Source organism: Rana temporaria, chromosome 10, assembly GCF_905171775.1.
Source record: "Rana temporaria chromosome 10, aRanTem1.1, whole genome shotgun sequence".
Taxonomy (NCBI): domain Eukaryota; kingdom Metazoa; phylum Chordata; class Amphibia; order Anura; family Ranidae; genus Rana; species Rana temporaria.
Genome location: NC_053498.1, coordinates 92,301,616 through 92,358,445, shown reverse-complemented (window position 1 = coordinate 92,358,445; position 56,830 = coordinate 92,301,616). Strand labels below are relative to the sequence as shown.

Sequence of the window (56,830 nt, the reverse complement as noted above, 5' to 3'; positions counted from 1 at the left end):
GTGTGTGTGTGTATACTGTATATGTGTGTACTGTGTGGCCCCAAAATCTCCTATTGCCCAGGGGCCTCATAATCTCCTTGAGTTAAGAATGCTTGAATAGATGTTTTTAAACCAGAGTTTAGTGTCACTAACCCATTGCAGCCCATTAGATTTCAGCACTATCCTCATTTAGTCATGATTACTTGAAATCCAGTGTTTTGCTATTAATAAATAAGTCAAAAGAAGTGGAAATGTTGCCTATCTTGGCAAGTCTGCATGGCGACCAGTTTTTCTCTGCCCTGATGTTCAGAAATCCTTCCTTCCAAAAATGTATTATTCTGTTGAATCGTGTCTTCATGCATATTTCTATCCTCACTTTGTGTAGAGATTGAGGCCCCCGTACACACGGTCGGTTTGGTCCGATGAGAATGAACCGAAGTTCATTTTCATCGGACCAAACCGACCGTGTGTATAGGCTATCGGTCTGGTTTCCTTCGGTCCAAAATTTCTAAACATGCTTCAAAACCGAACCGATGCCCCATCTGACCAGAGAAATATATAGGTCAATCTCTGCCTATTTCACCAGCTTACACTATTTTTGTATTTAAAATTTCTCAAAATTAGGGCAAGACCCTAAATTTGAGAAATATATAGGTGAATCTCTGCCCATTTCACCAGCACTCCGCCTGTCCCCTGTGATATACTGTCTATGCAGTACATTGTTTAGGGCTGGCTTCCTGCTTATTGCTATAGGTAGAGAAATATATAGGTGAATCTCTGCCCATTTCACCAGCACTCCACCTTCTCCACCGTCGGTTCAAAACCCGCGCATGCTCAGAATCAAGTCGACGCATGCTTGGAAACATTGAACTTCGTTTTATTCAGCACGTCGTGTGTTTGACGTCACCGCGTTCTGACCCAATCGGATTTTGGACTGATGGTGTGTACGCAGAGGTGAACCGATGAAAACGGTCCGACGGGCCAGTCTCATCGGTTTGGTCCGTCCGTGTGTACGTGGCCTGAGACACTGGTGACTAGTAGGATGCCAGAAACTGGTCTGGAAGCCTTGCAAGTATACAGTGAACTCACCTGAAATAGCACACTATAAATCACGTAAATCAAATTCTAAGAAGGGCACAATGATAGAAGTTGGATCCACATGTATTATATAAACACAACAATACAGGTTGCTAAAGCACAGTAATAAAACACACAAAAACATCACATAATGCAGTCAATATGCACAATATACAGGACATGGACAATCCTCCACCACGCAGCACATACTGGAAGATGGTGACCAGCAGATGAAGCACTGGTTAAAGTGATTTACATTTGAAAATGCTCTGAGTTGACCCCCAAAATACAAGAGACACACAACACATCAGATTGTATATAATATCTACCAACACAATCTACCAAAAATATATATCCACATCAAAACATCTCAGTAAATATAAAGTGCAAACTATGCTGCAGCATTTATGTACAGGCGGAGTATAAATACTTTAACAGCACACACCAAGGTTTAAATGGCCTCTTCTTGGCTAACAGTGGAAATAAGCATTACTACAATTATAATTATTTACAATGATTTTCCTTAAAGAACCTGTGAGGAGAGAAATATGAAAGGTGTAGCTGATGGTTGCTTTTTATGGTAGCAGACTCCAGAACTGTCAGGTCTCGTACACACGACCGTTTTCTCGATAGAATCCATCAAGAAACTTGGTGGCAGAGCTTTTTAGCCGAGGAAACCGGTCGTGTGTACGCTTTTCATCGAGGTAACTGCCGAGGAACTCAACGAGTTCTCTTTTTCCTCGACGGGAGTCTCAATTTCCTCGTCGTGTTCCTCGTTGGGCTGGTTTTCGACGAGAATCACGATCATGTGTATGCTAAGAAACCCGCGCAAGCTCAGAATAAAGTATGAGACGGGAGCGCACCTTCGGTAAAAGTAGCGTTTGTAATGGAGATAACACATTTTTCACGTTGTAACAGACTGAAAAGTGCAAATCGTCTCTCACCAAACTTTTACTTAAAGGGTCACTAAAGGAATTTTTTTTTTTAGCTAAATAGCTTCCTTTACCTTGCTGCAGTCCTGGTTTCATGTCCTCATTGTTCGTTTTTGCTTTGATGTTGCTGTAAATCCTCTCTGTTCTGGACACTTCCTGGTTGTGTGTTTCCTGATAACCACAGTACTGGGAGATTTCTCACGGTGGTCACTAATCAAGGAGGTGTGATTACTGTGTGTAAAACGAAACTGGATTGGTGCTGAGGAGTTTTAGACAAAGTATCACTGCTCTCTATTGGCTGACTGCCCTCTAGTGGCTCTCTGTACATCAGAGAACCAGCAAACAACAGCAAAAACGAAACTACACTGCAGGCACATTATATGATTGTTTTTTTATCAATTTTTAATCATTTTTAAAAGGAATCAGTTAACTATTATGTCTCTATGCCCTGTAAACAGTCATTTCAGCTAAAAAAATTTTTTCCTTTAGTGACCCTTTAACATGCAGTAACATGAGATTAGCAAAAGCAGCCCCAAGGGTTGTGCCAGTGGAATCGAACTTCCCCTGCCATTGTATGTGTTGTACGTCACCGCGTTTGAGAACGAGGATATTTTGTCTTGACTGTGTGTACGCAAAGCAAGCTTGTCGAGTTCCTCGACAAGCCTAACACGGAACTCGTCGAGGAAAACGATGTGTTCTTTCCAACGAGTTCCTCGGTCGTGTGTACGAGGCCTTACTCTCATCCTAGCTCCATTTTTGAGTCAGTGACCTGGAATAAGCCTGCTGTCAGCAAAGTCTTGTTCTGGGGTCAGTGACTGTCTAGGTACGGAACTAGAATCAAATTTAAACCTCCAGAGTCTGTACCTTTAAAAAAAATACTCAACAAAGCCTACTCCCATTTTTCTGTCCAGGTTTATTGAATACAATAACTAAATCAAACTGATAATGGTGCACACTTTGCAGTGAGATCTGTGCCGTATCTTAAGCTGGCCCATACATGAATTATTATTTTTTTTAAAAACAGCCAGCAGGTTGATAAAAAAAAAATGGACTCCCCCAACCGCATAATCAAGGTGGATGGAGGAATATTCCCCATAGCGCTTTTGTGTGCCAGGGACAATTCTCGACTGCAGAATGGCTGCACAGATCACATAGACAGAGCAATTTTCTTTCCTGCAACAGGTTAAAGCCATCCCTGCCGGGAGAACACATTGATTATTGCTTGTGGCTATAATCGCATGTAAAATCCGACAGGCTGATTATACATTCAGCCTGCCGATTCATGGTTCGGAACGGCCAACATTCGAACAATCTATGGCTGGCTTTAGGCCTCATACACACGACCGAGTTTCTCAGCAAAAACCAGCAAGAAACTTGCTGTTTTTTTTTTTTGCCGAGGAAACCGGTCGTGTGTATATTTTTCGACGAGGAAACAGTCAAAGAACTCGTCGAGCCAAAAAGAGAGCATGTTCTCTATTTCCTTGACGAGAATGGAGAAAATTGGCTTGTCGAGTTCCTCGACAGCCTAACAAGGAACTCGACGAGCAAAACGATGTGTTTCGCCCGTCGAGTTCCTCGGTCGTGTGTACGAGGCCTAAGTCTTGTAATGGAAGTAAAGTTGTGCCCGTCTGAAATAGACCTTAAGTTCCCATTCACACCTGAGCGATTTTCTGCTTGAAGCTCTAAAACGCTCAACAATCCAAATCCATTTTATTTCAATGACCCTTGTTCACATTTTAGCATTCTGTTGCCTGAAGCAAAACACCTGTCGCTCAGAAAAGTACATGAGCTTCTTTCTTGCAGATTACAAGCACTTTTAGCCCCATAGACTTCAATAAAAATGCATTTTACAAGCATTTTGGGGGATGTTTTCTGCTCAAACAGCAGCTCTCCACCCCTAATTCCCTCCCCTGGTGCTTTCTATTGGCTAAAAAAAAATGCCCGGAGATTCAAACTGCTTGTAATACACTTCTAAAATGCTTCCAATACACTTCCAAAAACTCTCAAATATGTGAATGGAGCCTTACGCCGCCGTAATTTCAAATGTTCGCTGTCGCATCTTTACGCCGATTCACAAAGAGAGATACGCCTGGAAACATGGCTTCAGCCGTCCGACGTAACTTGCCTACGCCGGCGTATCGTGGGCGCATAGTTACGCTGGACGCATTCGGCGTTTCCATTAAAAATATGCAAATGAGTAAGATACGCCGATTCACGAACGTACTTGCGCCCGGCGTATCAATATACGTCGTTTACGTAAGGCGTATGACCGGCGTAAAGTTACCCCTGCTATATGAGGCGCAGCCAATGTTAAGTATGGACGTCGGAACAGTGTGGAATTTTACGTGGTTTACGTTGTTTGCGTAATTCGTACGTGAATGGGACTGGGCGTAGTTTACGTTCATTGAGTATTTGCGACGTGATTCTGCGCATGCGCACTGGGATATGTCCACTGACGGCGCATGCGCCGTTCGTTCGGCCCCTCATTTGCATGGGGTCACGGTTCATTTTAATAAAACACACCCACTGCCAACCTACTTTGAATTACGCGGGCTTATGCCGGCCCATATATGCTACGCCGCCGTAACTTAGGACGCAAGTTGTTTCTGAATACGGTACCTGCCTCTCTAAGTTACGGCGGCGTAGTGTATATGAGATACGCTACGCCCGCCCAAACTTACGTGATTCTTTCTGAATCTGGCCCATAGATTTCACCAACAGAGGACTTTTCAGGTGAAATCCATAACTTGTCTGGTAACACCCGAGAGCTTTACAACAGGCTTGTTCCTTGAAGGAATAAATCTGGATGCTTATTCTTTTTCCCTAAACATCCATTGATTTGGAAAAGCAGATCCACACTGGTGAATGACAACACTTCTATACCAGCTTCTGCCTTTAATCTACAAAATATTACACTGTATTGGGCTTATTTAATAAGCAAATAGCAATTTTCAAAGTGCCGCATCCAATAACAACTAATCAAAATTACTCTTTTATTGATCTAATTTAATCACACTGAAATCCTAATTAGTTTATTTGGGTTATTGCACTTTGTATTGCCTTACCTTATTAAAAAAAACCTTCATCTCTGTGAAACCCTTACACACTATTACAAAACATTTGTAGGCTGAATCACAAAAACAATAAAAACAGTGATATAATAGGAAAAATAGGACATACAATGGTTTCTACTCCATTTAAAGCAATAGTCTTTGGGGTGGTGGGAGCCCATTCCATGTCTGGGCCCCCTATCAGAGCATGCTGCATGTGGAGGGACCCCTCATGTCAATGGCAAGAATTAAATGGGAGTTTGGTTACACCCCCGTGGAGCTCCATTGAAGACTCCGTCCACTCTATGACGTCGCCGGTGGAGTGAGCTGCACATGTGGCCAACTTGTAGATCTCACCTGGAGTTAGGATGTGGCTCCACATATTAAAGTCAGAAATTTCACCCACAAAGGCTTGTGTGGCATCAAACCTTCCTCCCAATGTGTCCTAATTATTAAAAGAATAGTTTTAGTTGTTTTCAAGATAAACTCATTGTACAGTATGTACTTAACTGTGTAACAATGCCTAGAATGATTGTCATGGTATATTCAGGGTTCTTTAGCGTGCTCTCTAAGGCCTCGTACACACGATAGGTTAAACAGAGGACAACGGTCTGATGGACCGTTTTCATCGGTCAAAACCGATCGATCGTGTGTGGGCCCCATAGGTTATTTAACCATCGGTTAAAAAAAAGCCAACTTGCTTTAAATTTAACCGATGGATTCCTAACCGATGGGAAAAAAAACGATCGTTAGTGGGCACAACCATCGGTTAAAAATCCATGCATGCTCAGAATCAAGTCGACGCATGCTTGGAAGCATTGAACTTCGTTTTTTTCAGCACGTCGTTGTGTTTTACATCACCGCGTTCTGACACAATCGTTTTTTTAACCAATGGTGTGTAGGTGCGACGGACCATCAGTCAGCTTCATCGGTTAACCAATGAAAACGGTCCATCGGTCCGTTCTCTTCGGATGGACTGATCGTGTTGTACGCGGTATAAGGGAAAACATATAAGTATGCGTTTGGGTTCATTTACTAAAGGAGTAGATCATGTTAAATTTTTATATTTTAATTTGCACCAAGCGCATTGAATTTTCACTTATCATATTGAATTAAATTGGTTGTAAGACCGCTTTCACACTGGAGCGTATTGCGGGCACTATAGCGTTAAAAATAGCGCCTGCAATCCGCCCTTAAACAGCTGTAAAAAAAAAAGTCCTGCTAGCCGCATCTTTGGAGCGGTGTGTTTACTGCTCCTCCAGCGCTGCTGCCCATTAAAATTAATGGGACAGCACGGCTATACTGCCCGCAATACGCAGCTTCAGCAGTGCATTGCGGGCGGTTTTAACCCTTTCTCGGCCATTAGCGGGGGTAAAACCGCCCCGCTAGTGGTCGAAATGCGCCGAAAATCCGCCCATAGCGACAGCGGTAAAAATAGCGAAGTTTTTCCGCCGACGCTATGGGCGGCTCAGTGTGAAAGGGGTCTAAAGGCTTATTATTTTTTGTTGTGCAATGGTATTGCACAGAGCGGCTCCAAACCTCCTCTTCTGGGGTCCCCCACCGGTGCTCTAGGCTCCTCCTTTTCTCAGTGCGACCCCAAGGAAAACTGCTTTCTATGGTGATGCACCTGCAGGCTCTCTCCTGAACATGTATAGCTGTATATGTCTATTGACACACACCACAGTTTAACCCTGCACCCCGTTTGCTCCTCACAGGATTTAATTGGCAGCTGCAGGAGCCAATGGCTAGCTGCTATCAAAGCCTGTGAGAGCAGGGAGAGGGGAGAGAGCCACCACAGATAAGCACAGTGCTGGATAAAGTGAGGACGAATTTAGCAGGTGAGAGGGAAATACTAATACTGGGATATTTTTTACCTTTATGCAGGGAATGCATTAAGGCAAAAATGTCTAACATTTAAAACCACATTAAAGGATAAGTTCACCTTTGTAAAAAAATAAATAATAAATGAATATTTTTTGCAGGTAAACAATGCATTTATTTATTTATTAGGAGCCAGAGTATTGCACCTGCAATCAGCAGCTCACAGGTGCAGTCTCAGGCTCTTGCAGACTGTCAGTGTAGCTGTGTGTTAGTACCTCGTACAGGCAGGACTGTTATAGAATGAAAGTAAGCATCAATTACCTACCGCAATGGCTGACAGTAGTTATAGTACCCGCATTCACAGAACTCTGTGAGTAAATGAATGACGTGGCCAGGTGGGTGGAGTGTTTCTTTAAAGTTGTGGCAGCGGTTGCAGGGAGAAGATCCCCAGCCTGCTGTCACAAAGGGGGCTTGTGGAGGTTTAGGGTCTGTTGCATCTGTAACATGTTACATGTTGCACCCTGGATACGGGTGTAACATGTTATAGAAGGTGAACTTATCCTTTAACTGCTTTCTGACCAGCCGCCCCAGTTTTACTGCGGCAGATTGGCACGACTGGGCAAAGCAATGTTACCTTACGTTGCTTTGCCTTTTTGGCCACTAGGGGTGCACCGTGATCGCTCATGACAGAGCGAGAACCAGGATCTGTGTGTGTAAACACACAGATCCTGGTTCTTTCAAGGGAAAGGAGACTGATCCTGGGTTCATACAAAGTATGAACACCGATCTCTCTCTTTTTCTAGTTAGTCTCATCCCCCCTACAGTTAGAACACAGTGAGGGACCACAGTTAAACCCTTGATCGCCCCCTAGTAACATTGACAACTGCCAGTGACATTTATACAGTAATGAATGCATTTTTATAGCACTAATTGCTGTATAATTGTCAATGGTCCCAAAAATGTGTCAAAAGTGTCTTGATGTGTCGCAGATCGCCACCATTACTAGTAAAAAAAAATAATAATAATAAAAATGCCATAAATCTATTCCCTATTTTGTAGACGCAATAACTTTTGTGCAAACCAATCAATATACGCTTATTTTCTTTTACCAAAAATATGTAGAAGAATACATATCGACCTAAACTAAGAAAAAATGTGTTTAAAAAAATAAATAAAAAAATGTGGGATATTTATTATAGCAAAAAGCAAAAAATATTGTGTTTTTTTCAAAATTGTCGCTCTTCTTTTGTTTATAGCGCAAAAAATAAAGGCAGCAGAGGTGATCAAATACCACCAAAAGAAAGCTCTATTTGTGGGGAAAAAAGGACGTAAATTTTGTTTGGGTACAGCGTTGCACAACCGCGCAATTGTCAGTTAAAGTGACGCAGCCAAATCTTCTGGGGTAAAACAACAGAAATAAAAAACAGGATTTTTGCTTGCGTTTTTGATTGTTGACTGATGTCAGCACAGTTTAATCAATCAGTAAGCTAAGCAAATTTCCACTTGTGTAGTGATTATTCACACAGCTTAGTGAATAGGTCGATATTGTGCTGACTTCAGTCACCATATCAAGTGCAAGAATTTTTTTGCACCTAATTGTTTATTCTTAGCAATTAGAATTTCCACTTGGTTTCTCTTCATTCACTGAGATAAATGGAATTTCTACTCCTTTAGTAAAATACTATAGCCTGCAGAGTTGATCTAGTGGGGAAAATTTGACAGGCTGATTTCTGCACAACCACAGTGCTCATACATGGATTGAAATTCATCTGGTTACTGCTGATTCTGCAGAATTTTGATCCACGTATGGCCAATTTTACTCTGTGGGTAGATCTCTGTCCAACAGTGCTAATATAGCTCCATCACCAGTAGCTCGCCAAGATAGCAGCCATTGAGTCGCAGCCATTGAGTCATTGCCTGATCTCAGTAAAACAGACATCTGTCATCTCAAGTCTATGAGCAGCTTTATAAATTGAATATTAATACCTGTTCCTGTCCCAAGACAAAAACTCCACCAGGTTTTATTGGATGCCAAGCTGCCAGGTTTTCTCCATTTCCTCGCCTCACACCATCCAGGTAAGACTCCCATACACCATCTCTGGTTGACCAAGTTACACATACATGATGCCACTTTGCATCATTGATGGCCAGTGGTAGTGTAGCAGCCTGTAAATAAAATGGACAAATTGAAAGGTTGGGTATTATAAGTTGTACATCTGGATTTTTCAAAACATGTTACAAAAATGAGGGTCCTTGAAAATACTTCTATACATTTTTTAGTACGTCTGCTATTTTATTATTAGGCAGGTCACTCAACCTAGTGCCAGGCAACAAGTCATCCCGGATCGCTCCCTGACGATTTCCGACCGCCGCATGTACCGGGGGGGGGGTCCCGATCGGACCCCCGACCCACGTCTAGGCAGCGACGTGCGGGCACGTCGTTCTGCCTGTCCGTGCCATTTTGCCGACGTATATGTACATGCGGCGGTCGTTAAGCGGTTAAAGCAAAGCTCCAGTTGTTTTTTTGTGTAGCTGCTGACTTTTAATAAACACACACTCACTCACAGGATCCAGTGTTGTGGTCATCCGAACTGACGCTTCTTTCCCTCTCCACTCCCTGGCACCAGGATTTCAACTGTGGCCACCTGGCTGTGACAGCTTTCAGCTTCACAGCCGGACGCACACTGCACATGTGCGAGTCGCGCCGCTCCTGCTAAATGGTCTGGCAGTCTTTTGGGAATTGTGACGTGTCCCAGAAGACTGCAGGGAGGGAGGGAGCAGAACTTCCACTCAGATCGCCTAGGTGATTCGAGCAGAAGTGGGAGAGGGTACCTGTCAAAACTAGTTACCGGCTCCTCCCCAAAAAAATGCTATTTTATTATTAGGCAGGTCACTCAACCTAGTGCCAGGCAACAAGTATTCTTCAAGGCGGTCAGTAATAATGATATGAAATGTGTTTCCCTTAGAACAGATTTCCTTTTAGTATTTCTAAATTCGTAGAGGTTATATGCCTAGAGTATTTCCCTGAAAGACTTTGCTAAATTGGTAATTGGTAAACTCAATTGTTTACTGCTTTCTGTATCACACTTTCATTATTATAAGTTATGAGCGTGTGGGTTGTATTGTGTTTCCTGTGCTCTTGGGGCAATCTTAGCTTTAAGAATTAAAAAAAAAATACTTATCTGGCTATACACTGTTTGTTTAAAGCCTCAAAAACACAATCGGACTTCAAACAAACTTTTCAGAGGATTTTTGTTCGAAGGGCGTTGGCCGTGAACTTGGTATGCATACCATATTTTCCAGCGTATAAGACGACTTTTAACACATGAAATTCTTCTTAAAAGTCGGGGGTCGTCTTATAGGCCGATACCTAACATGCAGACTCCCAGTCAGACCGCGGCCGTCCATTTTTTAAAAGCTGCGCCTCCTCCTCGTGCTGTTCCGTGATAGGCAGAACACAGCTTCCCAGCAGAGCCTCGGTTCAGTGTTCCGTCTATCACGGATGCCCTCTTGTCCTCGGTCTCAGAGGAGAGGGCATCCGTGATAGGCGGAACACTGAACACAGTGTCTGCTGGGAAGCTGAGTGTTCTGCCTATCACAGAACAGCACAAGGAGGAGGCACGGCTTTTAAAAAATGGATGCCCGCGGTCTGACTGAGATTCTGCATGTCAGGGATAAGGTAAGGGATCGTCGAGGCATGCAATGGCACAGTGAGGTATGCAGTGGCACAGTGAGGCATGTAATAGTGGCACAGTCTGGCATGTAATGGTGGCACAATCTGGCATGTAATGGTGGCACAGTCTGGCATGTAATGGTGGCACAGTGAGGCATGTAATGGTGGCACAGTCTGGCATGAAATGGTGGCACAGTGACGCATGTAATGGCACAGTGACGCATGTAATGGCACAGTGAGGCATATAATGGCACAGTGAGGTGAGGCGAGGCATGACTAGTAGGAAGGGGGTCATCTTATACGGTGAGTATATCCCAAAACCAACATTTTAGCTGGAAAATTAGGGGGTCGTCTTATACGCCCAGTCGCCTTATACACCGGCAAATACGGTACACACGGCAGGACTTTTTCAGCAAACTTTCCCAAAATTACGTGGTTTTTCAGCTCTTTACCGCCACCCTTTGGTCAACTTCTGAATTGTTGTCTGATCTTTTGCATTGGTTCTGAGCATGCGTGTTTGTACTTTGGACTTAAGTCCGATGGATTTCTGTATACACAACAGGACATTCCACCATAGGACTTTTGTTGCCGGAAAGTTTGTCTGTTTGCAGAGCGAACATTTGTCCGATGGAAACTGTAAAAGTTTGTCCGATGGAGCGTACACACGGTCAGATTTTTGGAAAAACCTTGTCAATTTGAAGTTTGTTGTCAAAAAGTCCTATTGTGTGTATGGGCCTTAATTCTTGCTGTTTTGGGCTGAAATTTGAGCAGCGTATGACCCTGCTGGCACTGTCCCATTCAACAAAAGTCATTCAAGTATTATGGCAGGCTAAGAATAGTCCAGCAGAGGGGATCTGCCTATTTGCACTGTTAGCTTGGATGGAGAAATCTGATTTCTTTTGTTCAGCCTGCTCTATGAAGGAAAGAAATGTACATGTGTATATCAAGCTTCACCCTATGCATTAAAGGTGTTGTAAAGGTAAATGTTTTTTGACCCTAATGCATCCTATGCATTAAGGTAAAAAACCATCCGACATTACCGCCCCCCCCCCCCCCTGAGCCCCCGTTTTACTTACCTGAGCCCTTAAAAAGTCCTGCGCTCGCCCCATCATCCTCCTTGTTTCTGAGCCTGGCTGTTGATTGGCTAAACTGGATGGATTGAAAGCAGCGCAGCCATAGGCTCGCGCTGCTGTCAATCACATCCAATGACGCAGCGCGTCGTGGGCGGGGCCGAGTGATACAGTGAGCTCCAATAGCCACCGGCTGTATCACGGGAGCGCGTCCGCAGGAACTCAACACCACTCGCTCGCATGAAGGTGTTGAGTTCCTGCGTGGAGGATTAGAGACAGCCGCCGAGGGACCCCCAGAAGACCAGGTTCGGGGACACTCTGTGCAAAACGAGCTGCACAGTGGAGGTAAGTATAACATATTTGTTATTAAAAAAAATAACTTTACAACCCCTTTAAGTAAATCTGTCCCAACCGTAGTGACCAGTAGATTCTTTGAAATTGAAAAACTGAATGGGTTATAAGCCAGCCATAGTTGGTTGGTTTGCATCTTGGCTGGTTCAGCAGAGACTGGCTGAGATTCGAACCATGTATGGGCAGGCTGGTTGTACCCAAGTCGATCCATCGATCGACTTGGGTACAACCAGCAAGTTGGATTTTTACATGTGATTATTGCCAGCGGCTTTAACTGCAATTTTGTTTTCTGCAAACCGTGGTTGCAGGATGTGTCATTTGGTACAAATGGTAGTGTACTTTGGCACACTTTTTTGGACCTTGATGTTCTCAGTTCATGCTGTATGCAGTCTTTAAAGAGGTTCTGTGAACCTTCTGTGGTGTTAGAATAGTTAACAGACTAGCGGACAGACGCAGACGTGATTTATGTACAACGCTTGTTTTTATATGGCTAAATGTGAGTACCTAGATTTTTAATAAAAAAATACATTATTTATTACGGTATCACACTATTTGGGCACTTTCTTTTCTTTGAGCTCAAACTGGAAAGAGTCACATAAGGGGACAGAGATTTGCCAGAGTGCAGCACAGGGCATACACTGTAGATGCTTTCTACCCCAGGAGGGGGATACGATCTGGTGAGTGCGGGATACATCAGAGCACGGACAAAGGGGGCACAGAGTGGAACACAACAGTAGAATAATAAGAGTGGCACGCAGCACTTTGCATGAAATATACAGCACTTTTTTGCAGTACGGAATATTGAAAGAACAAATTCAGCACTTTAAAGATATATGGACTAATTATTCACCAATTTATTTTATAATTAATTTTTATATATATATTTTTTGGACTTATTTATTAATGCACTTGAGAACTTTATTAATGCACTTGTGAACTTTTGTAAGCACTGCACGTGCACTTATAAGAGTGTGGGTTTATCACTTATTATTAATCATACTTTCATGGTAGTTATTCAACCATTTATGTCACAGCACCGCATATTTTTATTCTTATTTGCAGTTGCATTTTGATTTCACATAGGTAGGCGCCAGCACCTACTAACTTCTTCCTTTCATTGCATCCACCTCTTTAGATTCTCCTAAACGCTGACTAACCAATGGGAGGTTGAGGTCAAATGAGATGGTTTCACCTAAACTGTCTCTGGGATTGACCTCTATTTTTGTATTTATAGACTTGATTTGTGACACTAAACTTAAGTCAAGTACTGTACAGAAATCATCATTTGTGGTTTTCTCAGCTCCCATTCCAAACTGCATTTGAACCATATTTCCAGAGGCGCTTCAACACTTAAGACCAGATTTTCATGTTATTTTATTGTGCTTGTTCACATCTGAGCGATGTGATCTGAGTCAACATACAGAAAAAGTCTTTGGGTTATGATTGAGTATTTTTGGCCTCAATAGACTTCAGTTGGAGCACCTGAAATTGTGCATACATTTATGGATATATATTTATGGATATACAATATCCATATCGCTACAACTTTATGGATATTCACAAGCCTCACACAGCACATGTGAACATATCTCCCATCATTTACCCATCTCAGTAAAGTCTCTATGGACACCTTTCCGATTGAACAAGTCTACTAACAATCGTGCACAGTCCTTAACAAATGGAGTAGAATGTTTTAGTGTTTACATCTCCATCTTGTTATGAAGGGTTTATCAATACTACATAGAGTGTTACCTTGTCATTAATAAGCAATTCCATTGGGTTGTTACCCCATTCAATAAGCACCACCTCATTGGCTTGGCCGGGAACGGAGTATGAGAAGGGTGTGCCCACACCAGGTGATGAATTTGACTTTAGCCACAAGCAGATGGTGAATGCAAAAATCTCATGATGAAGAGTCCTTTTGACCTTGGCATACATGTAATTTGTTCTGAGAGGGAAGCTGACTCTAAATTCATTGGATTTCTTGTCTGATTTATGTCCTGTTGGATAGAATAGGGAACAAGGAAGAACAGGTTTGTTATTCACCCTTAAGCAAATATCATCATCAAATACTACAGTTCATAAAACCATTGCTAACTCTTTGTTGAATGTATACATATGAGTTAATAGTTAATAGTAAAACCCTTGTGGTGAATAATTAACTTTTGATTATTGACATAGAATTGCATTTCATACTACTGTGCAGAAATTATACACATTTTTACCTGTAAAAAAAAAAATACTAATATATCCAATACTGTGTTGGAATTCAAATAAAACTAAAATACATTTTGGAAAGGGTAATGGAGGTTTGTAACCACTGATTTTTCTCACCATCTGTGTGCCATTGGGGACATTTTCCTTCACTTCCCATTCCATAGTCCATACAGGAAGTGAGAGGAAATTCTCCAGTAAGGGAGGGAACTTCTTGTTATCACCAGGGTATCCATAACTAATATCCCCACAGGAAGATTTCCCCTCTATGCTTGTTCTGGTGACAACCCAAAATTTGCTATTTACTTTCACTTTAACTTTTCCATTTGGGGCTTCATTGACAGATATCTTGCCTGAAAGGGCACTAATTTGTGTCTTTAACTAACTCTTGGTGCTAATTTGTGAAATTTCTTGATCATGCATTAAATATTTATCTTATGTGTAAAGTTTATAGGTTGTTACACACTCGGGGTAGAACTCCAATATTACAAGACATGGGAAGTGCTTTTTTGCCAAAAGGTTTGCATATCATTTCTAAAGTGGAGAATAATTGTTTTAAACTAGCCAGCCGATAAGCTTTTATTCCTGCTGAAATTTCTTCTTTAGGATCTGCTGAGGTCTAATTGAATTTATTTCATATAACAATTATATTTATTATAGGTTTTTATATCGCACCGACAATTTACACAACATTTTACTTATATAGATATACACCAGTCCCTGCTCTCGAGGAGCTTACAATCTAACTCACAACAATACATATTCTAGGGCCAATTTAGACAGGAGCCAATTAACCTAGCAGCATGTCTTTGGAGTGTGGGAGGAGGTATGCAAGCACAGGGGGCACATGCAAACTCTATGCAGGTAGTGCCATGGTTGGGATTCAAGCCCACAACTCTATAGCTGCTAGGCAGAAAGGCTTACTACTTGCCCGCTGTGCTGCCCGTGTTCAATATCTTTGTAATAAGGGCTGTAAACATAGGTGTGCGCAGCCTATAGTATTAGGGTGTGCACCCTAAAGATCAAACACATAGTACCGATCACTCACTATGAAAGGGAAGGGGCCGATAAGTTACATATTTACTAGCCCCTTCCCCCAATCATCCTAAAACAGCCCTGCAGCAACAGCTGGAGGGAGAGGAGAGTAGGGAAACTGGAAGCGCTGCAGGGGGAAGGAGGGGGGAATCAGGGCAGTAGGGGGAATCTGTGCTGCACAGGGTGATAAGGGTGTGCCTGGGCACACCTGGCACACCCTGTGCGCACGCCTATGGCTGTAAATATCCATTTTGGTAACTAAAACTCAGTTTCATGTTTTAATAAAGCAAAAGAACATCAGTAGCATGTATTTCTTTGTAATCACAATAATAACAGGCTGGCAGTTCATAACCCCTGCCCTTCGCTATATTCATGCCAATTATTTAATGTCATGTGGACAGCTAGTTGGGAATATTGTCAATGCAAGAGATTAGTGCCTAAGCAGTTTCTTGACTATGCGTTTCTACATTACTGTATGTATATGGTTCTTTTCCTGTTCTCTTGTCCACTCATCAGATGTCGCAAGTCAAGTTAAAACAATGGTCCCAACCTGGGAGTTTATACGTCTTTACCCAATGCCACCCTAGTGATATCATTATGCTGATACATGCATAATGTAAAGTGTGACTTTTGACTTGGGTTGCAGAGAGCTGGAACAATTGTGAATAATTGCAACAGCATGATCAAGAGAACACTGTTGTATAGATATAAAGAAGAACTATACTAAACCCATTCTGAATCGAAATTTGCCAAATAAATACAATACATAAAAAAAGAACAATTATCAGTGAAAAATGCTTTTTATAGTTCCACCATGCTGCAAAGTATCAAATTCTGTACACCTATAGAAATTTATATTAAATATCTCTCTATGATTTTGAAATAATAAACCTTACAATCTAAATGAGTTGGTTGTTTTGTCAGTAACATAACAGTGCAAAAAATAAAATAAAAAATAAAATGTACTCTAACTGGTAAAATGTCAATTGCTTATTATTTAATGTTGTATTTTGTCAAAGGTATCATCACTGAATTTCAGATTTAAAGTGGAGTTCTGGTGATCATTTTTTTGGGGAAGGGGAGAGGGTACCCTGTTTTTAGAGGCACCCAGGTCCCACTTCCTCCCTCCCCTGGTGCAGTGGTGCTGGAACAGATCACATCTCCCCCTCCCTCCCTGCAATCCCTTGCCCGGCAGTTCACAGCACGTAGCGCAGCTCGCGCATGTGTAGTGCACACCCGGCCGTGAAGCCACAGCCGGGTGCTTACAGTTAGAATGTCGGTGCTGCTGAGAGGAGGGGGAGAGAAGCGAGGCTTCCTGCACCCGCATCGCTGTACCGTGGGACAGGTGAGTGTCCGATTATTAAAAGTCAGCAGCTGCACTTTTTGTCCCAAGAAGCGGCACCAACAGCCCACTACTAAGCTCAAAATGAAGCCTCAAAGTCTATACAGCATACCAGGATAAGTATACATATTGTACCTCCAAATGCCAAAAAATGACAGAAAAAAGTAACAGGAAAAACATCCACTATACCTGAACTTGAAAGATCATTCATATGCTGCTTCCTCATCAAACACAGCACTGAGTCCTCCGGCACACAACAGCCTTTATAAAGGGAGTTCGCTAATTGAACCTCCCCCACAGCAAGCATGTGTTGGTGACACCGAACACCGCCAATAGCTAAAAAAGTGGTCCCCCAAGTGCACGGCACACAGTGTAACCCCCTGCCCAACACCAAGATGGTGGATCGGGAGAAGTGATGTCATGCCTCGCGCTCCCACCGGCACGCATGCGCGGTACCCCCGGGACCGCAGTCTGCAAACTGAAGACATATGGGAGATGGAAGACAGAGCATCCAACGATCAAATGCTTGCGCAGACCCAAGACCCAGCACCAATTGCAGCTGGGATAGTGGGGCATCGATGGAAGAGGGGAAAAAAGGCTGGTTTACTGTATAAACAGAAAACCAGGTGTGATGCACCTACAAAAAGAACTGGGGGTTTTGCAGGGGAATACTGGCCAGACACACGATCGAGAGGATCTCCCGATGGAAGACCCCCCATAAATAAATGTCGGACCGGCCTACGTGTGCTGAGATTGCACCCAGGATAGACCCACAAAAACGCCCACCCAGATGGGGCACACCCGAAAAAATCAGAAAGAAAGTAATAGCACATGAGATGCATAATGAAAAGAAAGATGGTGAAAAAATAAAAATGAAAAAAATTGAAAAAGTAAAGAATGTGCATAGCAACCTGGAAGAACCACTGCATGCCGACATGCGGCAAAACACATAGCCAACAAAATAAGATGATTCCAAATGGGGCACATCTAGGAATGACAGATGCCAGAGTTGTAAAATAGAATAGAAAAATTCCCTTGTGCATTATATGCATAGAGGGGATCACAAAGGAAATATGGGGAGGGTTACTAACTGCCCTTAAGATGGAAAATGCCATGGACTTTACATCTCCATTCCTCCAGACACAAACCCTTCAAGGAAGGGCCTAAAGTTGAGGCCTAGAAAAGTGGTGGCTTGGAGAAGAAAAATCAATTTTAGCTTCTTTTGATTCTGCAAAGCCTGCAAAAGGACCCTAGTATTTGTGGTATCAAGGAGAGTGATCATTACTGTCTGGCAACCCTTCTTGATCCAGGTTACAAGGGTAAGGTTGCAGAACTCATCCTGCCGTTACAGAGGGAGCAGAGGCCTTGAAGAAAGGTTTGTGCAACACATTTCCAGACCCTGGGAGGTTACAATTTCTTGGTGCTGGACAACGTGTTGCTGAGGCTTTGTTCCATTGGAGGAAGAGCGGTGGAGAAGGTGGCCGGCTGACCGATGCCTTTAAACAATATTTCAGTCCTTAACAACAAGGTTCAAGCAACCATCATCAGCATCTGCATTACATGGTTGAGGAATATCTAGGGGCAAGAGCAGACTTGGAGACCTTTCCAACAGAGCATTCACTGGGTTACTGGGTCTTGAGGATGGAACACTGGCCAAAACTGACTCAATATGCAATTGAGCGACTGGCCTGTCCTGCATCCAGCATGCTTTCTGAACACACATTTAATGCTGATTTGTAACGGTTCAAAGAGTGCGTCTGTCCACAGACTCTGTTGATAGGCTCACATTCATAAAAATGAATCAGTCTTGGGTCAACAGCTATAAAGCACCTGATGCTGATGTAACTGATTAAATTTGCTATGGATCCCTTAAACACTGCCTATGCTGACTATCCTATTCCTCCTCAATCTTAATGATGATGGCTTCCAACAATATTTTTAGTTTAGGGCACCACCACCACCACCCAAGGCCCAATTGTTCTGCCCCTGTTTAACAGGGGCATATAATTAAAATTTTCGATCTAATATTTCACAGCAGGGCCCATTCCTTCACCCAACACGAGTATCTGTGAGGGGTTACAGTGTTGTGGCACCACCACTCAAGACCCAATTTTTCTGCCCCTGTTTAACAGGGGCATGTGATTAAAATTGTTGATATAATATTTCAACGCAGGGCCTGTTCCTGCGCCCAACAAGAATAACTGTAAGGGCTTACAGTGTTGTGGCACCACCACAACTGCTCAATGCCCAATTTTTCTGCCCCTGTTTAACAGGGGCATGTAATTACAATTATTGATATAATATTTCACAGCAGGGCCCGTTCCTGCGGCCACCAAGAGTTACTGTGAGGGCTTACAGTGTTCTGGTACCACCACCACCAAAGGCCCAATTTTTCTGCCCCTGTTTAACAGGGGCATGTAATTGCAATTTTTTATATAATATTTCACAGCAAGGCCCATTCCTGTATCCAACAAGAGTATCTGTGAGGGGTTACAGTGTTGTGGCACCACCACTCACCACCCAAGGTCCAATTTTTCTGCCCCTGTTTAACAGGGGCATGTAATTACAAGACCTGAAGGTCCTGGTAGGGATTTTGGGGGTGACATCTACGCCATTTTTTATGTTGCTATTTTTGATATTTTTATCTATATTCCCGGGATCCGACAATACATTACAGCCGTGAGCAGTTTTAGATGACATTTTTTTCCTTTAGAAATGTAATTTTGCTGTCGTGCTACACTGTACCCAAACTAAATTTGTATCATTTTGTTCCCAAAAATAAAGCTTTCTTTTGGTGGTATTTGATCACCTCTGGGATTTTTATTTTCTGCAAAAAATAAATAAAAAATTACTGAAAATTTTGAAAAAATAAGTTATTTTTTGGTTTCAGTTATAAAACATTGTAAATAAGTAAGTTTTCTCCTTCACGGATGGGCACTGATGGTACTGCACTGACGGGCACTGATGGGCACCGACGAGGTTGCACTGATGTGGCATTGATGGGCACTAATATGCGGCACTGATAGGCGTCACGGATGAGGTGGCACTGATGTGGTGGCATTAATGGGCACTGATGATGGGCACTAATATGCGGCACTGATAGGCGGTACGGATGGGCACTGATAGGCGGCACGGGTGGGCACGGATAGGCGGCATGGATGGGCATGGATAGGCGACACGGATGGGCACTGATAGGTGGCATGGATGGGCACTGAGAGGCAGCATGGATGGGCATTGATAGGTGGCACGGATGGGCATAGATGGGCACTGATAGGTGGCACTAATGTACTTATGTATGTGTTGTACTAATGGATGCCAATCAGTGCCAATCAGTGATGCCCATTGTGGGCACTGATTGGCATCCATTGTGGGCACTGATTGGCATCCATTATTTGTGATCCCTGTCATCCCTGGTGGTCTAGGGTGGCATAACTGTGGTGGGCATCCCTGGTGGTCTAGTGGCATCCCTGGTGGTCTAGTGGCATCCCTGGTGGTCCAGTGTGGGCATCCTCGGGGGGCTGTGCTGATAATCGATCAGCACAAACCCCCCCCTGTCAGAGGAGCAGCCGATCGGCTCTCCTCTACTTGCGTCTGACAGACGCGAGTGAGTGAAAGCCGATTACCGGCTTTTCCTGTTTACATCGTGATCAGCCGTGATTGGACACAGCTGATCACGTAGTAAAGAGTCTTCGTCGGAGACTCTTTACCTAGATCGGTGTTGCGGGGTGTCAGACTGACACCCTGCAACAACGATCACCGCGAGGCTCGCCCCCGGGGACGCACAGCGGCTTAATATCCTGACGTCCACTCAGGATATTGAAACCACTTTGCCGACATCTTTTTGCATAAGGCGGGTGGCAAGTGGTTAAAATCACTGCTCCCGAAAAAACAGACATTTTTAAAACTTTTTTTTGCATTGATACATGGGGCAGGACCCGGGCCCCCAAACACTTTTTATGGCAATAACTTGCATTTAAGCCTTTAAAATTAGCACTTTTGGTTTTTCACGTTTGTGTCTCATAGACTTTAATGCCTGTTTGCATGTTCAGCTCATCTCTACCAAATAGTATTGACATCTAAAGCCAACTAACCTTACTTCAGGGTGGGTAGTGTTCAGTGGCAGCTGGTGGGTGTTCCCCTCTCCAGGGCTCGCTGTCTGCCTCACGTGCTTTAAACCCCCACCCCCTCATGCATTGTGCGGTGTCCTGTATGTAGATCAGGGAGTTGGACACATGGATGGGGGATGGTGCATGGGCCGCCACTGCTAGTGTTCTTTGCTAACTATCACAAGCTAGAAATCACTCTGCAAGTGCAAATCTAAAGATATTTATAGAGGGCAGTGGTGTGGGGTGTAAATGAGTATAACATCCCCTATTAAGTTAAAGTGTTACAAAACCCAGGACCCTACATTCACTATATCTGGTCTCACACAGAACATGGAAATACAATTATTTTAGTAAATATAAACTGCTATTCTGAAAAAAAAAATTATAAACTGCTAAATACCTTTTTCAGTAGTATATAGCAGTCTTGTGACTGATTGGTTTCTGGCTGAGCACTAGTTAAAGTTTGTAGGAGGAGTTTTCATTCTCCTTTGATTGTCCTATGATGCTGCAGGACCCCTGACCCTCTGTCTGGACAGTGCTGATTGGCCCTGTGCTGATCACATGTACCCTCCCAGAAAAAAAAACTCTCTAGCAATACACACCAAACAACTGAGCATATGCAGAATGACTCCAAAGACTCTGTTTTATCCGGAGATGAATTGGAAACAGTGTAAGAAGGGGAGGATCAGAGAAGACAGGATCAAACAGCCTTTTTGCACAATGCAGAGGATTAACCCCTTAGGTTCCACAGAGTATAACAAGCATTGTTTCCTGCATATACAGACTGATTTTACTGTTGTGGGTTTAGTAACACTTTAAGATTACCGATTGATATACCAACAAACTCTCAGCATTGCATTTCCACATGATACTCTTAGGCTTGTATCTATGGCAGCACAGTAAAGCACAGAAGTCAAGTTAAGCAAAATGAGGCAGATGCTGCAAAGTTTGAAGTAGTCGCAAGACCATTTCTAGCTCAAGTAATATGCAGCCTTCTCTATTTTTCAGCTAGCTGCATAGACCATTTATACCACTGCATCCAAACCAGCCACTTGCCTCCAACATACAGTTTAAGATTTAACACTCACTGTAAAAATGATCTAACATGGTTGGCATCAGAATGGACGGAGCCTGACAAAGTTATCATAATTTACACTTTGCACTTGCCTAGGGCAAAATTTCTTTGCACAGGTCTGGAGGTATTGTAGCCCATTGACTGCAGTGTAAACAGACAAACAAAAGCCAATCCCCAGATGAAAAGCATTCCTACAATTCCTGCAGGTATTTGTTTCATGTTTATTAAAAGAATGCTAACTAATCGGTATTTTTTTATATTATTGATTACCTTTCACAGTGATCACAGTACAGTTCAGAGCACGTTTATTTATCATCACTCTCAAGAAAAAAAGATCCACAAATTCCGAGAGGAACCAAGGAGCACCTTCATCAGGGCTTAGAAAGGGCTTAAATCCGGCATAGTTCTTGGATGGGAATTAGTGCTGATATTAGGCAGCCAGACAGATGACTGGAAGCAAATACATTGTAACAGCCCAGATTTTCCTCTGAGGATTATAATGAATATGATCCAGATTTGAGCCCTTCCTACATTCTTAACCTCCCTGGCGGTATGATTCTGTCTGGAATTACGTACCAAAAGCGGTACATTTATTTTGCAAGGGAATTGGCGTTTTATACTGTAGGCCTGTAATTTTTAGAAATAACTCACTTAAATCTGACCAAGCAAGAGTCTTGTAGGCATCCCGGGTATGATTTTTTTTTTTAAAACAAAATTATAAATTATAATATAATAAATAATTATAAATAATTATAACAAATAATAATTTAATTATAATAAAAATTATTCAATAATGTAATCAACTCAAAATCACTGAAATTTGCAGTTGCAGAATTGTTGCTGTCATTATTTTATTTTTTTTATGACGAATTTCCCCGCAAATCGCTATCGCACATTTCTGCAAGTGATTATAATTTATTATCGCTGTTTTCTAGCTGATCTAAAACCATTTTTGACATAAAGGGACACTTTTGGACAATCTACAGTTTTTAGGCAGAAATGACATTTTTTATTATATAAAAGTACATGCAGGGCACTGGGCAGACCACTAGGGACAAGGGGGGTGTGTATTTTTTACATACAGTACTGTAATCTATAAGATTACAGTATACTGTATGTAATGTGTTTGTTTACTTTTTTGAATTTGGCGCCGTTCTCCGCCCCCGTGCGTCGTAACGTCGCAGGGAACGGAGATCGGCGGCACACGGGGACTGTGAATCGAGCGAGGAGGTCCCGCTCGCTCACACAGCGGGTGGCATCGCTGGATCCAGGGACAAGGTGAGTAAACCAAGCCTGTGGATCCAGCGAAAGGTAAGCCCGTCCAGCCCGAGCGTGACTCGGGTTTACCGTCAGGGGGGTTAAAGGGGTGGTTCCACCTATCTAGCAACCTAACCTTAAACACACGGGCACAGTTCGCCTATAAACAGTTCGCCATCGACAATTTTTTTAAAGGTTTCATTACCTTTCTTTCAGCTCTGTAAAGCCTGCACTTCCGGGTCTGTCTGACTGGGGCTGGGCGTGTCTATTTTCTTCCAGGATAGCCGCTATGCTTCCTGGGAATGCAGCGTCACCCAGCGTCACAATTTCTTGCAGAGAAATCTCTGCAGTATGTTCTGTTATCTCACGCTATTTCCGCAAGTCACATGACTCTTGCAGCCAGTCATGTGACGAGGGCGGCTACAATAGTGCCATTTTAACTACTGGTAACATCGACATCCCCATTACTTACCTGGATACCATCGGAGAAGGTGCTACAAGATCGCTCTTTTGTTTACTTTGAAGGGGGCGAGTCCTTTTCAGCACGCTGCGCCGTTGTCATAGTAACTGTGCAGTGTTGACGGTTCGCCCGCCGTCAACACTGCGCATGCGCGGGATAGAGCGGTGAATGCTGGGAGTACAGCATTCACCGCAACCCGGAAGACACGGACGTCAGACTGCCAGGGCTTCAGACTGCCAGGAGCTAAGATGGAAACGTCCATCGCTCCATTTTATAAAATTCACTTTCTGATGATTCAAGAATGACGGCGCTTAGATTAATGGGACGGGTGAATACATTATTGTACACTTAATAAGCGGGAGAAAGGTTTTTAAAAAAAAAAAAAAATTCGGGGGAACCACCCATTTAAAGTGGATGCAAACCCACTCTCATCCTTTCTAAACTACTACCATAGTGCTGATCTATAAGGATATACATTCCTCCTGCATGTATCCTTACCTGTCAAATGTTTCCCCTCTGTCTGTCATAAGAACTGAAAAACGGCAGATTCTGTGGGTGGATCTATTGTCTGGAGCTCTGTGATGTGATGTATATAGACTCTCCGCCCTCCTCTACACTCCCCTTGTCAACATGCATTTTCTCTTGTGCATTCCTTACACTAAATTCTGCTATGATCAATAACATCCAGTCAAAATCCAGAAGAGTAACCACATGACTTCAGGCTAGTGCATGAGATATGTAAATAACCTGTCACTCACAGCAAGGGGGCGGAACAGACTTAGGTTTTTCTCTGTAAGTCTGTTTTTTTTCACTGAACAATAAAAGAGGATTGCTCAGAGCTGGATTAACTCTGTGTGGCAAGACTGGGCACAGATGATAGGAAATCTTATACTGTACATTGTGACATCGAAACAGCCCTGATGAAAAGCACTGATGAAGGGGGCTTCTTGGCACCCCGAACATATATTTTTTTATCTGATAGTAATGATGAATAGACTTGATCTGGATACAACAGTGTCAGACAACCAGGCTCTATTACATTTCACAGTGCTGTAATTCTAACACATGGAACTTGTCTAAAGGAGTAGATGACTAAATCTAAAAAAAAGTATCCATCATAGCTCTCCAGTACATGCATATGTTGCCATGTTATGTATCTTTAAACACGGCAAGTACTAAAAATGACTGGAATGCCTGATGATCCTGCCAGAAATGTGTCTTAACATAAATATGTTAGTTGCCGTGCTGATCTCCCTGTTTGATTTGGCTAAATTACTTTGCCAGTCATTGTCTGGGAATAAGTACAGAGATGGGAAATCTGACACTAACTTCCCTTAGTAGCATGGTTGTTTTTGGTCTGTGACTTGGAAGTCCTGATCAAACAGGGCCAGGAAACTAGCATTTTCAGGAAGTTGGCAGTCCACATATTTCTTCAAACATGTACTTTAAAGCGAAGGGCGGCCCCCTGAAAAAAAAACAGCAGCTACACATACTGCAGCTGCTGGCTTTTAATAATAGGACACTTACCTGTCCTGGAGTCCAGCGATGTTGGCACCACAGCTGATGTTTCCATCAGTTGTCGGGTGCTGCTGCCGTCATTGTAGGTAAGGGTACCCGGCAGTGTAGCTTTTCAGCTTCATGCCGAGAACCCAACTGTGCATGTGCAAGGCCCGCTCCTCTCTCCTACTGGCCCAGCGACAGAGAAAGGAGGAGGGAGGAGACGGGAGCCCCAGCTGTGACGTCAACATCCGCGGCTGAGGCTCCCGGAAGTGGGAAAGGACACCTGCCAATTGTGGCACTGGAGGGGGGAGGAGCAAGATCAGCGGAAGTTTTACTTTTGGGTGAAACTCTGCTTTAATTAAAAGTGGTGTTACTTTCCTAGCTGTGCAGTGTGGCAGGTGCATGTGCATCACAACTGTGGCTTAACAGAATTATTAATATTTTCACAGTTAAATTGGCACTAAACCCACATCATAAAATGATCAATAAATGGAGTATTACATGCTGTTCATACTCACTCAGTTACTATGGGATTTGTTTTCTGTATTCTGCAAAAATCTGGTTGATCCTGCTGTTTTCTATATCCCCATTATCTCCATGTCCCCAATGCAGCTGGGGAATTTGCAAGGCAGTGTTGGCACTCCTGCACATGCTCAGTTTTCAGTTCAGCATTTACTCCCTATCCAATCTGAGCAGTCCATGTGACTATTGAGTCACATATGTGGGTGTATACACACACCCTCCCTCCTCCTCCATGCCCACTAACCAGCTAAAAACAATGGGGCGGGATAATACATCTTGATTGATGGAGGCTTCCCCTCCCTGTTATTCTAAGACACAGGCTAGAGAGGTATGACACAGCGTGTGTCCAGCAACAAAGGACTAGGACCTGGAGTGTACACAATCAGAGTGTCCCATACTCCATGTAAGATATTTATTTTATATAGTGGAGAATACATGAAAATAACTAAGAACATAAAAAAGTTAATAGGCACAGCCTAAACTATAAATGGTGGGCAGGTACTAAGCCAAGAACTAGAAACGGGAGAGCTTGTGACTGGCAACCACAGGGTGACTCAACCCATGCTCCATCTCCAGTTTTAGTGGACTGGTCCTTTAACATAATATATGTGTATTTAAGTGGATGTAAACCCAATTCATGAAATTTGAGCTGGGCACATTTATCTGCAGTATTTTGTTATCTCTCTTTAAAGTCCCATAGCTCTCTCCTGACTCGTTCCTCTGTTATCGGCCTGATAACTCCTGACAAATTCTCTGACACATCAGATAAAAGCTGCCTGAAATTTACGTCAGGGGAGGTTGCTAAAATAGATTAGCAGGGAGCTGGTCCTGTTACAAAACACCTCTGAGAGTCTATGCCTAGCAATTTTAGCTATCTTGGCTGTATGCCCAGACATCACACTCTGTGTTAAAAAGGAAAAGAAAATGTCCTAACACAATCTGAACTTTCTAAACAGTATAAAAATGTGAAGACAGCAGATATACATGTAAAGCCTATGTAGGAAGATTTGGGTCATCCCTGGGTATCATCTGATGCTGTTCACTACGCTGGGTGTATGGAGGGTTTACATCCACTTTAAGCAATAGTGTGGCATAAAAATACATTGCCTCAAATACAAATACTTACCTTTTTCTTTGCTGTTTATAGCTGCATCCATCTTGTGCCGTGCTAAGTCTTCATGTGTTTGGTCATGCTCTTTATTTTGGTGCTCTGAGCTATTGTGTTTCTCAAATATCTGATGTTCTAGGATACTGATCTTCTTTTGTAAGGTATCTCTCAGTGAAGTTGAAAACAAAGAAGAGTTTCTACTTCCCTGAAAAAGAGCAAAAACATCTTGTATTTACACACCGTAGATCATACCTTGAAAGTCTCTTTGGTTTAAAGGAGCAAAAGGAAGGTACTGGACCAGAGGAATAACAAAAAACATTTGATTTAGAAGGTACGAGGCCCACTTATATTTCAAATTACAATTTATTTCACCTCAAGTGATAAATAAAATTTGATATTTTTATAATTGGAAGCTCAAACTGAAAAAAACAGAGGTTGCTTTTCTTGCACCATGACATCCATAGCCAACAGATATCAAAGTACCAACTATAAATTCCTAACTCTTTGGTACAGAACACCTACAGAACACATTTTTTCCCCCTAGTGCCTGTTGGAGATGTCAAGAAGATGAAGGGACGCTCCTTGATATTTTCTGGTTGCGGTCCAAACTTGCTCCCTTCTGGTCCTCAGTTAACCAGATTATTAGGAAATTGACCAGACTCCCCCTCTACAATGACCCCCTAGCACTTCATTTCCACCTGGCTTCCTTTTCCAGAAACGCTTACAAATCTTTGTTACTTATCTATATAAGTAATGCAGGAAACACAAATATTCCACCTTTATAGAAGAACTCCTCACACTCAATGACTGGATAGTGGTTTGCAGGTTTTTTTTTCTCAGACAATAGGTGCAGGAACTCCCCCTTTCCGAGTCACCCCTTTTCTCCGCCCCTACCCACCTCCCAGTACCGCCCCTTTTAGACAATATAGAACCAAGTTTAATTTTGTGGTGCTAAGTAATTTATATGGAATTTGGTAATGATATCAAGAAAAGCAGTAAAATAGATGCCCTGCAGCCAGCAACAACAGATCCCCCTAACAACAATGGCCCACCCACAACATAATTTACCCGCCAGCAACAATAGACTCTCACGGCAGCATCAACAGATCTCCGTATAGCCAGCATTAATAGACTCTCTATCTGCCATCAACAATATACCCCTCCCCTAACAGTAGATCTCTTTCAGCAACAACTGACCCCCCCAGCAACATAAGACCCCCCTAGAAACAATAGATCCCCCACCAGCAACAATAGACCCCCCTGCAAAAATAGATCCCTTGCTATTACATACAGTAAATTCAGAAGGTGCCAGAACTGCGTTCCCCCGCGTTCCCGCTGAAAAAAAGCCCTGGTGGTTTGCTTTAATAAAGGAAAACATGACTATGGAGGACCTTACATCCTAATTGAAAGATCAGGAGGAACAATTCAGACAAATCTTGTTTTACTGGATCGAATACAAAATGAAACCCACCTACCATCTTCTATACCTAACTCTCAAAACAATTTTCCCATATAGACATACACCTATGGATTCTTGCCTATATTTACATACTCTCTTATATGGTACGGTTGCGAGAATAAAAGTTAAGCCGACATCCCTAAATTTGTTCTGGCCCCTAGAGGTTCAGGACATCATTACAGCCACTGACTGACTTCCTATGTTCCACTTATCCTACTTTCAACAATTAAAAAGCACTTTCAAGTCAATGCCTAATGTATGTACTCTGACACTTTTTACATATTGTTCGTATTGTCTATATGTTTACATTCTTTTTGGCAGCCCCAGTCCTCCTCACTTCCTTTATTAAGCAGCTGTGGACAGTTTTGCAGCCCTGGTGACCCCAGCAGGCTTGGGGGGGTTGGGCCTTTTGCTGTTATAGCGGTCAGCGGTATATATCTAACAACTACAGTGGCAATCCCTCTACCAAGACAAGGTCCGGGCTGGCCAATAGCTATCCTATTGGCCGGCCCGGACCTGCACGTCACTTCCGGCGCGACGACGGCACGCTGCGCTCCACGGTGAAGCGCACGCCGCATCCTCTGTGGCTCTCCGGTGTTCCTGTCCCCCGACACCGATCTCCAACGGTCTGCTACAGTCTACACTCTGGATGCCCGCCAGTCAAGACCACTGCAGGATTCCAGGCATATATCCACTTGTTGATCGCCTAAATCTTCCCATTCTGGTCTTTTTGCCTACCATCTACCTCTTGTTTTGTGAGTAGGCATTTTGTATATGTATATTTATTTTATTTCAGTTATTAAATTTGGGCTTACTGCACTCAGATTGGCGCACTTTGTCCTTTCTTTTTTGATCTTTTCAGAGCAATGCTTCTGCTTTAAGGTGCTGCCGCTAAGTGTTCTCCACAGCCACTTGTATTACATTTTATTGATCCAGGACTTTCATGGACATTCTTATTATTGGACTTTAGTATTAGATTTTCATATACCTCAGTTTATTTTTTGGTTGCTCTGCTGGATCGTGCGCCACATATCCGTTTTTCAACAGCTGCACCAGTGTTTTTAATCTTTTATGTACTTTCTTCTATTGTGTAATAATAAATCTTTTATAAACTCAGTTCCCCATTTTTATGCCTAGTAAAGTCCCAAGTTGAGTGATAATTTCTTTGATTTAATTTACTTTCTTATATTGTTGCATTCGAGAGAAAAGAAAAAGGAAATAAGAAAAGCATAGCTTCGGACTGTTTCTCTCTCCTACCCAGTAGTTCCTCTTTTGGTCTAAAGGAAAAACCACCATTAAAAAACATATTATATAACTGCAAAAAGTGTAATGCTACTCTGAGCCTTAAGCCTCGTACACACGCTCGGTTTTCTCAGCAAGAACCAGCAAGAAAACTGCTGGCAGAGCTTTCTTGCCGAGTAAACCGAGCGCGTGCACGAGGCTTTGAGGTTTCTCCTTCGGGAAATCTGCCCAGAATCTCGATGAGAAAAATAGAGATCCTGATCTCTATTTTCTCGTTGGGATTCTTGTCGGCCTGTTTCCCGACGAGAAACCCGAGAGTGTGTATACTTACTTGTTGTTGTTGAAACCCGCGCATGCTCAAAATGACTTTGACGCATGCGCGGTAGCTTCTTAGGCATAGGTAGGGTGCAGCAAGATGGTGGCGACGGCATTGAATCTGACAAGCGCATGCTTGTCGAACGCAATGACGTCACGTGTCTGGCCCGTGTGTACAAGGCTTAAAAGATTACATTTGCTATTTGAAACCCATAAAGCAAAAGTAGTGGTAAAAAAGCTATGTATTAAACAAATCATTAGTATTAATTCTTTGTTTTCCATATAACTAAGTTTACGTTGGAGACTTCCGAACTCATAGACCCAGGAGTGATGGAGCTTCATTCACTGCCTGTAGTTGTGCCCTTGCTCTTGATATCACATGACAAGTCATAAATCCAATGTAAAATGTGAGGCAGAATAAGAACTATTACAGTCACCATGGAGCATGTATAATATTTTGTTACCAAAGTTACTTCTTCCACGGGAATATTGGTGCTGCATGGATTGTTTAAGTTCAGGAAAAGTTGAGAAGTGAAAGGAATTCTCTCCAATGCAAAGTAAAATCCCCTCTAGGGCCCCGTACACACGACCGAACATGTCCGATGAAACTGGTCCGCAGACCAGTTTCATCGGACATGTTCGGTCGTGTGTACGGCCTATCGGACAGGTTTCTTGGCCTAGCGGACAGGTTTCCAGCGGATAAAAGTTTCTTAGCATGCTTAGAAACTTGTCCGCTGAAAACCTGTCCGTCGGACATGTCCGCTGGTTAGTACGTCTAACCAGCGGACCGAAATCCCACGCATGCGTCGAATTGATTCGACGCATGCGTGGAAGCATTGCACTTCCGTGTTTGAGAACGTCGGTGTCTTCTACGTCACTGCGTTCTCTGTCCGCGGGGATTTTGGTCTGATGGTGTGTACACACATCAGACCAAAAGCTCCCAGGAGACATGTCCGATGAAAAAGGTCCACGGACCGTTTTCATCGGACGTGTCTCCTCGTGTGTACAGGGCCTTAGACAACTACTACCAGATCAGGGGTCATTTTTAGAAGATTTCCCCATCATTCCACTTCTGGTGAAACTGTAACTGTTTAACCCACCACTTTCAGTCCTGCTGACAGTGAACACCAGGATAAAAATAGAGGACAAATAGAGGGCAAATATCTCCAACAGGGACACTACACCACACTATAGCAAAAGCTGAAAAAATATATTCTAGGTGTATCTAAACAGATGGCGTGTAAAGTTTTATTATTTTCTTTGAGTAGAGAAGTCTGTCCCCTGCCAGCTTGGTGCAGAGAAAGACCCTTGCTTCTAGTGTGGAAGCACAGACCTCTACAGAGGTCAGTCCTAGAGCTCATCGTTTAACCGGAAGCATGTCTTCTGCTGATTGTTGAGCTCTGTGACTGACTAAGCAGGGTGCCTGTCAGACATAGGCAGAGAGACCACTGCTTCCACACATAGAGCTAGGGTCCTTCACGTCAGCATGGTGGCAGGGGACAGGCTTTTCTACTTAGGATGTGGTTGCTTTATAAGGAAAACAAACTATAAGACTTTGAACACCTGTATTTTGATGCACCTGGAATGTATTTACCTGATTTAAACTTAGTTTAGTTGGGCAACTGCTGTTAACAGTTGTTAACTGTTAACTTGAATGAAGGTTAAAACTGATATCCAGGATTAAGAAAAAGTTACCCTTACAGTGGGATCCATTCCACACTACAAGGGTTAATGCAGTGCCGGACCAAGACATTGTGCTGCCTGGTACCAAGAATGAAATGCTGCCACCCCAAAAAAAAAATTACGCCCACCAAAATGCCCCCACATCCATTATTTTATATCATGATAACTAAAGTGGACCTATCATGGCTCTATACATGTATATAGGAGTATAAAAAGGACCTGTTATGGCTCTATTCATGCAATTAACCCCACAGTGGAGCGGAGAGCGGAATGGGATTAGCGGTCGGGGCAGCAATTAGCCCCACAGTGGAGTGGAGCTGGTGGAATGGGATGGCGTGCGGGCAGGAAATTTGCTGCCCCCCTGAAAGTGCTGCCTGGTACAATGGTACCATCGGGTCCCATGGTAGGGCCGGCCCTGGGTTAATGCTTACTTGGTCTAGCAAGATTGGATTACAGTGAAATAATTACCCTATTCCTCTGGCTTCCTCCTCTTCATAAGAATGATCCTCCAAAGTCAGACCCCTTTACTTCCTGACCATTTTACCTTATCACATACAAAGCAAAATCATTGGGCATGTGTTTTTTCTTCTACTACTCCATTAAGGCTGAGTCAACTGGCCAGGTGAGTGCATGCTTAAGTAAAAACGTGCTACACCACGGGCATTACAGGAATTAAATTGTCACACCACGTGTACAGAAGGGACATCTCTGTAAGAGCTGAAGCAAGATGTAACAGAAACAATCTTACAACAGCTATAACCAATAACCAAATCCACTAAATGGATCATCCTTTGAAAATGTCTGCACAAAATGTACAGCCTGTCTATCAACAGACTATTAGATATGTTCTGCCTGATGACTGGGTAATGCGTTGGAAAATTTAGTTTCTCAGGGGAATCCAAAACATATCTGGCCATTTTCTTCATACTCTTTAATGATTTTCTTCGTCATATAAAAAACAGATTACATCCGTATTAAACCATAAAATTATGTTTTCTTGTTACACAAATGGCATAATCTATTCAATATCGCACAATTTTTCGGTTTCTTTTCCCCCCTTCTCCCTCCCCCCCTTCTCCCTCCCCTCTTCTTTGCTATCTGAATCAATGGGTTTTCCTTTCACACGGGATATCCCGTTTTTTTTCCAGCCATGGGTTCCATATTTCACCAAATTCCCTGATGTTCCTTCTCTTAATGTATACTACCTTCTCCTTCCATATTGTTTCAGTTACTACATTAGTCCACTCTCTTATTGACGGGGGATTCTCTGCTTGCCACCTTTGTGCAATTAATTTTCTTGCTTGAAAGAGGCACCTTAACACTGCTTTTATTGTATTGGCTGCTCCGCTAATTTCTTCCCCTAAACCCAAAATACACATTCTGGGGTCCATCTCCAACTTCATTTTATATGTCATATTTATGACATTGAGGATCCCTTGGCAATACCTAAACAATTTCGGCACCTCCATAGCATGTGTATCAAGTCCCCCGTGTCCTGGCATCTGGGGCATCTCGCGTCTATTATCCACCCAAAATTAAATAATCTTTTTGGTGTGTAATAGGTCCTATGTATCATCTTCAGGAATGAAAATTTCTGTGCGGGCGAGACTGTCACCATGTGTCCTCTCTCCAATATCTTCCTCCATTGTCTATCTGTTATAGTCCCTAGATCTTCCTCCCATTTCTCTCTACTTTTAAGCTATTCTGGGCCCTCAATGTTTCCCTCGCAAATGTATGGATAGATTTCAGAAATATACCCCCTCATCTCGCTTATACCGTCCAATTTTTGTGCGATGGGGGACCTATCCCACATTGATCCTTCTCTGTCAAACTGGACGTTTAACCTCCCTGGCGGTATGATTATTTCAGATTTTAGGCGCTGAAAGCGGTACCATTATTTTGCATGGAAATTTGGCGTTTTACATTGTAGGCCTGTAATTCTTAGGAATAACTCACTTAAATCTGTCCAAACAAGAGTCTAGTAGACATCTCGGGTATGATTAAGTTTGAAAAACAAAATCATAAATTATAATATAATAAATAACTATAAATAATTATAACAAATAATAATATAAATATAATAAAAGTTATTCAATAATGTAATTAAATCAAAAACACTGAAATTTGCTGAGTTGCAGAATTGTCGCTGTCATTAATTTTTTTATGACGAATCTCCCCACAAATCGCTATTGCTCAATTCTGCAAGTGATTATATTTTATTATCGCTGTTTTCTAGCTGGTCTAAAATAACTTTTGACATAAAGGGACACTTTTTGGTTGCTATGGACAATCTACAGTTTGCAGGTAGAAAGAACAGTTTTTATTATATAAAAGTACATGTAGGACACTGGGCAGACCACTAGGGACAAAGGGGGTGTGTGTTTATTACATACAGTACTGTAATCTGTAAGATTACAGTATACTGTATGTACTGTGTTTATTTACTTTTTTGAATTTGGCGCCATTCTCCGCCCCTGTGCGTCGTAACGTCACAGGAAACGGAGCTCGGCGGCCCACAGGCACTGTGTGAATCGAGCGAGGACGCCGCTCGATCACACAGCGGAGAGGCATCGTAGGATCCAGGGACAAGGTAAGTAAACCATGCCTGTGGATGCTGTGAGGCGGCCCCGAGTCTGGCTCGGGGTTACCACTTTTGGTTCTGAAATTCCACCCTGAGCCAGACTCGGGAATACCGCCAGGGGGGTTAAAGCATGTCTAATTTGGAGATATCTATAAAACGTATAATTGGGTACGTCGTATTCCTCTCTTAAAGCGGCAAACATTTTTAAGGTTCTTTTTTCATATAACTGAGCCAATCTAACTATCCACTTTACTGCCCATTCCCTAATTCCCCCCACTGTCTCCAACTCCTGGCAGGGGCGCATATTCTGTCACTCCACCCTGTCCTCCCAGTGACTTTACTGCCTTCCACACCTTAATGGCCATCTTGACCGTGGGGGTTTTATTAATAAATGAGTTTGCCTCCAACACCTCTACTACTGTTTTATGGGGTGCCCCCAGGGCCGGCCTTTGGGGTGTGCGAGCTGTGCGGCCGCACAGGGCGCCATGGGCAACAGGGGCACCGTGCAGCCATCCAGAGGCGTACTAAGGGGGGGGGGGCGAGCCGCACTGAACAGGGGGGGCTGCACTGAACAGGGGGGGCTGCACTGAACGGGGAGAGGCAACACTGAACAGGGAGGGCTACTCTGAAGAGGGGGCTACACTAAAGGGGGGTCTGCATTAAACGGGTGGATAGACTGAAGGGGGGTCTGTGTAACATGCAGGGGGTCCAGAGGTGCAGGGTGCTGTGTAATGTAAAGGGGTCCAGAGGCGCAGGTTGCTGTGTAATGTAAAGGGGCCCAGAGGTGCAGGGTGCTGTGTAATGTAAAGGGGCCCAGAGATGCAGGGTGCTGTGTAATGTAAAGGGGTCCAGAGGTGCAGGGTGCTGTGTAATGTAAAGGGGTCCAGAGATGCAGGGTGCTGTGTATGTTTAGGTGACCAGGGGGCGAGGGGTGAAGATGGGGGGGCGCCACAGGATTAGCTCGCACAGGGCGCCTGAACACCTAAGGCCGGCCCTGGGTGCCCCCAAGATCATTAGGCCTCCATTTGTATCTCCTCCTGGCTCTGTTCTTACTCCTATATGCTGCAATTGTGCTGGCAGGAAATAGCAACGTGGGTGTGGTATAGCCATTCCCCCCTCTCTTATTGATAATTGTAGGGTTTGTAACCCTCCTGCCCCCTGTACTGTGTCCACTTACCCTCCCCCAATACTGTACCCCCCTAATGCAGTTACTTTTTATTGTTTGGATTTTTTTTCCCCATTTTTCCCCATTATGGGTGTGAGTGGGGCTTTAGGTCTATATTTTGCCTAAGGCCTCACAAAGCCTACAGCAGCATCTGGGTCTATGCTTGTTCTGTTGAAAGACTTACTGACTGGTTTACCAGGTGAAAATAAAATAAAAAAGGCCTGTTGTGCCCTCCTGCTTCACCCTGTACTGTACCCTCCTGCCCCCTTTACTGTGTCCACTTACCCTGTACTGTACCCCCCTAATGCAATTACTTTTTATCGCTTGGAATTTTTTTCCCATTTGTGTTATTTGGGTACAGCGTCGCACAACCGCACAATTGACAGTTAAAGCAATGCAGTGCCGTGTTGCAAAAAATGGCCTGGTCAGGAAGAGGGTAAAACCTTCCAGGGCTGAAGTGGTTAAGGATTGTTAAGCTGCAATATATCACATTTTCTTTAGCTTAATAGCACTTTATAAGTGCATTTCTGGCAGATCAAAACTCTTTTTGTACCTGTAGGGTCTTTCAATAGATAAAGCATGGAGAAATGTGCATGTATTGCAGAGATGTACTGCATATGTTTTTTTATTATTTTTTACTAACATACATTTAACATGACACATTTCAGCTGCTCGTTCCAATGTAACCTTTGCTGCCTTTTTGAAAAATGTTTTCCTTTTTTTATATCACAAGTAAAAAAGTGCAAATGTTCAAAATATAATTTATTACTATTATTTGAATTATTATTTATTATAATTTTTATTTAAATTATTATTATTTAAAAAAAAAACTGTAGTTCATTACAACTGGGCTTCTTTTCAGAAATGTACAGTGCATTAACCCACAACAACCAATCATTAGCCATCTAATAAAGGAATGAATTAGCAACTATTGTTTACTGTAAAAAAATATTCAATATTAAATGTGATAGAGATTAGTCAAAATTTAAGAAAGACCCAGGAGCATCATCCCAGACATATATATATATATATATATATATATATATATATATATATATATATATATATATATATATATATATATATATATATATTATACAATTAAAGCACAAACATAAGGGACTTTATTTAATGCCGCCAGGAACATATGCACCAATAGAACACATAGGATACTGTTTAAAATACACCATTTGTATTGTAAAGAATGGACAGAATGGGATATGTCCCATAAAATTTGGAAGCACAAATACAAGACACTGTAAAACCATAAGGATGATTGTATAGGCCTTACAGTAAGCAATGCCAACAGCAGTGTTTTCTTCCCCCAGATGGTTTGGACAGTTTATCTTATTGTTATTAATATTTGTGTTAATATTTGTACCCATTATTTTTTGGTTATTTTCTGTTATTTGCTGACTTGCTCTGTTTATGTTTTATGTTTGTTTTAGACTAAATGTACCATCCTTTGGTCAAGCATACTTAATGGATCACTAAAGGAATTTTTTCCTTTACCTTACTGCAGTACTGGTTTCATGTCCTCATTGCTCATTTTTGCTTTGATGTTGCTGTAAAACTGCTCTGATCTCCACACTTCCTGGTTGTCTGGCTCCTTATAACCATCGTACTGGGAGCTTTTCACGATGGTCTAAGCTGTCATTACGGTGTGTCTAAAACTCCTCAGAACCAATCAGATTCACTTTAAAAACAATCACTGCCCTGGATTTGTTTGTTTTTGTTCTGTGGGTCTCTTTACTTCACATAAACATGAAACCAGTTTAAAAACTAAAGTGAAACTACAGGCACATTATATGATTGAATTTAATCTATTTTGAATCATTTTTAACCAGTTCCCGACCCCCGCATGTACATATACGTCCACAATATGGCACGTACAGGCACATGGGCGTACACGTACGTCCTCGCCTATTAGCGGGTGGGGGGTCCGATCGGGACCCCCCCCGCTACATGCGGAGGTCGGGTCCGCTCGGGGAGCGATCCGGGACCACGGCGCGGCTATTTGTTTATAGCCGCTCCGTCGCGATCGCTCCCCGGAGCTGAAGAACGGGGAGAGCCGTGTGTAAACACGGCTTCCCCGTCCTTCACTATGGCGGCGCATCGATCGCGTCATTCCCTTTATAGGGAAGACACGATCGATGACGTCATTCCTACAGCCACACCCCCAAACAGTTGTAAACACATACTAGGTGCACCCTAACTCCTACAGCGCCACCTGTGGTTAACTCCCAAACTGCAACTGTCATTTTCACAATAAAGAATGCAATTTAAATGCATTTTTTGCTGTGAAAATGACAATGGTCCCAAAAATGTGTCAAAATTGTCCGAAGTGTCCGCCATAATGTCGCAGTCACGAAAAAAATTGCTGATCGCCGCCATTAGTAGTAAAAAAAAAAAAATTAATAAAAATGCAATAAAACTATCCCCTATTTTGTAAACACTATAAATTTTGCGCAAACCAATCGATAAACGCTTATTGCGATTTTTTTTACTAAAAATAGGTAGAAGAATACGTATCGGCCTAAACTGAGGAAAAAAAATGTTTTTATATATGTTTTTGGGGGATATTTATTACAGCAAAAAGTAAAAAATATTGCTTTTTTTTCAAAATTGTCGCTCTATTTTTGTTTATAGCGCAAAAACTAAAAACCGCAGATGTGATCAAATACCACCAAAAGAAAGCTCTATTTGTGGGGAAAAAAGGACGCCAATTTTGTTTGGGAGCCACGTCGCACGACCGCGCAATTGTCTGTTAAAGCGACGCAGTCCCGAACTGTAAAAACACCTTGGGTCTTTAGGCTGCATATTGGTCCGGGGCTTAAGTGGTTAAAAGGAATCAGTTAACTTTTATGTCTCTATACCCTGTAAACCGTCATTTCAGCAAAAACATTTTTTTCCTTTAGTGATCCTTTAAGGTGGTCAAGATCCTGATGAAGCGGATGTTTTTACAAAATGTGAAAACACCATGCGCTATTGTCATCGGTTACTGTAATGCCTATACAATCACTTTTATGGTTATGGTGTCTTGTATTTTTTCTTTAAATTTTTATGGGACAGTTCTGCTCATTCTTTGCAATAAAACTTGTGTAATTTTAATAGTATCCTATTTTTTTCTGTTAATGCATATGCTCCAAGAAACATAATTAAAGGACCCTTATTTTGGTTTTATACAGGTGATACTCGAAAAATTAGAACATTGTGCAAGAATTCATTTATTTCACTAATGCAACTTAAAAGGTGAAACTAATATATGAGATAGACTCATTACATGCAGAGCAAGATAGTTCAAGACGTGATTTGTCATAATTGTGATGATTATGGCTTACAGCTCATGAAAACCCCAAATCCACAATCTCAGAAAATTTGAATATTGTGAAAAGGTGCAATATTCTAGGCTCAAAGTGTCCCACTCTAATCAGCTAATTAAGCCATAACACCTGCAAAGGGTTCCTGAGCCTTTAACCGCTTGAGGACCGCCACACAACGATATACGTCGACAAAATGGCACGGCTGGGCACAAGGGCGTACATGTACGTCCCCTTTAAGATCCCAGTCGTGGGTCGCGAGCGCGCCGCCGGCGGCGCGCTTGCTACCCAGTCTTCTTCTCCATGACTGTCCCCGCGGGAACAGCAGACCTGATCGCCACCGGTGTCCCACGATCGGGTCACAGAGAGGAAGAACGGGGAAAGGTAAGTGTAAATAAACATCTCTCCGTGCTTCCTAGTGTGGCTGTCACTGATCGTCTGTTCCCTGTCATAGAGAACGACGATCAGTGACGTCACACGCACAGTAAAAATCACTCCCTTAGGGCACACTTAACCCCTACAGCCCCCCCTCCTGGTTAACCCCTTCACTGCCAGTGTCATTTTTACAGTAAACAGTGCATTTTTAAAGCACTGTTCGCTGTAAAAATTACAATGGTCCCAAAATAGTGTCAAAAGTGTCCGATGTGTCCGCCATAATATCGCAGTCACGATAAAAATCGCTGGTCGCCGCCATTGCTAGAAAAAACAAATTATTAATTAAAATGCAATAAAACTATTCCCTATTTGGTAGAAGCTATACATTTTGCGCAAACCAATCAATAAACGCTTATTGCGTTTTTTTTTTACCAAAAATATGTAGAAGAATACGTATCGGCCTAAACTGAGGGAAAAATGTTTTTTATATATTTTTGGGGGATATTTATTATAGCAAAAAGTAAAAAAAAAAAAAAAAATTTTCTAAATTGTCGCTCTATTTTTGTTTATAGCGCAAAAAATTAAAACCGCAGAGGTCATCAAATACCACCAAAAGAAAGCTCTATTTGTGTGAAAAAAGGACACCAATTTTGTTTGGGAGCCACGTCACACGTCCACGCAATTATCAGTTAAAGCAACGCAGTGCCGAATCGCAAAAAGGGGCCAGGTCCTTAAGCTGCATAATGGTCCAGGGCTTAAGTGGTTAAATGCAGGGCTGTTTTAATGACAGGGCACACCTTGGCACTGCCCAGGGGCCCCTGCTGCATGGGGGGCCCCTGCCCTTTCCCCAAAGCAGATGATCCTTGAGCCCGGGCTGCCCTTCTACATCCCAGATATCCCCCCCAGCACTCTGACCCCTCTACACCCTAGATATCCCCTACCTCCTACTTACTTGATTTCTGTTTACCTGCACTGTCTCCATCGTAGGGGCCCCCAGAGCATTACTTTGCCCAGGGGCCCATGATGCTATAAAGACGGCCCTGGTTAAATGGTCTCTCAGTCTGGTTCAGTAGGAATCACAATCATGGGAAAGACTGCTGACCTGACAGTTGTGCAGAAAACCATCATTCATAAGGAGGGAAAGCCTTTAAAGGTAATTGCAAATAAAGTTGGAGGTTCCTAAAGTGCTGTATCAAAGCACATTAATAGAAAGTTATGTGGATGGGAAAAGTGTGGAAGAAAAAGGTGCACAAACAGCAGGGATGACCACAGCCTGGAGATGATTGTCAGGAAAAGCCCATTCAAAAGTATTGGGGACTTTCACAAGGAGTGGACTGAGGCTGGAGTCAGTGCATCAAGAGCCACCACACACAGACGGATCCTGGACATGGGCTTCAAATGTCGTATTCCTCTTGTCAAGCCACTCCTGGACAACAAACTACGTCAGAAGCGTCTTACTTGGGCTAAAGAAAAACACACCTGGTCTGTTGCTTAGTGGTCCAAAGTTCTCTTTTCTGATAAGAGCAAATTTTGCATCTGATTTGGAAACCAAGGACCAGAGTATGGAGGAAGAATGGAGAGGCACACACTGCCAGATGCTTGAAGTCCAGTGTGAAGTTTCCACAGTCTGTGTTGATTTGGGGAGCCATGTCATCTGCTGGTGTTGGTCCACTGTGCTTCATTAAGTCCAGGGTCACCGCAGCCATCTACCAGGAGATTTTGGAGCACTTCACACTTCCTTCCGCAGATGAGCTCTATGGGAATGCTGACTTCATTTTCCAGCAGGACTTGGCACCTACCCACACTGCCAATAGCACCAAAACCTGGTTAAATGACCGTGGGATTACTGTACTTAATTGGCCAGCAAACTCGCCTGACCAGAACCCCATAGAGAATCTATGGGGCATTACCAAGAGAAAGATGAGATATGAGACCAAACAATGCAGAAGAGCTGAAGGCCGCTATTGAAGCATCCTGGTCTTCCATAACACCTCAGCAGTGCCACAGGCTGATAGCTTCCATAAAAAAGAAAATTAAAGCTGCGCCACTAAACAGAATTGAGAATAAAAAGTCCACTGAAACTCAAATAAGTAAAGTCCCAATGTGCACACAAATGGTCAATTCTGAAGATAAAATCCTCCAAAACTTCAACACCACCATGACATCAAATGTGTTTTCACACTGAAGTGAAGACCCACCACCAGTGCTTTAACTGGGCCGGAAACGCGGCGGTACTCAGTACCGCCACTTCCAAAAATGGCCCTGGAGAGTACCAGCACCTCTCCGTGCGCCCAGTACGTGGGTTTCCCGTACCGGAACGCAGCCCCAGGCCAGGAATATGATGATCAGTGGCGGAACTACCGCCATAGCGACCCACGCGGGCGCTATGGGGCCCGCAGCCGAGTGGGGCCCGCTGATGGGGAGGCAGATCGGTGCGCTTTGACAGTTACAGAACCGATGCTGTGTATCTCTCCCTCCTGTCGGCATCATTTCTGTAACTGTCACAGCGCACCGATCTGCCTCCCTGTTCTAGCCACATGTGATCCTCCTATAGGTGCCTGGTCTCCCCCCAGTGCTGCCTGCTTTCCTCTCCCTAAAAGCTGGGGGACACTGTGAGAGCGGGGGAGGGCTTTCCTGTCTTAATGCACAGGCACTTCTGTGAACTGCCCAGGGGTCCTAGTTGCATGGGGGGCCTTTGAAGTTTCCTCCCAGCAGGTTCGGGCAGCAGTGGTAACAGGTCTCCTCACGTTGGCTTTACAGGTCAGTTCTGGCTGTGTCTGCAATGCTCTCTCTCTCTCCCTGGCATCTTCCTCCCCTCCTCAGCCACTATCTGGCCGGCCGTCCTGCCCCCTGTCGTCCTCACACAGATCCATTCATCTTTGCCTGTCACACTGCTCCTCTCAGATGGTTGTTATCTCTCCCCCTCCCTTCCCTGACTTTTCCCTGCAGACACTTTACCTTCACACATGTGTGTGTGTGTCCCAGGATCTACAAACATTACAAATGTCTGGAACAGTGGCGGCTGGTGCTCAAAATTGGGGGGGGCGCAAAAAAAAAAAAAAATTGAAGCCTCACTGTGCCCATCACATGCAACCACTGTGCCATGCCACCAAATGCAGCCACTGTGCCATCAATTGTCACCACTGTGCCATGCCATCAAACAGCAACTGTGCCATCAATTGTCACCACTGTGCCATGCCATCAAACGCAGCTACTGTGCCATCAAACGCAGCCACTGTGCCATCAATTGTCACCACTGTGCCATGCCATCAAACGCAGTCACTGTGCCATGCCATCAAACACAGCCACTGTTCCATCAATTGTCACCACTGTGCCATGCCATCAAATGCAGCCACTGTGCCCCTCAATTGTTGCCACTGTGCCAATTGTCACCACTGTGCCCTTTAATTGTCACCACTGTGCCCCATGATGCCACTGTGCCCATTGTCACCACTGTGCCCCATGATGCCACTGTGCCCATTGTCACCACTGTGCCCCATTATGCCACTGTGCCCCATTATGCCACTGTGCCCCATGATGCCACTGTGCCCCATGATGCCACTGTGCCCATTGTCACCACTGTGCTCCATGATGCCACTGTGCCCCATGATGCCACTGTGCCAATTGTCACCTCTGTGCCCTTTGTCACCACTGTGCCACATGATGCCACTGTGCCCATTGTCGCCCCTTTCCCTGTAAAAAGCACTTACCTGAATTTATCATTTATGTTCAGTAGCTCTTTCTACAGTAGCTCTTTTTCAGGGTACTTTCTAAGGGTATTTTCATGTTCAGTATTGGGGGGGGGGGGAGCACCGGCGCCTAATAGAGTACCGGCACCTCTTTTGGCCCACTTAAAGCACTGCCCACCACCGAGTATTAAAGCCGCTTACCAGAAGGGCAAGTTCGATTAGCAATCGGCTATAGCCCAGCCACGGCCTTTAGAGACTGTAGTGGACTCACAGGGTTAAAAGTTTCCAGATCAAGCTTCCAGCGCATTCACAGGCTCATCCAGATGAACATGGATAGAGAAGAGGTGCACCAAAGCGTAATTCCATAAAAATGCATTTATTTAAAAAAGGTGTAAGGGGTACTTACAAAGCAGATAAAATCATAAGACATAAAACAAATGCCGGCTGGCATTCCTAATATTAGCACCAGTGGGTTAAAAATGAATATTAACAACATAAAATATGGATAGAGAAGAGGTGCACCATAGCGTAATTCCATAAAAACGTATTTATTTAAAAAAGGTGTAAGGGGTACTTACAAAGCAGATAAAATCATCAGACATAAAATAAATGCCGGCCGGCAACCAGCGGAGCCCTTCCTCCTTAGCATAGTGACGTCACTGCGCATCCTCCCAGATGCGTTTTCATTGAAAACAGTCTGACCTATGACGAAGCGCGTCTGGAAGGATGCGCAGTGACGTCACCACGCTAAGGAGGAAGGGCTCCGCTTGTTATTTATTTTATGTCTGATGATTTTATATGCTTTGTAAGTACCCCTTACACCTTTTTTAAATAAATACGTTTATATGGAATTACGCTATGGTGCACCTTTTCTCTATCCATATTTTATGTTGTTAATATTCATTTTTAACCCACTGGTGCTAATATTAGGAAGAAATAAGCCTTCTTCCTCTTATCACACCAGCTTCTCTCCCAGATTCTCCACCTCTGAGCTGGTGAATCAGGAAGGGAGATATTTCAGTGGAAGAGCTGTGAAATCTTCAGATCTTGGTTTATTAAACTGGCCGTTTGTGACAAAACAGCCATGTGCTGTGATGAGAAGTGAAGAACATGTTCTCTGCTCCTCTGTTTATTAAACCGGCAATGCTCTGTGATAAGCCGTGATCATCATGATCTCGGCTTATCACGGTTTATTAAACGTACACCTCAAGTGGATTTAAACCCTCCATACACCCAGTGAAGTGAACAGCCTCAGATGATACACAGAGATTAACCAAATCTCCCTACATAGGTTGTATATGTATATCTGCTGTGTTCACATTTATATTTATATACTGTTTAGAAAGTTGAGATCATATTAGGAGATGTTATCTTCCTGGTTACCACAGAGTGTGATGTCTGGGTATAAAGCCAAGATACTGATTGGAGAAAAGGCACACACCCCCTCTCCTCATAGGCAGAGACTCTCAGAGCTGTTTTGTAATAGGAGCTGCTCTCTGCTACTCTATTTTAGCAAGCTCTTTTGACAAAAGATTCAAGCTGCTTTTGTCTAAAAATTTAAAAAATATGTCAGGAGTTCTCAGGCTGAGCTATAAGACTTAACTCATTGAAAAGAGCGGTGTTGCCAACTTACCAGATTGAAATTTACTGACACAACACGCAAAATTTACTGGCACAGCCAAGTTTTTACTGGCATTTCCAAAAATTACAAAATTTAAGTTTTAAGAGTAAATTAGAGAATTTAGGCTACAAACAAATACAATATGCAATTAGCAATATGATTTAAGGTAGATAATAAGGCAAAAAAACATATTTCTTATTTTATTTTTGATATAGTAAGTAATTAGCTCAGGGACTGGCCTCAGGAGGGCAAGATTAGAATGGGCGACGCACACACATAAAATTGACTCTCACAGTGACACTGACAGCAGTGTGCAGCAGCACAGATGATGATGATACCTCACAGACACGACACGTCCCCTCTTGAGTCACAGTGACAGTCTCTCTCCAAGCAAAGTAGCCCCTCCAGTCTAAATAGCACTCGGTCCCGGTCCCAGCCTGCCTTGCTCCCATACCGTCCTCCCGCACGCAATGCTCTGGTCGCTCTGCTTGGACCTTGACACCTCAAGACATGCTCAGGCACCGCCTTCGTCAGAGCTGCCCAATCACACTGTAGCCAGGGCTGGACTGGCCTACCGGGAAACCGGGAAAATTCCCGGTAGGCTGGCTGCCTGGCTGCGCCCGAGGCCGCTGTGAGGGCAGCGGCGCCCGGAAAAAATATGGCTGCGGCCGGGCCGACATTCACCTGCGCATGTTCCGACGGTAGCCGTGCTCGGGAAAGCTCGTACCCACTCGGCAAATTCCGGAAAGGCCGGCGCATGCGCAGTGACACGATTGCGCAGATCGGCGCCATTTTTAAAAACAAAGCAGTACCACGCCGCTCAGTGAGTTCTTGTCTGGCGCGCGTGTCTGCCTCTCCTATCCCCCCTCCCCCCTCCGCAGGCTCTGACCTCCTGTCCACCCCCACATCCTCTGACATCCTGTCCAGCCCTCACGCAGCATCTGACCTCCTGTCCACCCCCCCCATAGCCTCTGACCTCCTGGAACAGCCCTCATGCAGCCTCTGCCTCCTGTCCACCATCCCCCTGCAGCCTCTGACTACCTGTCCACCCCCTGCAGGCTCTGAACACCTGTCCACCCCCCCTGCAGCCTCTGACCACCTGTCCAACCCCCCTGCAGCCTCTGACCACCAGTCCACCCCCCCTGCAGCCTCTGACCTCCTGTCCACCCCCCCTGCAGCCTCTGACCTCCTGTCCACCCCCCCTGCAGCCTCTGACCTCCTGTCCACCCCCCTGCAGCCTCTGACCTCCTGTCCACCCCCTGCAGCCTCTGACCTCCTGTCCACCCCCCTGCAGCCTCTGACCTCCTGCCCACCCCCCTGCAGCCTCTGACCACCTCCCCTGCAGCCTCTGACCACCTGTCCACCCCCCTGCAGCCTCTGAGCACCCGTCCACCCCCCCTGCAGCCTATAACCTCCTGTCCACCCCCCCTGCAGTCTCTGACCTCCTGTCCACCCCCCTGCAGCCTCTGACCACCGTCCACCCCCCCTGCAGCCTCTGACCTTCTGTCCACCCCCCCCGCAGCCTCTGACCACCTCCTGGAACAGCCCTCATGCAGCCTCTGACCTCCTGTCCACCATCCCCCTGCAGCCTCTGACTACCTGTCCACCCCCCTGCAGCCTCTGAACACCTGTCCACCCTCCCTGCAGCCTCTGACCACCTGTCCAACCCCCCTGCAGCCTCTGACCACCAGTCCACCCCCCTGCAGCCTCTGACCTCCTGTCCACCCCCCTGCAGCCTCTGACCTCCTGTCCACCCCCCCTGCAGCCTCTGACCTCCTGTCCACCCCCCCTGCAGCCTCTGACCTCCTGTCCACCCCCCCTGCAGCCTCTGACCTCCTGTCCACCCCCCTGCAGCCTCTGACCTCCTGCCCACCCCCCTGCAGCCTCTGACCACCCGTCCACCCCCCCTGAAGCCTCTGACCTCCTGTCCACCTCCCCTGCAGCCTCTGACCACCTGTCCACCCCCCCTGCAGCCTCTGACCACCGTCCACCCACCCTGCAGCCTCTGACCTTCTGTCCACCCCCCCTGCAGCCTCTGACCACCTTTCCACCCCCCCTGCAGCCTCTGACCACCGTCCACCCCCCCTGCAGCCTCTGACCTTCTGTCCACCCCCCTGCAGCCTCTGACCACCTTTCCACCCCCCCCTGCAGCCTCTGACCACCCGTCCACCCCCCCTGCAGCCTCTGACCACCTGTTCACCCCCCCTGCAGCCTCTGACCACCCGTCCACCCCCCCTGCAGCCTCTGACCACCTGTCCACCCCCCCTGCAGCCTCTGACCACCCGTCCACCCCCCCTGCAGCCTCTGACCACCTGTCCACCCCCCCTGCAGCCTCTGACCTCCTGCCCACCCCCCTGCAGCCTCTGACCACCCGTCCACCCCCCCTGAAGCCTCTGACCTCCTGTCCACCTCCCCTGCAGCCTCTGACCACCTGTCCACCCCCCCTGCAGCCTCTGACCACCGTCCACCCACCCTGCAGCCTCTGACCTTCTGTCCACCCCCCCTGCAGCCTCTGACCACCTTTCCACCCCCCCTGCAGCCTCTGACCACCGTCCACCCCCCCTGCAGCCTCTGACCTGTCCACCCCCCCTGCAGCCTCTGACCACCTTTCCACCCCCCCCCTGCAGCCTCTGACCACCCGTCCACCCCCCCTGCAGCCTCTGACCACCTGTCCACCCCCTCTGCAGCCTCTGACCTCCTGCCCACCCCCCCTGCAGCCTCTGACCAACTGTCCACCCCTCTGAAGCCTCAGACCGCCTGTCCACGCCCCCTGCAGCCTCTGTCCACCCCTGACCACCTTTCCACCCCCCTGCAGCCTCTGACCACCCGTCCACCCCCCCTGCAGCCTCTGACCACCTGTCCACCCACCCTGCAGCCGCCTGACGAGTCGTGTCCCATTCAATGCTATGGAACCATTCTAATAGGAGCGACGCAAGTCGCTCCGACTTAGAAAGAGGTTCCTGTACGACTGCGGGGACGGCTCGAGGCGACCTGCATTGACTTCTGTACAGAAGTCGTTTTGCTGGTCGCCTCTGAAGTCGTCCTTAGGACGACTTACAGAGCCGCCCCCGGAGTCGAGCCGTGGGAGTGTGAACCGGCTCTAAATGGAGATATTTGTTTTTTTCACTTTTGTTTAACGTAAACACATTGCTAATAGCTTTAGCTACATGTTTATAGCCTAAATATTGATATTTGCACCAAAAAATTCAATTTTAGGCACTTTTTTTGCAGTGTCAGTAAAAGATGTGTCTGTGCCAGTAAATTGCATGATTTTTGCCAGTAAATTGGTGCTGTTTGTAAATCCAGTCTCTCTTAGCTATATGTAATACGCTCTTCAAATGTGCTTTAAAATGTATGGTTTTCCCTTTCATGAACCAAAAAAATGATGACGTTATGATGTTGGGCTGGTATAATATTGCTGTGGGGCTGGTATGAAATTATTTCCAGGGCTGGATTTTATTCCCAGTCCGGCCCTGACTGTAGCAAGCACTCGGATGGTCTCAGCCAGCTCTGGACCAAGCCGTGTGTCACAGCCATATTTTTTACTGGCAACCTTTTATTTTTACTGGCATTTACTGGCAGGAGAAAATTGCCTGTTTTTTACTGGCTGCCAGTAAAAATACTGGCGGTTGGCAACACTGGAAAAGAGATAACAAAATACTGCAAATATATGTGCCCAGCTCAAATTTCATGAACCGGGTTTACATCCACTTTAAGGCTCCCTGCTTTTGTGGCCATCTAGTCACCGTGCGCCCCTCCTGGCATTTTAGAGTGCCCGAGAGGGACAGGTGCAGCATCCATTCCCACTGCAGGTAACCTGTCAAAGTTGGACAGAGCTGAACACTGTACCGAGGGGTACGGGGGTCTAGGGCCCTGTCCTTTTAGGGATGAAGGTCCAGAACACAGGTCTTTGGTACAGTTTTCAGCCCCATACAGCCGTAGCCTACCATAAACTTTGACAGACAGTCTGCAGCAGGGTTGGATGCTGTACCTGTCCCTCCCGGGTACACTAAAATGTCAGGGGGAACATGCTGCAGCTGGATGGCCCCATGTGCAAGGGACCTAGGTGGAAAGCTTTCATTAGTTAGTTTAAGTACATTTATATGTATTAGTGAATACTACTGTAGGGTATTTACTGAGGCATTACAGCAATTACAGCAATAAAGAACTGACTCACATTTAATACAGATATATGGACTGAGATGCTTGGATTGCATTTATGTGGTCAAGTACTGTACACGTACAATATTTAGGTCTGGGTGCACCTGTGATGCAGTCTGGTCTCTGATTGAATAAAATTGGACATGGTTTTGGATATTTACTACTTGCAGTCACATTTCACCGCTGTGTGATCAACACTCTGCCTTGTGACCACATGGGCTACCCCTGACTAACCTTGAGGCTTGGTTCACATATGCTGCTGCCATAGCTCACAGCATGGGGTCCGGTGCGTCCCTGATCACCGATTTAGGTGCTAATCAGGTCCGAATGTTTGCCTGAATTTGCACGTGAACAGGAACCAAAGATGCCCAGGGCCCCTTTTAAATGCGGACCATTGCCGCCCTGGAGCTGTGTGAAGGGGCTTCATTCAGAACTGTGTGAACCCGGCCTTACTGTGCATTCACTCACTTACTATTCACATTAAATCTTCTAAATTATGATAAATAGTAACTTGAATTAAGTATTGGTCTTAATATCTATACCTATGACATTTTGTAACATAATTAAAAAAGTAAAAAGTAAACTTTATATTTTTCAATTTACCTTAGTAATTGCAGACACTGCAAAAGTTCACTTTAAAAAATGACAGTCTCATTTACTCTCATTTATTTTATTTTTTTCTGCTTGCAGAAATCAGTTCCCACCAGGAAAACAAAACTTTTTTATTTCGTTTTAGATTTAGAGTGGGGAAGTACTGGAACCAGTTTTTATTTTGATAAAATGTCCCTTTCTGTCCTGGTGACAATAGTATTATCAGAAATTTGCAACAAAAATACAGATATAGTACAAACAAACATTTTTGGTAACTCTAAAGGAAAAGTGCAAAAGACGATTGTATAATGTATGGCTAGCCGTACCGTAGTAAGATAGTATTTTTTTTCTGCCTGTATTGGTACTACACATTTACCTTAACTTCCTGTCTGGTAAAGGTATTCTCACTAAACAGGTAGTGAGGGATCCCCAGTTGTCAATAAAAGCCCTAGATAATTCAAAAACTTTCCCACTTAAGTCAAAACTAAAACAAAAAAAATGTTTTAGTGGGAAATGCACTTTAATAATTTACAATAGTAAACCTGAGTACCTGTAAGTGCTCCAATCTGTCTTTTAGTGACTCCAGCATTCTTTCCATTTGGGGAATTCCAGGTGGTGTCACCTCTGGTGGGTCTTCCATTGTGTTTGGTGGGGCACTTGGCTTGCGATAGGAGTCATGCGATGGTTGTTCCCGATACTCCCGGTGGGTAAGATGATGATATTCGTGGTCTCTGTTATGTCCATGAATATCTTCATGCCCATGAGGATGCTCTCTCTCATGACCATGTTCTCGCTCATATCCATGATCTCTTTCATGTCCATAGTCTCTTTCATGCCTTTCTTCCCATTCATGACCATGCTCTCTCTTGTGTCCATGTTCTCTCTCATGGTGTTCCAATTCGTGGCCATGTTCTCGTTCTTGTCCTTCTTCCCATTCATGGCCATGTTCTCTTTTGTGCCCATGCTCTCGTTCATGTCCATGTCCACTTTCATGTACAAGGCTACTTTCATGTCCTAAGCCTTCTTCATGCCCATGTTCCCTTTCTTGTCCATGTTCCGCAGAATGACCAGGACCCTCTTCATGTACTCTGCTATGAGGGTACCCCTCACAACGGCTCAATTTTACAGTCAACTCCCTAATAGTCTCCCTTTGATCTAAGATAGTCTCTTTTTGGTGAACCACTGTTTCACGAAGGTGAAGAATAGTTTCTTTTGCTTCTTCCTGCATGCCTACCCAATGCCCCCCTCCACCAGAACTATGACGCTGCACATTAGATTGGCAGTCCATATCCAGAGGCATCGGAGTGCAGACAAATTTCGGTAGAGAGTATTCGCTCCAACATATGTGTAACAAGAGAGTAAAGACTGTCAGAAAAAGTGAGAAAAGCTTCATTTTTTATCAAAGACGACACTCCTCTGTAGAAGATGGAATTTATGTTCCTTTTTGACTGCCACTCAGTCTCTCAATGTTCAAGTTGTCCTTCTTAATTGACAAATGACATTCAGAGGATTTAAAAATCTGATTTGCTGTGTTTCAGGTGTCACCTCCCTCTGTAATGATGAAATCCTCTTCTGTTGTTATTTCATGCCTATCTAGTTCCAGCAGCCTGGTCTGGAAATGGTATTAGTTAGAAGGCTAATGTTCTTAAATCTGCAGAAGGCCCCACCTACAGTCTCAGTGCCCTACATGCAGCAAGAGAAGATCAAAGACTTACTTTAAACATAGCTAATAAACTCAGGAGGACTTTAAGGAGATGATGCCCTGGTAAACTAGTATTGCCCTGGAATCACTTCAAGACAGTCAGTAAAAAATCTGTTGAGTTTAATAATCAACAGATACTAGGGCTAGAATCTAGAATACCCTACCTATATATTTTTTTTACATTTAAAAGACTGGAAAATATTACATACATACATATTTAAGCTAAAAGAAGGAAGAAAAGAATAGTAACACAATTAAATACCGTAATACATTTTTCTATTACTTTTTCTTTTATTATACAATTTTAGGATTTCTTTCTATACATTAAAACAAGTTCCAAAAAATGTACAATCGTTTGTTCTTTTTAATGCAGGTATTTAATAAGGATATGTCTCAGCATTCAATACACAAGTAATTTCCAACCAAAAATTCTTAATGTCTCCTGGGAACAATGACAAAATCTCCCAGGAGACATTGCGGCATCAAGGAAGTGACGGAATACCCGCACACTACCCGATGAATCCATAAACAGGTAGCGGCCAGTAACATAAAGGATTACTAAGGTTCGCTTGCCCCTGACAGTAACTCGAGCTGGGCATCGCCGCTTAGTGAAGGATTGGCTCGGGCGGCGCGGCTGCTCTTGGGTGCTCTAGTCCTGCAAAGGGAACTGCGTTCCTGCTGTGAAAAAAGTGCAGGAACTCCGTTCCCACGCGTTCCCACAGGACTTGAGCCCTGGATCCAGACACCCATACTAAACAGCTCAGCCAAGTTCTGGGCTTTCTTGCAGACCAAACTGCAGTTGAGCAAAACAGCCTGGTCAAGATCCCATGCCAGCTTATGAATGGATAATGAAGGAACAGTAAAGTAATTTCTGCAGTGGCGGCCCTTGCATTGTAGGTGCATGGGCACTTCCCCCCTAACATCTCCGCTGCCCTCCCTATCCATGTGCCCGGCCCATTTCAGGACGCCGGACACATGATTTACTATGGCAGGGATAGGCTCTAATGGGCTTCAAAATAGGGTGGGCAGAGCACTGCGTCCGGATCCCACTGTCATGATCACTTAGTGCCCCTGTTCCTCATTCCAGCACCCGGGTGTTGGCTGTTGCTTTTCACTTGTCTGTGTTCACATGCAGGTGATTGATCTGATCAGTCACATGATATAAGCAAACCGAACACTCTATCCCTTACTTGTGATAGAGACACTTACCTGCAATGTTCTTGATCAAGCCTCTTTTTTGTCTGCTTTCCTTTGCTTTGCTGTTGGATTTCCCTTTGTATGACCCGGATCGGATATTGGACTATTCACTGAACTCAGCCTGCCTTATTTTCTAGACTGTCATTGGATTGGATTTTGGACTATAACCTGAATGCAGCCTGTCTTATTACCTGGACTGTCATAGAACCACACTATCTGTCTGCTAAACTGCAAGTAGTCTGTTGTTTGCTCTGTTTGCGTCTGCCCTAGTGAGGTGGCCAGGCACTTTTAGCATTGTGTACAAGTCCTGGGGGCAACCAAGTACCGGTAGGCCTGCTTGTCTTAAAGGAAATGGGGCTGCTATAGGTGAAACACACAGTAACTAGCTATAGTGTCTGACCACCTGCATTGAGGTAGAGGTGACATTCGTGACACCCACTCTGTTCTGTGACGATAGCAAATTTGTTTTTGCTATTTTCACATTACCCTTCCTCCCCGCCAATCAGGAGGCAGGTCTGTGAGTCCTGTTTCTTTTTTTTTTTTTTTTTTTTTTTTAATTTTTTATTTCTCATCAAAAAGTCAGTCCTCACGGACCACCAATATACACACGTTACAGTAGCAAGAGTACAAATCAACCACAGTCACAGAGATACTTGTAGGTCTTTGGTTATACAAATAATGTCGCGGTGGGATATGAAGGCATGACTGGGAGCTCTCGGAACTTGTCTCTAAGAGGATACATCTGTCCCCAGTTGTCCTGGTATTGGGGTTCGATTGGGCCGACCTTCAGGTCTGTTTTCCATTTTCAGTAGAGAAGATAAAGTAAAAGTTAGAGAGGGGTATAGAAAAGTTTATCAGAGTGAAGACAGGGAGAGGGGAAGAGAGGCAGATAGGGGAGGGGAGGGGGGGGGGTGGTGGTGTCTGCACGAGCAGGGTCGGTGTAAAGCGCCCCCAAGGGGGCGTAACATGAGTCTAAGTCGTTCATGTACGTATAGGGCATCCTAAGGAACAGGCAACGTATCTGTCAGTGGGGTTGGAACTGGGCATTCGGTCTCTCTGAGGCTCTGTCCCTCATCTGAGTACTTGAAAATGTTGTAAAGCTGCCACGTCTCAGAGTATGTCTCGTGGCGTTGTTGGCTAGAGAGTATCAAGTCCTCCATTCGACTGATCTCGTCCACCTTATGCAGCCAAAGAGCCACAGTCGGGGGGTGAGGTGACTTCCATCGGAGAGGCACGCAGGCCTTGGCCGCGTCCAGGAGGTGGCGAACCACGGACTTCTTGTAGACCCCTGATGGCATGTTGGTTGCGTGCAGGAGGAAGTAGCCCGGGTCATCTGGTACCACGTATCCTGTGAATTTTTGGGCGATCCGTCGTACCTCTCCCCAGAAGCCCCTGATTCGTGGGCAGGTCCAAAGGATGTGCAGTAAGGTGCCCCTATCCCGCTGGCATCTCCAACAGACGCCAGCAGAGTTGGGGAACAATTTATTTAGGAGGTCCGGGGTCCTGTACCAGCGGGAGAGAATCTTATAATTCGTCTCCTGAGTTTTTGCGCATAGGGAGGATTTGTGTGTGAAGTGAAGTATGGTTTGTTTTTTGGCGGGCGAGAACTGTGTGTTCAGGTCCCTTTCCCATTTTTCCAGGGCTGGCAGCCGATATCCTCCAGATGGTGCTATCAGTATGGCGTACAGTAGGGAGAGAGCGTGTGGAAGCACTCCAGATTCCTCGCACATCTCCTCCAGTTCAGTCATTGGTACTTGTCCCGTCGGGGGGGCAGGGATGCTACTTAAAAAATGAGTCAGCTGATTTGCTCTCAAAAAATCGAGGCGGTAGGCGCCGTTGGGGTCTGTCAGTTCTGCTGCCGATCTCCATTTCCCCCCCGCACTGAAATGGGATGCCTGGAAGAGGCCATCCCTCATGAGGTTAAGAAACCTCCTATCCCGTAATCCCGGACCGAAGAGCGGGTGACCAATGATAGGTCTGAGAGGAGAGTCCCCAGAGGCCAGGGACCGCCGAGCCATAAGGTCCGCACAGACCCTAACCGTGTTTCCTATTAAGGGGTGGCTTCTAGTCGCAGGAGGGAGCGGGGCGGAGCACCAAGGTGCGCGTCGCAAGGAGATGTCGGTCTGATCTTGCTCTATTGTCGTCCACAGTTTATTATGTCCGTGACGGCACCAATCAATTAGTCTCACCAAATGAACTGAGTGATAGTAAGTCCGAATGTCCGGTAGGGCCAAGCCCCCATGTATTTTAGGGAGGGACAGGACCGATCTGTGTACCCGTGACTTTTTCCCCGCCCAGAGAAAGTGAATGAACGCTGAGTGTATTTGTTTAAAATACTCCCCAGGGATGCGAATCGGGAGGGCCTGCAGGAGGTACAGAAACTTGGGGAGGATCGTCATTTTTAAAATGTTAACTCTGCCTACCCACGAGTGCAGCCCGCTAGTCCACTGAGTTAACAGTTTCCGGACCTCTGCCAAAAGGGGTGGAAAGTTCAGTCGGTAGAGGTGCGAGAGTGTGGGAGGGATGAAAGTTCCTAGATATTTAAGCGCAACTGCCGTCCACCTCAAACCGAATCCCGTCCTAAGCCGTGCAAGGTGGTGCTGCGAAATCCCTATGCCCATGGCCTCTGACTTTGATAGGTTGATCTTTAGATTGGAGAGTTTGCCATAATTATCGAATTCCCGGAAAAGGGCTGGGAGGGAGGTGTCGGGGTCTGTGAGGGTGAAAAGCAGGTCGTCTGCGTAGGCGGATACTTTATATTGCGCGTTCGTGGTAACGACGCCCTTGATGTCAGGATTCAGCCGGACATGGCACAAAAATGGCTCTAGTGACAGAGCGAACAAAAGGGGCGAAAGGGGGCAGTTATCGGGAATGAGTCTGACAGTACCCCGTTAGCTCTTACTCGCGCCGTCGGACCGGTGTATATCGCCGTCACCCAATTTCTCATCGTTTCTCCAATCCCTACATGTTCCAGGGTCGCCATCATAAACCGCCAGTCTACCCGATCGAACGCCTTCTCGGCATCCGTTCCGACCAACAGACTCGGTGTTTTATTGATAGTCACCATGTGTATCAGGTTGAGTACCTTAATGGTATTGTCCCGGGCTTCCCTCAAGGGGACAAAGCCCACTTGATCCAGGTGTATCAGGCTCGGGAGGTGCCTCTGGAGCCTAGATGCCAAGATTTTGGTAAACAGCTTGAGGTCAGTGTTGAGAAGGGATATGGGGCGGTAGCTGCTACAGCTAGCTGGGTCTTTCCCTTCTTTCAGTATTACAGATATCTGGGCTTGCAGTGTGGTGGTGTGGAGTAATTTCCCTGAGCCCAGATCGTTAAAAAGTCTCACTAGATGGTGCCCCAAGGTCGGCAGTAACGTCTTGTAGTATGCTATGGTAAGTCCGTCAGGGCCCGGGGCCTTCCCCGGTTTGGCGCTCTTCAGCGCAAGCTGAACTTCTGAAAGTGTAATGGGGATTTCCAGATCTTCTCGGGCCTCCGTGGGCAGAGAGGGCATCAGTGACGATGAGATATAGTCTCTTATTGTGGTATTTGGGTAGGGGGTCTGTTCAAATTGTATAGCGAACTATAAAACTGCCCGAATTCCCGCGATATCTGTTGTGGAGTAGACTGTTTCTGTCCCGAGTTGGACAGCACGTGTGGGATATATGAGGCTAGTCGACGGGTTCGCAGTGTGTTGGCTAGCATTCTGCCACATTTATTGCCCGATTCGTACGTGGCCCGCCGGCAGGTCTGCAGTTGCCGCCTTGGCTCTGAAGAGTAAGAGATCTGTGATCTGCGCGCGAAGCACATCTAGTTCCGCGCCGATTTGCCTGCACGGGGTTATTTTATGTGAAGTCTCAAGTGTACTGAGCCGAGTAAGGAGCGAGCCCAGCTGTAGCGATCGCTCCCTCTTCAGCCTCGCGCCGTGCTTAATGAGCACCCCTCGGATCACTGCTTTATGCGCCTCCCACACTGTTCCCGCCTCGCTGCCCGGTGTACTATTAGTGGTAAAGTAATGTCCGAGTTCTGTGATGACCTCCGCCATGACCTCCGTATTCTGAAGAAGGCTCTCATTGAGCCTCCACATCGACCTCTGGCCATATTTTGGCTCCGAGAGGGAATACCTCAGGGTGACTGGGGCGTGGTCAGACCACGTGATCGAACCAATAGTGATATTCTGAATCGCGTCTAGTTGACTATGAGGTATGAGGAAGTAATCTATCCTCGAATACACTTGGTGGGGTTTAGAAAAAAAGGTGTAATCTCTGTCACCAGGGTGGAAAAGACGCCAGGCGTCTACCAGTTGCATGGAGCGCAGAGCAGTGTCAATACACTTCCGCGTGTCTCGAGACAGGGACGTCCGTCCGGTTGATGTGTCTTCAGTCGGGAGCAGGGGTACATTTCAGGAGAGCAAGGGTAGCAGAGAGAGGGGAAAGAGAGAGGTAGAGGTAAAGAGCTTAAAGGGTAGGCCTCAGGTGCGGCCTCCAGGCAGCTTTAACTAAATTAGCCGAAATCAGCTATATGCGCTCTCTGGGGGTATCCCAGGGATCGAGCGCAACCCTAGTTGGGGGGATGTACTAGACAGGGACAGGGAGCGAGCCCCCAGCCCTTTCCCCCCGTCTCAGCCATAACTTGTATAGAGTGAAAACACATAACATGAACCGTTAATATGCAGAACATTCAGCATTGATTGCGAAACTGAACAGCAGAACGAGCAGTTTAAGAAACAAAACATAAGAGCATTGCAAACAAGTACAATAAGTGCAAACAGAGGACCCCTGGATTCAATCAGCCCAAGGGCTTGGGCATTAACAGCAAGAGTCGTGGCCCGATCCATCCAACCACCCCGCCCCCTCACCCCTGCCGTTCAGAGAGCAACGCTCCCCCTGGTGTCCCCCACTCCGTGGGGTGCTGCGCCGCCCTGGGGCTCAATAGTTGCAGGGTGTCTAGCCCCTAAGCAATGGCGGTGTCCTCTTCCCCTCCCGGCATGGGGCCCATAGAGAGATACCCTCCCCGAGTCGCGGAGCCCCCCCCGGGTGGCCCTCGTGTCACATCCCAACATTCCCCCCCAAACAGCCACCCCTTCCCCTCCCCTAGCGGCAAGATCTGTGTCCCTTATTCTGGGCAAGGGGACTAAAAATAAAACAAAATATACAAACAACA

At 44.9% G+C, this 56,830-nt stretch overlaps 1 protein-coding gene across 1 annotated transcript; it reads right to left on the bottom strand.

The window, feature by feature from the left end:
• Nucleotides 1-4,624: 4,624 nt before the first annotated feature.
• LOC120915309 (neuronal pentraxin-1-like) lies at nucleotides 4,625-50,392 on the bottom strand. Its single transcript, XM_040325690.1, has 5 exons — nucleotides 49,325-50,392; nucleotides 26,591-26,777; nucleotides 13,706-13,953; nucleotides 8,846-9,025; nucleotides 4,625-5,483 (listed from the first exon to the last, which is right to left on the bottom strand). Exons 1-5 carry the CDS (start codon nucleotides 50,165-50,167, stop codon nucleotides 5,274-5,276), a joined length of 1,668 nt encoding a protein of 555 aa, XP_040181624.1. The 5' UTR covers nucleotides 50,168-50,392; the 3' UTR covers nucleotides 4,625-5,273.
• Between the last annotated feature and the right edge of the window lie 6,438 nt (nucleotides 50,393-56,830).

Coding starts and splice junctions, on each gene's coding strand:
- LOC120915309 (XM_040325690.1), bottom strand. CDS start 50,167: ATGAAGCTTTTCTCACTTTTTCTGACAGTCTTTACTCTCTTGTTACAC. Junction 9,026..13,705: donor AATTGCTTATTAATGACAAG/GTAACACTCTAT, acceptor TTTTATTTACAG/GCTGCTACACTACCACTGGC. Junction 5,484..8,845: donor TTGTCTTGGGACAGGAACAG/GTATTAATATTC, acceptor TTTAATAATTAG/GACACATTGGGAGGAAGGTT.